The sequence below is a fragment of the Neltuma alba genome, unplaced genomic scaffold, assembly GCF_004799145.2.
Source record: "Neltuma alba isolate B1F8T4 unplaced genomic scaffold, ASM479914v2 tig00011819_pilon, whole genome shotgun sequence".
In the NCBI taxonomy this organism is placed as follows: Eukaryota; Viridiplantae; Streptophyta; class Magnoliopsida; order Fabales; family Fabaceae; genus Neltuma; species Neltuma alba.
Genome location: NW_021636433.1, coordinates 445 through 72,533, shown reverse-complemented (window position 1 = coordinate 72,533; position 72,089 = coordinate 445). Strand labels below are relative to the sequence as shown.

At 33.4% G+C, this 72,089-nt stretch overlaps 2 long non-coding RNA genes across 2 annotated transcripts; one reads left to right on the top strand and one right to left on the bottom strand.

The window, feature by feature from the left end:
- Positions 1-54,515: 54,515 nt before the first annotated feature.
- LOC114718181 (uncharacterized) lies at positions 54,516-55,112 on the top strand. Its single transcript, XR_003737795.1, has 2 exons — positions 54,516-54,737; positions 54,899-55,112. It is a non-coding gene; the product is annotated as an uncharacterized LOC114718181 (long non-coding RNA).
- An 11,946-nt stretch (positions 55,113-67,058) lies between these two features.
- Positions 67,059-68,215, bottom strand: LOC114718182 (uncharacterized). Its single transcript, XR_003737796.1, has 2 exons — positions 67,841-68,215; positions 67,059-67,327 (listed from the first exon to the last, which is right to left on the bottom strand). It is a non-coding gene; the product is annotated as an uncharacterized LOC114718182 (long non-coding RNA).
- Between the last annotated feature and the right edge of the window lie 3,874 nt (positions 68,216-72,089).

Below are 72,089 nucleotides of genomic sequence, written 5' to 3'. Positions count from 1 at the left end.
GTGTAATGTTCATTTAAATGATGTTATGAGGTAGGCAATAAAAATTATTATAAGGTTCAATACTTCGTCGAGATGGATCACAGCATTTTATTTTATCCCTTGTGCACTGATAAATGAATAGAATAATAATATTATATATAATATTATCAGTTTTGTAAAATAAAGTTTTCAAATTCTCTCATCAGTTGAAGAGATTGTGTAAGAAGAAGAAAATTAATGTAGTTATATGAGGCATACATATCATACATTGAGGACTGATGTCCCTTTTTCAAACTCCACATGCTCTTATAAATTTTATTTGATTTCTTCCAGCAGAACAAACTCTTCTGTCTCTGTCACTATTTTAACCTTAGACATTTAACTAAGCCTGTTTTTGAATTTTTACCCGAAAAACGAAAAAAATAATTTCTGATTGGATCAGAAATGGAGACTTCAGAATGCATATACGTTAAAGACAAATTCATCTTATCTTAAAAATGGGACTGATTCTACGTACAGTGCTGAACTTTATCTGATTCCAATGATTCCGTTATACAAAGTATAAACGACAAAGCAGGCCGACATGGATTTACCAAAAAGACTGTTCTTTTATCTTAAAGAATAATTGTAGCCTTTTAGACAGACGTTATAATTCTATATACTACCTCCGGTTTTAATTATAAGAGCCAGTTAACTAATTTGAGGAGATTAAAAAAGTAAGTTGAGTTAATTATTTGTCCTAAATAGGTGTTGTCTTTCCTAAAATATCCTTGTTAATCAAGTGTATTGACTAGAACTATCATTGTTAGAAGGGTTACTTTGAAAAAAAAGGTATAAATATGAGAGACAAAGTGGATTGGGGTCTTATGTTTAGGACCAAAATAAAAGTCAAACAGGGTCTTATATTATGGACCGGAGGTAGTATATCAACTTTCCAGTTTTCATGGTATACGATACTATAAGCTCAACTAAAACGTATTTGAGAAGTAATTCGGTAAAGTTATGGTATATACTATACATGGCTGAAAAGAAGAAAAGAAAGGTGCATATACTATATATGTGTATAAAGACAAACTTCACCTTAAAAGTGAAATTGATTATTCTAGGCGCAGTACCAAAGTTTATCTTATTCTAAGATTCCATACTATAAACAACAAGTATAGGGACATAGGTTTCGAGAGGGTTCTTTCAAATAGATACTGTCTCCACTATTGGAAGTAATTCCGCAATACAAGCTAATTAGTCAAATCCAGACGTAAGACCAAACAACAACCAAATTGAAGAATTACAACTCTTTCTGGTAATTTAGCTTGCTAGCTAGCTAGCTAGAGGCAAAGTGAACAAATTAAGGAAAAAAAAATTGAATGAGAAAAAATAAGACAAAAAAAAAAGAACAACAACTGTACACCTAGAAAATACAAGCAAATTTGAGAAATGATATATCATACATATATACATGTTTATTTGGATATTGTGATGTATCGAATATTCAAAATAGAGCAAGTAAATTAATCAATTATTTACGGGGGAAAAGTCGCTTTGGATCTTGATCGAGTTAGCTATGCATAAACTACTTCACATTTAAAAAAATTGAAATAAAATTCTTTGTAACTCATTTATGATTAATTATAAGGCAGAGAGAGAAGACATTTTTTGGGCCCTATTTATAGGGTACTGAGAGAAATTTTTGGTATGGATATATAATTTTACCACTTATTTATTATTGTGTTGGCTTTGTTTATATGAGGTATAATGTATATTAAATAGGGGTAAAATTGGAAAGTTATTAAATTTTAAATGAAAGTTAATAAAGTTTAAGGTTTTTCTTGATCTATATAAAATATACTGGAAATGTCTTATAAATAGGACCAGAACAGTAGACAGGAAGTAAGTGATGATAAAGAAGTGTTTCGAAATCACTTCAAAGTGAGATTGTTCAGTTAGAAACAACATAATTAATGAGTATGTAGATCTTAAATTAAGAAATGAAAGAGGTGTAATAAAAAACGAAGAGTAAAATAAATTAGTTAACCTGCATATAGGTGTAATTTATTTTGACACTTTTATTATTAGTTTTTTCCTTTGGAAAATAACACACACAAAATTACTCAAAGCCAACCGTTTGTTATTATATATGATTAATATCCTCGAGCTGCTTATATATAAAATATAAAGCGTAGATCGTTTTATATTGCATATGCATATTTCATGCGCATATCATGAAATTATACCTGATCGAAAATAATGGTTTTAAATATGCGTATGCATGAGTGGCTCCCTCATATTTAACTGCGATTATTGTGTGCGTGTGTGTGTAGTTGTGGCCTGAATTAATTATGATCTGAATATGGATATAAAACTGGGACTAACCCGCGATTTGGGGAAGATTATTTTAGACGCACGTGGCTGGCCGAACCATATGTGGCTTAATCAATGGTTAACAAAATTGCCGTTGAACTAACCATGGTTTTTCATAACCCTGGTGATTAACATGTAATTTAGTCACGATTTTACCAATAAGTGGTGTGGTCAATAAGTATTTTGTGATATACGGTTCTTTTAGTTTGCAAAAGCAAATTGTTACATATCTATGTGTATGCTGGTTAGTGGTTAGTGGCTATTTAATTAGCTTAATTTGTAACAAAAATAATTGGGGGGGCCTATATATAATTACTATTCCGTTAGATCTTCAAATATTAAATCCGCCATATGTCTTGCCAAGGATCAAACAATTTCACAGTTTCATTAAAAAGATTTATTAAAAGCTAACCAGTACTTAACATGCAAAACAATCCCAAATTCTGAAAGCCTAATACCTCCAATTCTAATTATAAGACCTTATTTCTTTTTGTTGCCCAGAGTATCCTCCCACTTGAACGGTAAGAGACTAATCTCTGAACCCAGAACATGATGTTTAAAGCGCTCAAATCTCTTTTACTTAGACCAACACTCGTTGATCATATAACATCTTATTTGTGGTCTATAAATGAGTTTTTATAATTAAGAGAGGAGGTAATATATTGTTGGGCCCTTGGAGAATCCACTCTCTTGAGAGTTTTTGAATTATTATATATAATAAAATAGAAAAGATGTGTCTTAACCTACATGGTATTTCCTCTGATCCTATATATAAGCTTCAAATAACCGAATCACTTTTAACAGACTAGTAGTTAAAATTAGTTAAAAATAATAAATAGGTTAGAAATACTTTTGTTTTAAATTTGCCATTATTTATTAAGAGAGTAAATGAGAAAGGCAATAAATGAAAAGATAATGAAAAAGAATATATAGAGATAATATTAATAAGGGAGATGAAGCATTAAATACAGTCAACTAAGGATAAAATCATAAAAAAGGTAATAAATGTTTATACAAACTAAAAAATAAAGTTTATATTTTGAACTAAATTTTTTTAAAAGTAAAGTTTATATATAAGATCGGAGGAGTATAACATATAAATTTTTTTTTTGTTCTTTTGGGGGGGGGGTAGAGGGCCCTAGTGAATATGATGTGAAATTAGCGTCCGTCGAATTTGTCATCTTATTTTCTTCATCTGTTTAGTTATGTTCATGAATAAACACAAAATATGGGTTCAACACCATGTTTCGTGTCCATATTGACAGCTTCGAACTTTGTGATGCCTCAAAGTAAATTACACCTAATCAAACAAATATATTCAGGTATTATAAATTCGAAAAATACTTTTTCCAAAGAATTAGCTCTAATTATTAATTATTAATTATTCCTCATATATTGTAAAATGTAAATACCTGATTATTAAAGGTTTTATTTATTTTTATAACGACAACTTTAATTTGATTTATTCAGAGTTTTTAAATATTTTTAAGGCTTTCTAAAATACGTATTCTTAAGGCTAGTTATTAAAGTTTATCCGAGTCATGTTTGAAGTCTTAAATAATGTGTTTCGATATTGAAAACTAGGCGATATTCAAGATACGGTGCCCCAGAGCCAATTGTCTCTGCTTCCAGAACAAAATTTTTCTTTGGTCAAACTGCTTCTAGAACCAAATCAAACACGGACAATATATCAACGGAAATCGAGCTCAGACGCAAAGCACATCGATTTTGGGTAGTTAAATTTTTTTTTAATAGATTTTAATTAATTTTCTGTTTTAACAGGTATAGAATTTAAGATAAATATAATCTTACAGCTAAATTTTTTTAAAAAATAAATTTATTATTAAAATATTGTATATAAAAATTTTTAAATCTAAAATTTTGAATGGTTTAAATTGTATTATAAACACACGCACACATTTCCTAACGAAAGCCATCTCACTTCAATATCCCTGCGACAATCTGCATGTTATATTTAAAAGTTTTCCACTAGAATACAAGAGTTCTTCTTAAGGGGTGTTTAGCAACCCTCAAAAGTGCTTCTCAGAGGCACTTTTTCGTAAAATGAGACAAACTCCTCCACATATTTACTTCATAAACTATAAAAACACTTTTGAAATCATGGTTTGGTTTACATCCAAACACCCCTTGGTGTTATACACAAACACACATTATATATGCTCATTACTTGAGGGGTTCGGGTTCTGCAAGTACCCTTTTGTTAGTTATAATACGTGTGTATTAAAGATATAGCCAATATGCGAAAGCTTTTACCAGATAACATATCATTGCATGTATACTTGAAATTGATATCGAAAAATAACATTATGGGTTAAGATATACTCCTCCGGTGCTTAATATAAAACTTATTTAACTAATTTAATTATATTAAGAAAGTTATGTAAGTTAGTTAATTATAATAAATATGACATTTTTTCTAAACACTATAATTATCTTCCTTAATATCCTCTCTCTTTCTTCTATTTGATTATGGTTGATGGAGTATCCATAGGAGTAATTTAGGAGAAAAAAGTGATAAATATGAGAAATAAGTCTTATATTTAAAACCAAAATTAACTTAACAATTTAGGTTCTATATTAAAGACGAGAGGAGTAATTTTTTCCTAAAAATTTTCACAGAGGAGTATTCAGAAATTTTTTGAGGAGTAATATTGCACCCCAAAAAAAAAACTTAGTAATATTGCTCTCATCCTTACTTGCATCCCAAGTGGCACTGCCACCTCACACCACCCCCCGGCGGGGTGAACCACCGTGGATTGCCTCTTGATTCTTCTCGCACCCACACTATGCAGGCCTGTCAGCAAACCTCCCTGCTGAGATATTATTAGAGATGCCATCGTAGAAGATGAAGCCGACGACGACGATGATGACTGAAAATGACGAGCCATTGAAGATGACATAACCATCTGATCGCAAAAATTCATGGGAAGCTCTGAAAACTGCGTGTGCCTGTGAAAATCACTAGATGTCGCCGGCTAAGAACCCAGGAAGGATGGTGGTGAAGGGATTTGGCATGAACAATCACCTCAGTGGACGTCGGAATGGACAAAAGGGTACTTGCAAAACCCGAACCTCTCAAATAAGCCACGGCCGTCGTGGTCCCCGGTTGCCGTATCTGACATTTTCTGCGAAATTGAGCTTAGCCTTGTTGCCTCCGAAACGCAGGGTAGCTTCGTGGTATGCCCGGGCAGCCCCCTCCGCCGTGTCGAAAGTGCCAAGCCAGACTCGGCAGCTTTGAATGGATCTCTGATTTCAGCTGCCCACTTCCCCCATGGCCTTTATCTCACTCCACTATACTTTCTTCTTCCTTCTTCAGAACTCCACTATTCATACACTGCATTTCCCATATGCAACCTCTCTTCTCTTGAACCTTCTCCTGCAACTGTACGCATTGTTCGCACGAGCTTATCAGCATTCCATAAAAGATCCTGCGCGGTGATACAATAATAAGACAGAATCTCGTGTGAAAGTAGTGATACATGGTTTGTTGCATTCAATCTTTTTTCTATTGCATTGTGAATGCATTCCCAACATTCTCAACGTTCCTACCCGATGATGTTAAAGTTCATCAGGAGAGAGATGGGAAAGGGAGGGAGTGCCGAGATGGCAGTATCACGTCCTAGGTGAAAACTTCTGGGGCAAAACTGGAGCTTAACGTTAAGATTATTCAACTCAATGAAAGATATATAGGTATATATGGTTTATATATTAGAAGAAAAAGGAGGACTAACTACGAAGCTGACAGGTTTATGGGCTAAATAAGAGGTGGGAGTGGGATCATCATGGTTTGCTGGAGAAGATCATGCGGGGGGTTGGGATCGGATTGGCGGGCCTTATTGAAGGAGAAGTGGTGGTGAGAGGATGTGGCGTATTTGCTGGGGAAAAAACCTGCTGCGTGGTTGGCATTTGAGTGCCATTAGCAGTTGCCGGAGGTTTACAGCCGACCTGAGCGTGATGAGTGGGGGGCGTAAGAACCCTCTGGGTATTAATGCGTTCAGACTTCATAGTGGAGCTTGCCTTTAATCTGAGGATCACCTCTGAAACCCTTTGGATGAGATATAGAAATTTCAAGGAGATGACAGGATGGGTGTGGGTTAGACACGGCGAGAGAGGCAAAGTCAGATTGTGGCAATAATATTTCTTTCTTTAGGACTCTGTCGATGACGACGTGCAGAGAGAGAGACAGAGAGAGAGAGAACTGAAAGGAAAGGCTACTCACTTATATTTAATGCTGATACAGAGAGAGAGAGGAGAGACAGCATCCATTGATTTTATGCATTTTTTTTGAAAAAATTGTAATAAGGTTCCATTTAAAAGAATTAAATTAAAAAAATCCTTTAAAATATTAAATTAATCTGAAACTCTAAAGACTTTATTACAAGAGATTTTATTTGTTTAGTTACCAAGGTATTAATAACATTTTTTCAGTACATCACAAAAATGTAATGTATAAATTGTCAATATATCATCCACGATAGTTGTTAATCATTACATCTTAACTTGTTAATGATTATACTTTCAGTTGTCAATAGAGGTGGAGCCTGGCCCTATAGGGCCGGCTCTGTAGGGCTAGCCGACTTAAAAGGGTTGGCCCTACAGTGCCGAAATTTAAAAAAATATCCCAATTTGCTAGGCTCGATCCTTTAACTAATGGGCACAGGACAGGCTCATGGGTTTTCGACCTGTTTAAGGAAAAAAAAAATACTATTTTCATATTTCTCACATTTCTTATCAAAAAAAGAACATAAACCAATAAAATTATTAATAAAAGAAAGAAATATGTATAAAATTAAGTCACAAATATAAATATCATCATATATAAATATCCATCAACATCTAAAACATTCATTAACAAAATAACAGCATCCAAAAGTTTCATCTACAGTGCAAATGTATAATAAATAAATATTATCATTAATCTTTTAAAACTTCATTATCACTATAATCAATTACTCTTCTTCATAAGTGTGTGTGTATATATATATGTTTTTCTTTCGTAACAAAAATATCAAGTTTTTCTTCTTTATAGGAATTTCACTTTTAAATTTTGTAGTCCAACTATTATTTTACTTTAGTTTGAGAAACACGATTATTGAAACTCGTAAATTTCTAATTCAAATTATATAATCACAAGTTATATAAGTATAAAAATACTCTCTAATCAAATATATATAGTTTAAAAATATCAATACATATAATATAAATCAAATCATTATTAAAGTTCATATTAACCCATTTTTTTAAAAATTTAATTGAACAAATTATTGTCTAAAACTAAATAAATCAAACCATTCTATAAAATTTAATTTTAAAATGATAATAATAATTAAATATTTGAAATATAATTAACAATGTAAAAAATTAATAATATTATAATTAGACAATAAAAATTAAAAAATAAAAAAAATAAAAGGGCCTAAATACCAGCCTTTTTAAGCTCTCGGCCTTGTAGGGCCAATCCTGTAGGACCTGTTTTCTATTTGAGGAAGAAAACTTTAAGCATGGCCCTCATAATTTTTGGGCCTAAGCAGGCTGGCTCAACGGGCTCTATTTGTTTTCCCAGTTAATTGTCAATGCATATTTAAAAGAAAAAAAGATAAGGATAATTTGATAATTAGACAAATAAAATCTCTTATAATGAGGTTTGTCGGGACTTCAAATTAATTTGACAATTTTTTTTAAAAAAATTTGTATTTAATTTTGTTAGATGAGAGGTTATTACAATTTTTTCTATTTTCTTTTGTTTCGAGAATAATAATGATACCAAAGGTAAATGTAAAGAAGGTCAGAGTGTTTTATTGTCTGCTACCGGTGGCCACGTATTCCTGACTTGTTTTGGATGCAACAGCAGTCCAATTGTGGGACAACCTTTGAGATTGGCCCCTGCAGGTGGCATTTACAAGTACTATTCCCCTTCTCCCTTTTCAAATCCACCGAACCCATCAAATCAAAACCAATAGAAGAAACAAATCCGATCCATTCACCTAGCAAAATGGGAGATGAGACAGAGATAGAGAGAGAGAAATCTGAAAGAAAGCGATCGGATCCAAGTGGCCTGAAAATGAACCCCCAACCCTCCAAAAAAAGAAAAAATACTTCTTTAACCCTAAATATAAGACCTTTTTTATAATGTAATTTATACTATAAAAATGGTCTTATATTTAGAATCGGAAGAATATATACTACATCCAAGTAAGGAAGGCATTCACGACATTGTTCTTCTAATTTAAGCCTTTTTCAGCTGAACAATTCAATCGTGTTTGATCCGCATCTTCATGCGTCATGTACAATACAATAACGCACCAAGTTTATGTTGGTTATTACGGCCAGCTAAAAGTGACAAAAATCTCACTAACATATGGATATATAATACTTCTCTTGTCCTAAATATAAGACCCATTTTGTAGTGTAATTTACACTACAAAATGGGTCTTATATTTAGGACCAGAGTAGTAACATGCCAATATATATATATATATATATATGAGGAAATGAATGAACATTGAAGCAAATGAAATATTAAATGGGTAAATATTACAATTTTTCTCCTCCACACTCCCCGGACCCACGTATTTTTGTTAGAGACTCAAAGTCTATGCCGGCTGGCTGTCGTTATGAGCTCACTGAGGGTCGGCTGTCGCGTAGTAGAATATTTGGAAATTAAGGTGGGTGGGGCCCAAACGACAAGGACAAGGGAGACTGTACGCAACAGTGTGGTTATTTCAGCTTTCAACAATGATTGTTACAGAAGTATTTTCCGCTGCATTTACCATTCCTAGTGCTAACAACAATGACTCAGGAGATCCTAACTATTTAGAGAAAAGATATTCGGCCCTGTCAACTGCATCTGCATTCATTTCATCCTAATCTTCTTATCCATCCTTATCTCACGTTATGCAGAACAAGATTTTCTCAGGTCATTGCCATTGAAGTTGATATCTGGGCTAATAGTACTATCTATCTCCGTTATCAGCAAGATGATAGCTTTTAGCAGTGGCTTCTTTGTAACATATTATCATGCTCTAAAGTGGGTCCCCTGGCTTATTTCAGTACTTGCATTTGTACCAATGCCTTTGTTTTTGTTCCTGCAATTCCCTCTTTGCTTAAATATACTCTATACCAAATATTTCTGTAGGTCTCTTTTCCGACCAAATAATCTTATACTCCTCCGGTTCTTATTATAAGACCCAATTTGACTTTTTATTTGGTCCTAATTATAAGACCCAATCCATTTTCTTTCTTATATTTATGCATTTTTTTCCAAAATAATCCTTCTAATAATGATAGTTTTAACCAATATAGTACTTAATTAGAAAGAATATTTTAGGAATAACAACACTTATTTATTATAAATAACCAACTTAACTTACTTCCTTAATCTCCTCAAATAAGTCAATTGGGTCTTATAATTAGGACCGGAGGAGTACTTTATTAGACTCTCTAATTCTGTGTATGAACAGAGTATGTTTAGTTTGGTCAAAATGTATCGTATTTTATTGCAATATATGTTCTCATGGCCAAGTTGAAGGGAAACGCAATTCTACGTTAAGATAAATATTTCATTGATCTTTTTTCCCAATCTTGAATTTGATGAACGATTGAATTATTCTGTTGTACTATAAGCCAAAGTTTTTATTAAATTTAGAGTAACTAATAGTATAAGAAAAAAAAACTCACGAAAGCTGCGTGTTAAAGTAATATACAAATAACTTATGCCGCAGTTAAATATAGCCGCTACAAAGCATATTTTAACTGCCATGTCATACTTCATGATAGGCGTAATTTATTTTAACACTTTTATTATTGGTTTTTTCTCCTTTTGAATACTCCAAAATAACACAAAAAAACTTAGTCAAAATTAAAGCTAACTGTTTGTTATTATGATTAGTATGCTTAAGCTACTTATGTATAAAATATAATATATATATATATATATATATAGTAAGCGCAGATCGTTTTATATATTATTAATTTTTCATGCTTTTGTTTGTTATATATATGTGTATATTTGTATATGTATGTAAAATACCTGATCAAAAATTATGGTTGAACTATAATTTAACCACGGTTTTAAATATGCATATGGCTGGCTCGCTCATAATCTAGCTGAGATTATTGTGAGAGTGTGTAGTCATGGCCTGAATATAAAACAAAAATAAGAGAGAGACAAAAGTGTTTGGCGGTAGCACCTAAATTCTCCGAAAGTCCAGTGAATCTTCCAGCTCCTTTGTAATGCTATGCAAATAACGGTAACACCTACAGAGAAACTATAAATCTGAGTTGTATCCTATAGATACTGTCCTTAAAAGCTATTCCATAACTATCAGCAAAGTAAGAAACGACACTCTTTAGGATTAAATGAATTCTTTCTATAAGAACACGGTGAGTAAAATAGTGAAAGATAAAAAAACTTAGTAAGGCAGAATACCAGAGGAGGGAAGAGAGTTGCCCAAAAGCTCAGAGTACGGCAGTACCATTTGAACTTCAGTCTCATGCCCATTTTATAGGCTGCAGATCTCAATACCATTGGGCATATTTAAACACACTTAATAACAATTAATTTATAATTAAATGAGCAGTTTCAAGTAGTAATTAACTTGTTTAATGACTATTTAAGATGAATAAAATCTTCGATTACAAATATTGAAGAGACATAATTATAATTAAAATTAGATAGATATTTCCAATAAAGTACCCAGTACTGCACTTGACTCGTGCACAACAGGTAAGACAAAATTGCTGGATTTGTCTTTGGCGGTTTGTTATGCATGCAAGTTCACTTCTCCTCTTGACTCATTTAAGATCACTTATTATTTGAACCCCTGCAATCCCAAGCAATGTGAAACTCTTCTTTTGACACACCAACACACATTATTTACAACAAAAAAGGCCCCAGTGAATATGATGTGAAAGCGTCCGTCCGTAATTTGTTATCTTCTCATATTTAGTTGCTTAGTTCATAAACACGAATTATAGGATCAGTGCATCGCTTCGCGTATATATTAACCGCTTCAAATTTTGTGATGCCTCAAGGTAAATTACACTTAATCAAACAATTATACTTATGAATCCAAAAAATACTCGTTCCAAAGGACTACAGCTCTAAATATTAGCTATTCTTCACCTACAACAAACCAAGATACATTATGTAAGATGTAAATACTTTATGATTTAAGGTTTCATTTATTTTTGTAATTAAAGCTTTAATTTGATTGATTCAGAGTTTTTAAATATTTTTAAGCCTTTGGAAAAATATTTAAGTTTCGGACGAGAAGTAAAAGAGTTCTTCTTAGTTTTATATTAAAAATATAGCCAACATGCGAAAGCTTTTGCCAGGTAACAGATATCACTGCATATACATACGTGAGACTGATATCGAAAAATAACATTCAACTCAATGAAAACGAACCTGAGAAGTTTATGGACGTAATGAGAGGGATCATGTGGGGTGGGAGAAGATCTTGACGGGGGTTGGGATTGGAGTGGGAGTTCTTGAAGAAGCCGTGGTGTGAGGATGCGGCGTATGTGCCAGGGAAAAAGTCTTCAACCCTCTCATATAATTCTTTTTTATTTGAGAATTAAGGGCCCTACTTTAGGGGGGCACATTAACGAGTGTTCCCTTCCTCTCTTTTCAACTCATTTATAGATAATCCTTTTTTGTTTTGAGAATCAATGGCCCTACTTATTAGCAGATCATATTATAAAGCATTCCCTTTCTTCTCTTTTCAACTTACTTATATATTATCTTTAGTTTTGATAATCAATGGTCCTACTTATCAGGCCATCCTATTATAAAGCATTCGCTTCCTCTCTTTTCACCTCTCTTTTATAGACACTTAATTTTGTTTTGAGAACTAGTGGCCCTACTTAGCAGGTCATATTATAAAGTATTCCCTTCCTCTCTTTTCAACTCATTTATATATGATCTTTTTTGTTGAGAATCAATGGCCCTACTTAGCAGGTCATATCATAAAGTATTCCCTTCCTCCCTTTTCAGCTCACACTTACATATAATCCTTTTTGTTTTGAGGATTAATGGCCCTACCATGCAGATCATATTATAAAGCATTCCCTTTCCTCTCTTTTTCCCCTCACTTGTATATAATCTTTATGTTTTGAGGATTAGTGGCCCTACTTAGCAGGTCATCACAGAATTCCCTTTCCTCTCTTTTCAACTCACTCATATTGAATCTTTTATTTTGAGAATTAATGGCCTTACTTAATTAGCAGGTCATCATATATTATAAAGTATTCCCTTCCTCTCTTCTCAACTCAATTATATATATAATCTTTTGTTTGGAGAATTAATGGCCCTACTTAGCAGGTTATACGTATAAATGGCCCTACCGAGCAGATCATTTTTTAGCTCATCTATATCTAACCCTTTTTGTCTCTACGTAGGATCCGGAGAGGAACCAACAATTACGCGAAAGCGAAAGTGCTCGAGAGGAGATTGATAACGCAGTGTTCTTGATATCACTACCACGCGCACACGTATATATGTTCACTTCCATGGCGGCTGGCAGTGGCTGTGAGTTGTGACTGAGGGTCGCATCGTAGAATATCAAGAAATTAAGGTGGGCCCCACTGGACACGTGCGAAGATTTGCAAACGACAAAACAAATAATATAGCAACAGCGCATTGCTTTCCTTGTAGCCCCCGCTCACCCCTCATCTTGTACCCTTTTTGTTTTTTTATTTGCGTTATTACCATTATTCATTTTTTTTCCACTTTTAATTAAAAGTTAATATTGCTATTGACTCGAACTCGACCATATGCTAGACTTCCTTTTGCTCTTCTTATTTCACTTAGTCTACCTATGACACAGCAGATCTTCACAATTCTTCTTCTGCCTTTTCAATTCTGTGAGAAGCATTTGAAGTTGAAAACAACAACATCAACACCATGAAATGATTCATGCCAATCTCTTGAGCTTTCAGGTTATTTGATCTCATTGGGCTAGTATCTTCTAATCTTCTTCATAATTCTCTTGTGTGTTCATGTGTATAATTTTCCTAATTAGTCAACATCACCCTTTCCATTGTTTCAAAGATTTCTTTCTTTAGGTCTGCTTGTCAATCGCTTTCACAGAGGCAAATTTGCTGGAGAAATAATAAACCAAATCGCAATTCCAGTCTTGAGGTAAAGAAAATTTCTTGCATATGCAAAATTCTTGCCATATGGCATACATTGAAATAGGAGGAAGAAGACAATATGTGTAGCATCCATTGAAATAGGAACCCCCCCAGCCGCCGGGGGGGGGGATGCTCAGGAAGCTGCACAGTATATATTTTTGAATTCATGATACTGCTTCCGGTCCTATTTACAAAAGCTAGTTGACTAATTTGAGGAGATTAAGAAACGGAGTTAAGTTAGTTATTTGTAATAAATATGTATTCTTTTTCCTAAAATACCCTTACTAATCAAGTGTATTGGCTAGAACTATTATTGTTAGAGGAGTTATCTTGGAAAAAAATGCATAAATATGAGAGACAAAGTGAATTGTAGTCTTATATTTAGGACCAAAATAAAAATCAAATAAGGTCTTATATTAAGGACCAGAGGTAGTATTTTGCTATCCTCAGTACTGTGCTTTTGGCAAAAGAATTGTCAATTTCATTGTTAAAAAGTAATTCCAATTGTCTCTCTCTTCACATACTTCATGGTCTAAATCACTATCAGAATATCTAAACGACAGATAACAATACTATAAGGAGAATGATTGGTTATGTGTATAAAAGCACTCAAATCTGTAGCTACATCTGATGCTCATTCAACAACTAGTTCAGATTCATATCAGCAGCTTCAAAGGGCTGTTTCAGCTCAGTTTAGGACGCCTTCCCTTCATCTATTATCAGACACAGGTAATCTCTCTATCCCATATATGCAAGTTTCTTCATGGATCAAGCTCTACTTTGCTTTCCAGAACCTACAAGTTACAAAATTATAGGTGCCCTTGACACTAAACACAGCCATATGAATATATTAGTCGATATGATATCAAAATGTGTGTCCGCAAAGACAAGAAGATCAGAATCTGTTAAGGGTCCTATGTTCTAATTTGAGATGATACTAGGCTCATACATCTCTGACTTTTCATAGTTCTCTTGAGAGGCCTGTAGAGTCATTGTAATGACTGAAAAGTACCCCAACTGACCAACTGACAAATTGCTATCATATTTTCAGGGATTATGATTACTTCCTTGATTTCTTGTTCACAGTTCACGCGCCATGTCCTAAACATTCTACATTAATGTCTAATAAAATATATTACATGATGAAACAGTAATATTACCTACATAATTGTCAAGTTACCCCGTCTCATTTCAGGTGTTTCCATTCAAACCCTTTTCATGTTAAACATCTATGTACTGAGCTGTATCTGTCATTTGAAATAATTTTCCCTGTCATGAGTTACACCGGTAAGAATGACGAAAACAACACTTTCTAATTAAAGATTAGCTACTTCATGCGACTCAACACGGAACTTCCTCCTCTCAAGCACAAGAAATCCAAGGATTCTTAACAAATCTGAATCCACTAAAACGTGTGTATATTTTTTAATCAGCTGTTACTTGTTTCATCAGAAGCCGGAGAGAAAATGCTTCAATATTTGCGTACCTCTTCGTAAAGCAGCTTTGAAAGGTGATTGGAAAGCAGTATGGCACATCATAGAACAAGATTTGACCCTTCTGACAGTGGCCATAACCAAGGGTTGGTTAACGTTTCTTCATGTAGCAGCAGGACCAAACCATGTCCACCTGGTTGAAGAGTTGGTGAAATTAATGAAGGAAAATGAATTGGAGTTGCAAGACTGCAAAGAGAACACTGCCTTCTGCTTTGCTGCTGCAGCTGGGAACACCAAGATTGCTGAAACAATGCTACAAAAAAATCTACTCTTGCCAATTCTCAGGGGTGGACAAGGAGTGACATCTATTGTCATGGGGAACATAGAGATCATAGCAAGTAAGCTTGAAGTAAACGTCTCTTCTCATTATTTTATAAACTCTTTAAGCTAGTCTTTGCTCATGCTGGTGCTAAATGGTATGACAAGCTAATTTTCACAGTAAACTTGGAGGGATTTAGCTTTTGAACCAGTCAAGTCATGTTTGCTACAAGCATTGGAGGGCAAGAATATTTCTCAAGAAACATGAAGCTTTCACACAGACCCTCATGTTTCTTAATTCAGTTGGTGAAGTTCAATATAGAGGGTGTACCTGACAGAATGAAAGGCTTACCCAATAGATTACCATCCAGCAATTGATGACTGATCAAAATACAAATAATTGACTGTTTCAATTATCATTTTCACCTTTCTCAATATTGCATGCTTAGAGCACCCCAACTTACTCATATGTATAATTGCACTTGACGTAGTGCGTGAACCACAAGCACCTCACTTAGTTACACATATCCCAATCATTTTATGAATTGTAACCAAAGAAGTTGAACCATATACAGATAGACACCAACAATTATGCATTAGAATTTGCAATTCAAGCATTATTAGTACATTTTGCAGATTTAGCCTTGCTAATGCTACAAGGGATGCCAGAGCTAGCTTTAGCTCAGGATGGGGACAATGGCACAGCTTTACACCTCTTAGCTTGAAAGCCTTCAGGTTCTGGTTGCCAGAGTTCAGCATGTCAAAAACAAATCATGAAGTCCAGTAAGTTACTGCAAATCAACGCTATCAGGAAAACTAAGTCATTAGATTATTTTTCCCATTTATGTTATTTAATTGGCTGAAGTAGAAATACCTAATATTCTTGATTACTTGAAAGAAGGAAAGGAGGGTGCTGAGAGAAGTTACTGTCAGTTCTTGCTTTAAAGATTCTTAAGAAGAAAACGGTTCTGTTCTTGTGCTTTTTCTTATTTTCGTCATGGCAAGCATAGTTTGATACATAACTCTTGATACAAAAAAGATGCCGAGCAAAGTATAAATGTATTCATCCAAGGGTAAGACTAGGAATAGATTGTCAAGGGCCAACTCACTCAAAATATCAAGCTGCAATGTGGCATTTTTCTGTAAGTTAATCTATTGCCATATTGGAATATAAAACTAGCCCTTCATTTGAAAACACTTGTAGGTGTCGATACAGCTACGCCACACTTTTATGCCAAGAGGTGGGAAGGATTAAACTCAAGACTTCTTGGTTAAATACTCTCATGTTATGCTAATAGCAAACCCACAAAGTTTAAATTACGAAGCAAAAACAGAGCAATATTACAAATGCTATAAATATATCAATACTTTGTGGAATTGGTCTTTTAAGAAGACTTCTTCATCGTCTTACTTTTTCATTACATAATTGAATTGTTCCAGATGTGAAGCAGAATCTGGCTATTGAGCTTATTAGGAATATCTGGAATAAAATTCTTCCAGACGACTCAGCATGATAAGACTCATAAGAGAAACTTCACAAGTTATATTCAATGCCGCTGAAGTCAGAAATTTTGAGTTTTTAGTGGAGCTTTTGAGCACCTACCCTGATTTGATGACGGAAAAGGATACCAGAAACCGAAGTATAGCTCACATTGCTGTTTTGCATCGTCATGCTAGTATCTTCAACCTCATACTTGAAACAGGCCCAGACATGGACTTCATAGTTTCTTCCGTGGATAGTAGTGATAAATGCAATGCATTGCATTTTGCTGCAGAATTAGCACCACAAGAATTGACTTGTTCTCAAGAGCAGCTTTTCAGATGATGGTTGAGCTACTATGGTTTGAGGTATCTTCCCCTTATGGTCTATGTATAAAGTTCACGCTTCTTTTACTCTATGTCAAGGGCCTAACTGATTCATGTATTGATGTGGCAGGAAGTGAAGAAGATAATGCAACCATCATTCATGGAGATGAAAAACTTTGAAGGCCTAACTCCTGGCGAATTATTCACCGAAGAACACAAAGAACTACTAAAAGAAGCAGAGCCTGATGAAGGGAACTACAAAGTCTTGTATGGTTGTTTCAGCACTGATTGCTGCAGGAGTATTTTCTGCTCCATTCACCATTATTGGTACTAACAGCAGCGACACAAGAGATCCTAACTACTTGGAGAAACTACCATTTTAGATATTTGCTATGTCAGTTGCATCTGCATTTATTTCATCTCAACCTCCATCCTAATCTTCTTGTCCATCCTCATCACACGTTTTGCAGAACAAGATTTTCTCAAGTCATTGCCTTTGAAGCTGATATCAAGACTAATAGCACTGTTCATCTCCATCATCAGCATGATGGTTGGCTTTGGCAGTGCCTTCTTTGTAACATATTATCATGGTCTAAAGTTGGTCTTTTGGCTCATTTCAGTACTTGCATTTGTACCAATACCTCTGTTTTTGTGCCTGCAATTCCCTCTTTGCTTAGATATACTCTATATCAAATACTTCTGTAGGTCTCTATTTCAACCAAATAAGCATATACTTTACTAGATCCTGTAATTTCTATGTATGAATAGAGCAAGTTTAGTTTGGTCAAAATATAGTGTTTAAGTGCAATCGGGTGTACACATGGCCAAAATAATGGAAAATGCAATTCTTTGTTAAGAAATACTCCTCTACTCCTATTTATAGAGCAAAGAGATAAGGTATTTTTTAGTTCTATTTATAGGGCACTGAGAGAAATTTTTTGTATAAATGTACAATTTTACCTTTCATTTATTATTGTGTTGACTTTATTTATATAAAATATAATGTATATTAAATAGGGATAAAGTTGGAAAGTTGTTGAATTTTAAATAAGAGTTACTGAAGTTTAAGGTTTTCCTTAGTCTATGTAAAACATGCTGGAAGTGATTTAAACTTCATTAAATCTCATTTAAAATTCAACAACTTTTTAACTTTATCCTTATTTAATATACATTATATCTCTTATAAACAAAGTTAATACAATAATAAATGAAGAGTGAAATTGTACATCCATACAAAAAAATTTTTTTTCAGTACCTTATAAATAGGACCGAAAAATCTCTATAAGATAAGACCAGAGGAGTATATTTCATTAATTTTTCCCAATTGTTGAATTTGATTAACGATTGAACCATTTTGTTGTAAAAGGCAAGCTAAAGGTGTGCAAGGAGAAGTCCATTAAATTGACACTAACTAGTGATAGGTTAAAAAAAAAAAAAAAAGCCTCACAAAGCATGCTAAAATAATATAAAAATAAGTTATGCCTCAGCGTTAAAAATAGCCACTCCAAAGCATATTTTAACTGCAATGTCGTATTTCATGGTAAGTGTAATTTATTATATGGCATGGAACAAAGGCAGAGATTAATATATGGGAAAATTTCGTTTAAGGACCGCAGTATAGAATTAATTTTAAAGAGGCTCCAAAATTTTCTGAAATTTCACTGCAGGACCAAAGGGCCAAACTAATATTAATTCCATAAAAAAATGATGCTATTACCCCTCATAATACTTATTGGGGGATGGCATATAAATGGACTAATTCTAATTGTAAATAAAGGTATGTATGTTGCAAATTGACTAGTCAAACTTGCAAATGGGCTCTCCCATACTTGTTCAGTCACAGACACCTTCTTCAGGTGAAGGAGGTGACATGTAAACGGAATAATTCTTGTTGTAAATAGATATATGTATGTTGCAAATTGTCTAGTCTTACTTGCAAATAAACTCTTGCACACATATTTACTTATGGACACTTTCTTTTAGTGAAGAAGGTGACATGTAAATGGATTGATTTCAGTTGTAAATATATATATATATGTTGCAAATTGTCTAGTCTCACTTGTAAATAGGCTCTTCTACACTTGTTCACATGAGGGACAATAATGTCATTTTCTTTATGGAATTAATATCAATTTGCCCCCTTGGTCATGCAATAAAGTTTCATAAAGTTTTGGGGGCTCTTTGAAATTAATTTTGTGGTCCTTAAATGAAATTTTCCCTTAATATTGTATTCCTTCCGGTTTATATTATAAGTTTCGAATAACTAATTTACGAATAACGAACAATCAATTAAATTTAGTTAAAAATAATAAATAGGCTAGAAATAGACTTTTCTTTTCAAATACCCTTATAATAAATAAGAAAAATGATGAAAGAGAATGTGTGAAAAAATGTAATAAGAGAGAAATAATTAAAGACAATATTGAAAAAATGCATTAATGTTAAGAAGAACTTAAATTGAAGCTTACAAAACGGATTACATCCTTTTTTAAATTTAAAGCTTATAAATATAATCAGGAGTAATTTTTAGGTGAATCAACATGGAACGAAGCGCCAAACATTTCAAAGAGGCCACGAATTGAACAAGCGCCTTTAATTAATAAGCCGTGTTGCGCCATGTAGGATAATTTCCTGGAACATACATAGAATATTAGAATCTGAAGCCCTCAAATTTATCAGTAATAAATAAGAGACCGCGTTGAATTAGCAATTTACTGAGAAACTTCTCGCACTATTTTATCCCTACATTAACATATTTAGAAACATGAAATATTCCTATTTATTGCATGATAAGGGGGTTTAATTAATGCATAGTTTCAATAGATATGATTAATAAGAATATTTTAAAAAAACAAACATATATGATATATCTATTATAAATAACTAACTTAACTAATTTTCTTAATATCTGTAAATTAATTATCTCAAGTATTAAATATAAGGAATAGTAACCTATTTGGCACGAAGGAAGGTTTATTACGGGAACCACACAATCTATAAAGGCGTGTATCTATGAAAGATAAATTCATGATACGTATAGAATCCAAATGAATTATTAAAAGACAAATGCAATCTCATGTTTCAAAATTATAAGTATACTGGTTAATTAGCGGACGCGGCTGCGCCATATGAATTTAGTCAAACAATTGATATTTTAATGATCTTCTAGTTAAACTATATGTTGACCTGTTGTTGTTTGTGAATTGTGACTATTGCTAGCTAGGACAGCCTGGCCACAGCTAGCCAAGCATTTTCATATATAGCAACATTATCTTAATTAGGAGATGTCAAATTAAGAGAAAATTATTAGCACTCCTTTCTTTAACGTAAGAATTATTTACCCCCTTCAACCCATAATATGAGTCACTTAGTTTCCAGCAAGAATAGCTTATTCAAAATATAAGTCGATAATCAACGCTTCTTTATTAATTATGTCCTTGCAATTAATCTGTCAATGCAACTCGTTATATTTTTCTCTCATTTAATATTGGTAAAGGTGAAAAAAGTTTTAAATTTGAGATTAGATGGAATGAGTTAACTACAGATGTGCCATTTCTTGATTCTGATGAATTAGTTAAAAAAACTCATATTGAGGAGCGCAGGTAGTAACTCATTTGACGAGATCAAAAAAGCTAAATAAATTATTTATTTCTATAAAAAAAAATTTCCTTTCATTTTCAATTCTTATAGTTTGCAAGCCAAAAACAGAAAGTTTGAAGTGAGACACGTGTTTGAATGGCATGCAGAAATGTGCTGTTTTGGGGGGGGGGGGGGCCAACTCATTCCTGGAAGTTATATATGGAGCATGGCGCCAAATAAACTGAATAAATGACTTGACTCACCGCCAGCACACAATAACCATCGCCTCTATGTATCACCGACACGGCTTTAACGCTCTCTAGTTGAAGCGGTCGTCTGCTTGCTCCCCAATATAATAGACTTACGTACATTAGTTTGAACGAAACGAAACAGCACTTTCTCTGTAAATTACTACAATTCTTCATTTATTACTAATTCAACAATAATCTCTTAGCTAGTTTCCTTCCATGTTAAGCCACGCCAAGCTATATATATATATACACACATATGTACGTTCATTCCTCCTCAAGCTTCATTCACAGCAAACCGTATAGCTGTATACTCTCATTTCTCTTCTAAGCTTCATTCACAGAACACCATAGATACCTCTCTCATTGTTCCTTATTCATCGATCATCATCAATATTCTTTCTTACCTGTGTGTCTCTATCTATATATCTGCTTCATCTTCAAGCTTCATTATTATTATTATTCATATAATGAGTTCTTCGAGCATCAACATCCAGAGCATTTTGTCCCCTGCGCCTCCTCGTACTCAGGGCTCTAACATCAGACCAGGCACTCGCATCCCAAACACCAAGGATCATTTTTCCAAGAGTCGATGATGACTCATTTCATAATTCCATATTTTCTCAGGTTAATATAATTAATCTTCTATATAAACACATACACCCCCCTTCTGAATTACTTACTAGAAATCAATTTAGGTGGCGTTCTTTATGAGGAGAAGCGCTTCTTGTTATAACCCTTGGATTTCATTTCCATGCTGATCAATCTTGCAGATGAAGCGAACGCCGTTATATTGATTATGCAGTTTAAGTAGTTGCATATATATGCGTGTGTGTGTAGGATTCATCCATATGATTGTATTATTTATTATTCTTTAGTTGTTCGTTTTTATGTCTATATGTTTGATTTGATTATTTGGTGGGTACCACAAACATTGGAGTTTAATGATGTTCATTTGAAAGCTGCTTAAACCTTGTACTTTCCGTTTGCTTCTTGTGATCATTGGGAATTAAATAAGACAGTTCCGATCCCTTCATGCAAACCATCGGCGCTCAAAAGGTCAAAACACACAACGTTAATGCCGCATTCCATATGTACTCCTCTTTTAATTTATGCAACACACTATATATGAAATTATATCTCTCTTTTCAGCTTCTTATGATGCGTACAACATATAAATTAATTAGTCCATTTAATATTAATTTGAAGATCTGACGGAATCATTCCCCCACTTACTAGTTTTAGCTTCTGCAAAATTAATAAATTGTACTACCTCTGGTCCTTATTATAAGACCCCGTTTGACTTTTTGTTTGGTCCTAATTATAAGACCCCAATCTATTTTGTCTTTCATATTTATGCATTTTTTTCCAAGATAATCCTTCTAATAATGATAGTTCTAGCCAATATACTTAATTAGCAAGGATATTTTAGGAATGACAACACTTATTTATTACAAATAACTAACTTAACTTACTTTCTTAATCTCCTCAAATAAGTCAACTGGGTCTTATAATTAGGACCGGAGATAGTATGTCATAATTTAAAACCTTTTCTGGCCTGAGCCTCTGCTAAAAGTTTTGGGCCCGTTTGGAATGATCAAACCATATTTTTAACAATAAAATTGTCGTTACGTTTAACTAACCATGGTTTTCATCACCCTGATTAAAATGTAATTTAGTCACTATTTTACCACTGTGTATTTTGTTATAAACTGCTCATTATCAGTTTGTAAAAGAAAATTTTGGCCAAAAAATTTGAAAAAAAATTATTACACGTCTATATGTGTGCTGGTTATGTAGTTTTGTAACAAAAATAATTGGGGGATTATATATTGCGTTAGATCTTCAAATATTAAACCGACAATTTCGCAGAGAGCGTCTGGTAAAAACAAATGGCCCATCAATTTAAAAATAAATAAATTAATTAAAATGAGAGGAGTGAATTTTTTTTTTTTTTCAACCCTGACGAAAGGGACAATTCTTATGAGACACGAAAAAGATCCAATAAAAACGACTTTAATGGGGAAAGGGCCAGACATGATGGGACACCGCACGAAACTTTTTATGCTGTTCTGATTACAACAAAAGGCAAAGAAAAAGTACAAATCCCATTTTTGGAAGTAGATATAGACAAGGAATAATGAATGAAACCTAGACACATGAAAAACGAACAGATCAAGAAATGGAACAAAAAATAAGTCAAAGAACATGATTAGATTTGTCCTAGATAGTATATATGCAAACTCTACTTCCGTTTTCTTGCTTTATTATGGAAACCACTTGAGTCTCCATTCTCAAAGACGCTTGCTCGCTCCACAATCTGTATGAAGACGAGAACCAAATTATGATCCAATATAGAAGGAAACGAACAGGGGGAAAATGTAAAAAGAGAATCCAATCCCGAAACAATAGTTTATTGTCTGGGAGAGAGACTCCTCTTGCTCTGATGCAGGATCGTAACATTATCAGTGTATATATGGAAGACGAAGGTAGCTGATGGATGGAGAACGAAGATACCCATGAGAAGAAATTAAGTGTTTGATCTGGAAACGATTTTGTGGGCAGTGGGAATACGAGTCCCAGCTGAGGGAGTGGCAGGCTGAGATTGAGAAGGGGAAAAACATCCTGAGGGTTTGTTTTCCGATAATCCATTTTCCATCGATCGGCAGGGTTAAAGCCTGAATGAAAAATATTGGAAATTGGAATGATCAGCGGCGTTCGATGAGCCATGAAGGAGGCGAGAAATTAAAGAGACGCGTGTAATTAATTAATAAGCCGTGTTGCGCCATAGAGGAGAATTTCCAGGAACGCAGAGTGTGAAGCCCTCTAATTTAGTATAACCGACCAAGCGTCTATATGTGTATAAACAAGAGATTACGAAGAAGAAGAAGAAGGAACTAATTAAGAGATTTGTGTTGGATGAGAATTTACAGAGACAGTTCTGAGAGATTGGGATGCCAGACGTTTCGCTGCATTACGTATAATCTGGGCGCCTGCAAATCTTTGCGTGCGTGTACGATTTTATCCCTGACTTGGGTTTGATTTCACCTCCATATCCTTTGCTCATTTATATCTTTGACCTCGCCTCTTCCGATTGGATGGATTACTTACTCCAGGTGGGCTCCCCATATCATTCGTCTATCATTTATAAACTTCAGTTTAATAATTCATTCGGTCTCCAAACAATGTTTATTTAAGTCTCCGAAAAAATATTTATTTAACATTAAGTGTTGCAAATGTTAATATAAATAGGGATAAATATGAAAGTGTAGCTAATTAAGTTGCAAATCAACAACTAGTGACAGTTAAGGATCATCTGTATGAATTGTACAATCTGTATATTTATCTTTTAATACAATTCTTTTGGGACCTTAGTCTCATTAAATTGAAGTTTCGGAAGCTAATAACTATCATTCTCCCTAATATAATGTACAATAAAAATTAATCGGTTGTGATCTGCAATATAAGTCTTATTATCCCAAATTTATTACTCCTCCGGTTCTAAATATAAGACCCTTGTACTAATGTGTATAAGGGTTTTACATTTAGGACTGGAGGAGTGCTTGATTCAAAATATAAGTTGACTTTGATATTGAACCAACCCAATCTATATATAAGGGCGTGTATGGGAATGGAAGATAAATTCGTGACACGCTTGTTCAAATATTAAAGTTCAAAATGATGGACATACAGAATCCAAATGAATTAAAAACAAATGCATTCATGCATGATTTAAAATTATATATTGGTTAGTTGAAGCAAACGGGCGGGCACACAATATTATTTTAGTTATAAACAGTTGATATTTTATTCATCATCTTCTTAAAATGTTTGATCTGTTTTGTGATTAATTATGGCTGGCTAGGACAGCCTGGCTACAGCTATCAAATTTGTGAACCACATGATCACAACAAGATTTATCCTAGGGTAATAAACTTCGTTACATTAAGGGAAAATTGAGATTTTAATTTCTAAATTCTAGTTTTCCTTCAGTTTAATTAATTTCAATTCCTATGATTTACAACCTTTACAATTGGCATATCAACCCAAAGAAAAAGGACCGTGCCAAATAATTTTTGATGCAAATAAAGATCGGTAATACTCCCCCAAAATGTTATATTACGAAATATATATGGGTGGTTAATTAAAATAACAACATAGAGGTTTCCCATGGCTGATTAGAAGACTAGTGATTAAATTAATTGATTTGCGAAGTATAAACAGAAAAAAGAGGGAAGTTTGAAGATTGAAGTGAAACACGTCGTCCGATGAGTGTTTGCGTCCACATTATATTACAACTCATAATGGCGTAATTAACTACTCCATATTTCCACAAAGGTCTCTCTGGTCAAACCCTTAATGGGCGAACCAGACTTAAATCGGACATAATCGGCAAACATTTCTATGCAGAAACGAGGTGGGTGTTCACACCCTACTACGACGTTCCTCGAAGTTATCGCCCATCCATGGCCCCAAACAAACTGACTAAACGACCTGACCGCCAGCTCACAACCATCGCCCTTACATATCACCGACACGGCTTTAACGCTCTGTTGAAGTGGTCGCCTGCTTCCTCCCCAAACTTACGTACGTATTAGTTCGAAACAATAGAACTTTCTGGTAAATTACTAATTCATTTATTAATTCGACAATACTCTCTCGGCTAGCTTAGCTTCCTTCCATGTTAAGCCACGCTAAGCTATATATATCTACCTTCATTCCTCCTCAAGCTTCATCCCCCCCCTCTCTCTCTCAGCATTAGTCTTTCTGCTTACCCTCTCGAAGAAGAAGCTTCATTCACAGAAAACCCTAGCTGTCTCTACTCTCATTCCTCATTCATCGTCATCAATTATCTTTCCTACCTGTGTGTGTGTCTCTCTCTCTCTATATATATATCTGCTTCATCTTCAAGCTTCACTATTATTCACAGCAAACCCTATCTGATCTATCACTCTGACCAATATACAATCTGTGGAAGAAGAAGCAGTAAGAGTTCTTCAAGCATCAACATCCAGCGCATTCTTTGCCCAACGCCTCCTCCCACACAGGGTTCTAAAACCAGACCAGCCACTCGCATTCCAAATTCCAAGGATCACTTCTCCAAGAGTCGATGATGACACACTTCATAATTCCATGCATTTCTCAGGTTAATACATACATATGTATATTCACTCGTTTTTCTTGTTACATCTTCGTTCTCGATCAGGTTCATGCTGGTTGGGGCAATGTTTTTACCTGTTTATTTCCGTCACAACAGAAGCACTTTATGTTACTTATAACCCTTGGGTTTCATTTTCATATTTGCAGATTAATCTTGCGGATGAAGCCGCTGCGACATTGATTATGGATCGTTAATGATTGGGTCACATGAAGTGAGAATCGAAATAGTTGCAAATATATGTAGGGCACATTACTATATATATGTTATATTCTTTATTCGTTCGTTTTTATGTTTGATTTGATCATTTGTTGTCTTATACAAACAGTGGAGTTAGTTAATAATATTCGTTTATTCGAAAGCTGCTTCCTTCGTAAATCTGTTTCCTTGTACTTTTTGTAATCATTTGAATAAAATAACACAGTTGCGATCAGTGTCTATCAAAAGGCACACATATAAAGCTAAGTATCAAGTTTATATAATGTCAAGGGACGAAAGTGCATAATACCTATATATCATATCAAGAAAATCGAATTAAAAATTTGGAGGGTCAAAGCCAATCCCTACTCTGATCTCCACCTTTGTGTGTGGGTTCCATCAACCGATGCTCTCTCCGAGTTTTTTAGATTCAAAGTATTTAATATATAATAAATTTGAACGAAGAAGTCGTGTTTAATAGAATTTCCAGTTTAAATAAAGATTGCTGAGTGGAGTCAACTTTCCGATTTTCAGGGCTGATATATGTGCTTGTGACTAAGGTCAATGACTAAAATATATTATTCTAGTCTTATTTATAAAGCACTTTCAGCATATTTCACATAGACAAAAAAAATATCTTAAAATACATTAACTCTCCATTAAAAATAATAATTTTTTAACTTTACTCATATTTAATATATACACCTTTCAAAAGAAATAACTACCTATATTATAATAAATGAAGGACAAAATAGTACATTCACGCTAAAAATTTAATGAAGTGACTTATAACTAGGACTGAAAAAAAATTCTCTTTCTGCCTTATAAATAGAATCAGAGGAATATATGAGATGTAATAAATTAAAGATATGGCTAACTCTTGGTAGTAAATCAACTTTTAACAATTTACTATATGACAGGAAACTCCTATAACTTACATATATAGAACTTATTTGTATCTTTTGAATGATTCAATTCATGTAAGTTCTTGGAAATGCTGATCGGAAAAGGTAGCGTGTAATGTTCATTTAAATGATGTTATGAGGTAGGCAATAAAAATTATTATAAGGTTCAATACTTCGTCGAGATGGATCACAGCATTTTATTTTATCCCTTGTGCACTGATAAATGAATAGAATAATAATATATATATAATATTATCAGTTTTGTAAAATAAAGTTTTCAAATTCTCTCATCAGTTGAAGAGATTGTGTAAGAAGAAGAAAATTAATGTAGTTATATGAGGCATACATATCATACATTGAGGACTGATGTCCCTTTTTCAAACTCCACATGCTCTTATAAATTTTATTTGATTTCTTCCAGCAGAACAAACTCTTCTGTCTCTGTCACTATTTTAACCTTAGACATTTAACTAAGCCTGTTTTTGAATTTTTACCCGAAAAACGAAAAAAATAATTTCTGATTGGATCAGAAATGGAGACTTCAGAATGCATATACGTTAAAGACAAATTCATCTTATCTTAAAAATGGGACTGATTCTACGTACAGTGCTGAACTTTATCTGATTCCAATGATTCCGTTATACAAAGTATAAACGACAAAGCAGGCCGACATGGATTTACCAAAAAGACTGTTCTTTTATCTTAAAGAATAATTGTAGCCTTTTAGACAGACGTTATAATTCTATATACTACCTCCGGTTTTAATTATAAGAGCCAGTTAACTAATTTGAGGAGATTAAAAAGTAAGTTGAGTTAATTATTTGTCCTAAATAGGTGTTGTCTTTCCTAAAATATCCTTGTTAATCAAGTGTATTGACTAGAACTATCATTGTTAGAAGGGTTACTTTGAAAAAAAAGGTATAAATATGAGAGACAAAGTGGATTGGGGTCTTATGTTTAGGACCAAAATAAAAGTCAAACAGGGTCTTATATTATGGACCGGAGGTAGTATATCAACTTTCCAGTTTTCATGGTATACGATACTATAAGCTCAACTAAAACGTATTTGAGAAGTAATTCGGTAAAGTTATGGTATATACTATACATGGCTGAAAAGAAGAAAAGAAAGGTGCATATACTATATATGTGTATAAAGACAAACTTCACCTTAAAAGTGAAATTGATTATTCTAGGCGCAGTACCAAAGTTTATCTTATTCTAAGATTCCATACTATAAACAACAAGTATAGGGACATAGGTTTCGAGAGGGTTCTTTCAAATAGATACTGTCTCCACTATTGGAAGTAATTCCGCAATACAAGCTAATTAGTCAAATCCAGACGTAAGACCAAACAACAACCAAATTGAAGAATTACAACTCTTTCTGGTAATTTAGCTTGCTAGCTAGCTAGCTAGAGGCAAAGTGAACAAATTAAGGAAAAAAAAATTGAATGAGAAAAAAATAAGACAAAAAAAAAAAGAACAACAACTGTACACCTAGAAAATACAAGCAAATTTGAGAAATGATATATCATACATATATACATGTTTATTTGGATATTGTGATGTATCGAATATTCAAAATAGAGCAAGTAAATTAATCAATTATTTACGGGGGAAAAGTCGCTTTGGATCTTGATCGAGTTAGCTATGCATAAACTACTTCACATTTAAAAAATTGAAATAAAATTCTTTGTAACTCATTTATGATTAATTATAAGGCAGAGAGAGAAGACATTTTTTGGGCCCTATTTATAGGGTACTGAGAGAAATTTTTGGTATGGATATATAATTTTACCACTTATTTATTATTGTGTTGGCTTTGTTTATATGAGGTATAATGTATATTAAATAGGAGTAAAATTGGAAAGTTATTAAATTTTAAATGAAAGTTAATAAAGTTTAAGGTTTTTCTTGATCTATATAAAATATACTGGAAATGTCTTATAAATAGGACCAGAACAGTAGACAGGAAGTAAGTGATGATAAAGAAGTGTTTCGAAATCACTTCAAAGTGAGAGTGTTCAGTTAGAAACAACATAATTAATGAGTATGTAGATCTTAAATTAAGAAATGAAAGAGGTGTAATAAAAAACGAAGAGTAAAATAAATTAGTTAACCTGCATATAGGTGTAATTTATTTTGACACTTTTATTATTAGTTTTTTCCTTTGGAAAATAACACACACAAAATTACTCAAAGCCAACCGTTTGTTATTATATATGATTAATATCCTCGAGCTGCTTATATATAAAATATAAAGCGTAGATCGTTTTATATTGCATATGCATATTTCATGCGCATATCATGAAATTATACCTGATCGAAAATAATGGTTTTAAATATGCGTATGCATGAGTGGCTCCCTCATATTTAACTGCGATTATTGTGTGCGTGTGTGTGTAGTTGTGGCCTGAATTAATTATGATCTGAATATGGATATAAAACTGGGACTAACCCGCGATTTGGGGAAGATTATTTTAGACGCACGTGGCTGGCCGAACCATATGTGGCTTAATCAATGGTTAACAAAATTGCCGTTGAACTAACCATGGTTTTTCATAACCCTGGTGATTAACATGTAATTTAGTCACGATTTTACCAATAAGTGGTGTGGTCAATAAGTATTTTGTGATATACGGTTCTTTTAGTTTGCAAAAGCAAATTGTTACATATCTATGTGTATGCTGGTTAGTGGTTAGTGGCTATTTAATTAGCTTAATTTGTAACAAAAATAATTGGGGGGGCCTATATATAATTACTATTCCGTTAGATCTTCAAATATTAAATCCGCCATATGTCTTGCCAAGGATCAAACAATTTCACAGTTTCATTAAAAAGATTTATTAAAAGCTAACCAGTACTTAACATGCAAAACAATCCCAAATTCTGAAAGCCTAATACCTCCAATTCTAATTATAAGACCTTATTTCTTTTTGTTGCCCAGAGTATCCTCCCACTTGAACGGTAAGAGACTAATCTCTGAACCCAGAACATGATGTTTAAAGCGCTCAAATCTCTTTTACTTAGACCAACACTCGTTGATTATATAACATCTTATTTGTGGTCTATAAATGAGTTTTTATAATTAAGAGAGGAGGTAATATATTGTTGGGCCCTTGGAGAATCCACTCTCTTGAGAGTTTTTGAATTATTATATATAATAAAATAGAAAAGATGTGTCTTAACCTACATGGTATTTCCTCTGATCCTATATATAAGCTTCAAATAACCGAATCACTTTTAACAGACTAGTAGTTAAAATTAGTTAAAAATAATAAATAGGTTAGAAATACTTTTGTTTTAAATTTGCCATTATTTATTAAGAGAGTAAATGAGAAAGGCAATAAATGAAAAGATAATGAAAAAGAATATATAGAGATAATATTAATAAGGGAGATGAAGCATTAAATACAGTCAACTAATGATAAAATCATAAAAAAGGTAATAAATGTTTATACAAACTAAAAAATAAAGTTTATATTTTGAACTAAATTTTTTTAAAAGTAAAGTTTATATATAAGATCGGAGGAGTATAACATATAAATTTTTTTTTGTTCTTTTTGGGGGGGGGTAGAGGGCCCTAGTGAATATGATGTGAAATTAGCGTCCGTCGAATTTGTCATCTTATTTTCTTCATCTGTTTAGTTATGTTCATGAATAAACACAAAATATGGGTTCAACACCATGTTTCGTGTCCATATTGACAGCTTCGAACTTTGTGATGCCTCAAAGTAAATTACACCTAATCAAACAAATATATTCAGGTATTATAAATTCGAAAAATACTTTTTCCAAAGAATTAGCTCTAATTATTAATTATTAATTATTCCTCATATATTGTAAAATGTAAATACCTGATTATTAAAGGTTTTATTTATTTTTATAACGACAACTTTAATTTGATTTATTCAGAGTTTTTAAATATTTTTAAGGCTTTCTAAAATACGTATTCTTAAGGCTAGTTATTAAAGTTTATCCGAGTCATGTTTGAAGTCTTAAATAATGTGTTTCGATATTGAAAACTAGGCGATATTCAAGATACGGTGCCCCAGAGCCAATTGTCTCTGCTTCCAGAACAAAATTTTTCTTTGGTCAAACTGCTTCTAGAACCAAATCAAACACGGACAATATATCAACGGAAATCGAGCTCAGACGCAAAGCACATGATCCCGGTTTCGTCCATTCACATCGATTTTGGGTAGTTAAATTTTTTTTAATAGATTTTAATTAATTTTCTGTTTTAACAGGTATAGAATTTAAGATAAATATAATCTTACAGCTAAATTTTTTTAAAAAAATAAATTTATTATTAAAATATTGTATATAAAAATTTTAAAATCTAAAATTTTGAATGGTTTAAATTGTATTATAAACACACGCACACATTTCCTAACGAAAGCCATCTCACTTCAATATCCCTGCGACAATCTGCATGTTATATTTAAAAGTTTTCCACTAGAATACAAGAGTTCTTCTTAAGGGGTGTTTAGCAACCCTCAAAAGTGCTTCTCAGAGGCACTTTTTCGTAAAATGAGACAAACTCCTCCACATATTTACTTCATAAACTATAAAAACACTTTTGAAATCATGGTTTGGTTTACATCCAAACACCCCTTGGTGTTATACACAAACACACATTATATATGCTCATTACTTGAGGGGTTCGGGTTCTGCAAGTACCCTTTTGTTAGTTATAATACGTGTGTATTAAAGATATAGCCAATATGCGAAAGCTTTTACCAGATAACATATCATTGCATGTATACTTGAAATTGATATCGAAAAATAACATTATGGGTTAAGATATACTCCTCCGATGCTTAATATAAAACTTATTTAACTAATTTAATTATATTAAGAAAGTTATGTAAGTTAGTTAATTATAATAAATATGACATTTTTTTTAAAACACTATAATTATCTTCCTTAATATCCTCTCTCTTTCTTCTATTTGATTATGGTTGATGGAGTATCCATAGGAGTAATTTAGGAGAAAAAAGTGATAAATATGAGAAATAAGTCTTATATTTAAAACCAAAATTAAAGAAATAAGTCTTATATTTAAAACCAAAATTAACTTAACAATTTAGGTTCTATATTAAGGACCAGAGGAGTAATTTTTTCCTAAAAATTTTCACAGAGGAGTATTCAGAAATTTTTTGAGGAGTAATATTGCACCCCAAAAAAAAAACTTAGTAATATTGCTCTCATCCTTACTTGCATCCCAAGTGGCACTGCCACCTCACACCACCCCCCGGCGGGGTGAACCACCGTGGATTGCCTCTTGATTCTTCTCGCACCCACACTATGCAGGCCTGTCAGCAAACCTCCCTGCTGAGATATTATTAGAGATGCCATCGTAGAAGATGAAGCCGACGACGACGATGATGACTGAAAATGACGAGCCATTGAAGATGACATAACCATCTGATCGCAAAAATTCATGGGAAGCTCTGAAAACTGCGTGTGCCTGTGAAAATCACTAGATGTCGCCGGCTAAGAACCCAGGAAGGATGGTGGTGAAGGGATTTGGCATGAACAATCACCTCAGTGGACGTCGGAATGGGCAAAAGGGTACTTGCAAAACCCGAACCTCTCAAATAAGCCACGGCCGTCGTGGTCCCCGGTTGCCGTATCTGACATTTTCTGCGAAATTGAGCTTAGCCTTGTTGCCTCCGAAACGCAGGGTAGCTTCGTGGTATGCCCGGGCAGCCCCCTCCGCCGTGTCGAAAGTGCCAAGCCAGACTCGGCAGCTTTGAATGGATCTCTGATTTCAGCTGCCCACTTCCCCCATGGCCTTTATCTCACTCCACTATACTTTCTTCTTCCTTCTTCAGAACTCCACTATTCATACACTGCATTTCCCATATGCAACCTCTCTTCTCTTGAACCTTCTCCTGCAACTGTACGCATTGTTCGCACGAGCTTATCAGCATTCCATAAAAGATCCTGCGCGGTGATACAATAATAAGACAGAATCTCGTGTGAAAGTAGTGATACATGGTTTGTTGCATTCAATCTTTTTTCTATTGCATTGTGAATGCATTCCCAACATTCTCAACGTTCCTACCCGATGATGTTAAAGTTCATCAGGAGAGAGATGGGAAAGGGAGGGAGTGCCGAGATGGCAGTATCACGTCCTAGGTGAAAACTTCTGGGGCAAAACTGGAGCTTAACGTTAAGATTATTCAACTCAATGAAAGATATATAGGTATATATGGTTTATATATTAGAAGAAAAAGGAGGACTAACTACGAAGCTGACAGGTTTATGGGCTAAATAAGAGGTGGGAGTGGGATCATCATGGTTTGCTGGAGAAGATCATGCGGGGGGTTGGGATCGGAGTGGCGGGCCTTATTGAAGGAGAAGTGGTGGTGAGAGGATGTGGCGTATTTGCTGGGGAAAAAACCTGCTGCGTGGTTGGCATTTGAGTGCCATTAGCAGTTGCCGGAGGTTTACAGCCGACCTGAGCGTGATGAGTGGGGGGCGTAAGAACCCTCTGGGTATTAATGCGTTCAGACTTCATAGTGGAGCTTGCCTTTAATCTGAGGATCACCTCTGAAACCCTTTGGATGAGATATAGAAATTTCAAGGAGATGACAGGATGGGTGTGGGTTGGACACGGCGAGAGAGGCAAAGTCAGATTGTGGCAATAATATTTCTTTCTTTAGGACTCTGTCGATGACGACGTGCAGAGAGAGAGACAGAGAGAGAGAGAACTGAAAGGAAAGGCTACTCACTTATATTTAATGCTGATACAGAGAGAGAGAGGAGAGACAGCATCCATTGATTTTATGCTTTTTTTTTTGAAAAAATTGTAATAAGGTTCCATTTAAAAGAATTAAATTAAAAAAATCCTTTAAAATATTAAATTAATCTGAAACTCTAAAGACTTTATTACAAGAGATTTTATTTGTTTAGTTACCAAGGTATTAATAACATTTTTTCAGTACATCACAAAAATGTAATGTATAAATTGTCAATATATCATCCACGATAGTTGTTAATCATTACATTTTAACTTGTTAATGATTATACTTTCAGTTGTCAATAGAGGTGGAGCTTGGCCCTATAGGGCCGGCTCTGTAGGGCTAGCCGACTTAAAAGGTTGGCCCTACAGTGCCGAAATTTAAAAAAATATCCCAATTTGCTAGGCTCGATCCTTTAACTAATGGGCACAGGACAGGCTCATGGGTTTTCGACCTGTTTAAGAAAAAAAAAATACTATTTTCATATTTCTCACATTTCTTATCAAAAAAAGAACATAAACCAATAAAATTATTAATAAAAGAAAGAAACATGTATAAAATTAAGTCACAAATATAAATATCATCATATATAAATATCCATCAACATCTAAAACATTCATTAACAAAATAACAGCATCCAAAAGTTTCATCTACAGTGCAAATGTATAATAAATAAATATTATCATTAATCTTTTAAAACTTCATTATCACTATAATCAATTACTCTTCTTCATAAGTGTGTGTGTATATATATATATGCTTTTCTTTCGTAACAAAAATATCAAGTTTTTCTTCTTTATAGGAATTTCACTTTTAAATTTTGTAGTCCAACTATTATTTTACTTTAGTTTGAGAAACACGATTATTGAAACTCGTAAATTTCTAATTCAAATTATATAATCACAAGTTATATAAGTATAAAAATACTCTCTAATCAAATATATATAGTTTAAAAATATCAATACATATAATATAAATCAAATCATTATTAAAGTTCATATTAACCCATTTTTTTAAAAATTTAATTGACAAATTATTGTCTAAAACTAAATAAATCAAACCATTCTATAAAATTTAATTTTAAAATGATAATAATAATTAAATATTTGAAATATAATTAACAATGTAAAAAATTAATAATATTATAATTAGACAATAAAAATTAAAAAATAAAAAAAATAAAAGGGCCTAAATACCAGCCTTTTTAAGCTCTCGGCCTTGTAGGGCCAATCCTGTAGGACTTGTTTTCTATTTGAGGAAGAAAACTTTAAGCATGGCCCTCATAATTTTTGGGCCTAAATAGGCTGGCTCAACGGGCTCTATTTGTTTTCCCAGCTAATTGTCAATGCATATTTAAAAGAAAAAAAGATAAGGATAATTTGATAATTAGACAAATAAAATCTCTTATAATGAGGTTTGTCGGGACTTCAAATTAATTTGACAATTTTTTTTAAAAAAATTTGTATTTAATTTTGTTAGATGAGATGTTATTACAATTTTTTCTATTTTCTTTTGTTTCGAGAATAATAATGATACCAAAGGTAAATGTAAAGAAGGTCAGAGTGTTTTATTGTCTGCTACCGGTGGCCACGTATTCCTGACTTGTTTTGGATGCAACAGCAGTCCAATTGTGGGACAACCTTTGAGATTGGCCCCTGCAGGTGGCATTTACAAGTACTATTCCCCTTCTCCCTTTTCAAATCCACCGAACCCATCAAATCAAAACCAATAGAAGAAACAAATCCGATCCATTCACCTAGCAAAATGGGAGATGAGACAGAGATAGAGAGAGAGAAATCTGAAAGAAAGCGATCGGATCCAAGTGGCCTGAAAATGAACCCCCAACCCTCCAAAAAAAGAAAAAATACTTCTTTAACCCTAAATATAAGACCTTTTTTATAATGTAATTTACACTATAAAAAGGGTCTTATATTTAGAATCGGAAGAATATATACTACATCCAAGTAAGGAAGGCATTCACGACATTGTTCTTCTAATTTAGGCCTTTTTCAGCTGAACAATTCAATCGTGTTTGATCCGCATCTTCATGCGTCATGTACAATACAATAACGCACCAAGTTTATGTTGGTTATTACGGCCAGCTAAAAGTGACAAAAATCTCACTAACATATGGATATATAATACTTCTCTTGTCCTAAATATAAGACCTATTTTATAGTGTAATTTACACTACAAAATGGGTCTTATATTTAGGACCAGAGTAGTAACATGCCAATATATATATATATATATATGAGGAAATGAATGAACATTGAAGTAAATGAAATATTAAATGGGTAAATATTACAATTTTTCTCCTCCACACTCCCCGGACCCACGTATTTTTGTTAGAGACTCAAAGTCTATGCCGGCTGGCTGTCGTTATGAGCTCACTGAGGGTCGGCTGTCGCGTAGTAGAATATTTGGAAATTAAGGTGGGTGGGGCCCAAACGACAAGGACAAGGGAGACTGTACGCAACAGTGTGGTTATTTCAGCTTTCAACAATGATTGTTACAGAAGTATTTTCCGCTGCATTTACCATTCCTAGTGCTAACAACAATGACTCAGGAGATCCTAACTATTTAGAGAAAAGATATTCGGCCCTGTCAACTGCATCTGCATTCATTTCATCCTAATCTTCTTATCCATCCTTATCTCACGTTATGCAGAACAAGATTTTCTCAGGTCATTGCCATTGAAGTTGATATCTGGGCTAATAGTACTATCTATCTCCGTTATCAGCAAGATGATAGCTTTTAGCAGTGGCTTCTTTGTAACATATTATCATGCTCTAAAGTGGGTCCCCTGGCTTATTTCAGTACTTGCATTTGTACCAATGCCTTTGTTTTTGTTCCTGCAATTCCTGCAATTCCCTCTTTGCTTAAATATACTCTATACCAAATATTTCTGTAGGTCTCTTTTCCGACCAAATAATCGTATACTTTATTAGACTCTCTAATTCTGTGTATGAACAGAGTATGTTTAGTTTGGTCAAAATGTATCGTATTTTATTGCAATATATGTTCTCATGGCCAAGTTGAAGGGAAACGCAATTCTACGTTAAGATAAATATTTCATTGATCTTTTTTCCCAATCTTGAATTTGATGAACGATTGAATTATTCTGTTGTACTATAAGCCAAAGTTTTTATTAAATTTAGAGTAACTAATAGTATAAGAAAAAAAAACTCACGAAAGCTGCGTGTTAAAGTAATATACAAATAACTTATGCCGCAGTTAAATATAGCCGCTACAAAGCATATTTTAACTGCCATGTCATACTTCATGATAGGCGTAATTTATTTTAACACTTTTATTATTGGTTTTTTCTCCTTTTGAATACTCCAAAATAACACAAAAAAACTTAGTCAAAATTAAAGCTAACTGTTTGTTATTATGATTAGTATGCTTAAGCTACTTATGTATAAAAAAATATATATATATATATATATATATAGTAAGCGCAGATCGTTTTATATATTATTAATTTTTCATGCTTTTGTTTGTTATATATATGTGTATATTTGTATATTTATGTAAAATACCTGATCAAAAATTATGGTTGAACTATAATTTAACCACGGTTTTAAATATGCATATGGCTGGCTCGCTCATAATCTAGCTGAGATTATTGTGAGAGTGTGTAGTCATGGCCTGAATATAAAACAAAAATAAGAGAGAGACAAAAGTGTTTGGCGGTAGCACCTAAATTCTCCGAAAGTCCAGTGAATCTTCCAGCTCCTTTGTAATGCTATGCAAATAACGGTAACACCTACAGAGAAACTATAAATCCGAGTTGTATCCTATAGATACTGTCCTTAAAAGCTATTCCATAACTATCAGCAAAGTAAGAAACGACACTCTTTAGGATTAAATGAATTCTTTCTATAAGAACACGGTGAGTAAAATAGTGAAAGATAAAAAAACTTAGTAAGGCAGAATACCAGAGGAGGGAAGAGAGTTGCCCAAAAGCTCAGAGTACGGTAGTACCATTTGAACTTCAGTCTCATGCCCATTTTATAGGCTGCAGATCTCAATACCATTGGGCATATTTAAACACACTTAATAACAATTAATTTATAATTAAATGAGCAGTTTCAAGTAGTAATTAACTTGTTTAATGACTATTTAAGATGAATAAAATCTTCGATTACAAATATTGAAGAGACATAATTATAATTAAAATTAGATAGATATTTCCAATAAAGTACCCAGTACTGCACTTGACTCGTGCACAACAGGTAAGACGAAATTGCTGGATTTGTCTTTGGCGGTTTGTTATGCATGCAAGTTCACTTCTCCTCTTGACTCATTTAAGATCACTTATTATTTGAACCCCTGCAATCCCAAGCAATGTGAAACTCTTCTTTTGACACACCAACACACATTATTTACAACAAAAAAGGCCCCAGTGAATATGATGTGAAAGCGTCCGTCCGTAATTTGTTATCTTCTCATATTTAGTTGCTTAGTTCATAAACACGAATTATAGGATCAGTGCATCGCTTCGCGTATATATTAACCGCTTCAAATTTTGTGATGCCTCAAGGTAAATTACACTTAATCAAACAATTATACTTATGAATCCAAAAAATACTCGTTCCAAAGGACTACAGCTCTAAATATTAGCTATTCTTCACCTACAACAAACCAAGATACATTATGTAAGATGTAAATACTTTATGATTTAAGGTTTCATTTATTTTTGTAATTAAAGCTTTAATTTGATTGATTCAGAGTTTTTAAATATTTTTAAGCCTTTGGAAAAATATTTAAGTTTCGGACGAGAAGTAAAAGAGTTCTTCTTAGTTTTATATTAAAAATATAGCCAACATGCGAAAGCTTTTGCCAGGTAACAGATATCACTGCATATACATACGTGAGACTGATATCGAAAAATAACATTCAACTCAATGAAAACGAACCTGAGAAGTTTATGGACGTAATGAGAGGGATCATGTGGGGTGGGAGAAGATCTTGACGGGGGTTGGGATTGGAGTGGGAGTTCTTGAAGAAGCCGTGGTGTGAGGATGCGGCGTATGTGCCAGGGAAAAAGTCTTCAACCCTCTCATATAATTCTTTTTTATTTGAGAATTAAGGGCCCTACTTTAGGGGGGCACATTAACGAGTGTTCCCTTCCTCTCTTTTCAACTCATTTATAGATAATCCTTTTTTGTTTTGAGAATCAATGGCCCTACTTATTAGCAGATCATATTATAAAGCATTCCCTTTCTTCTCTTTTCAACTTACTTATATATTATCTTTAGTTTTGATAATCAATGGTCCTACTTATCAGGCCATCCTATTATAAAGCATTCGCTTCCTCTCTTTTCACCTCTCTTTTATAGACACTTAATTTTGTTTTGAGAACTAGTGGCCCTACTTAGCAGGTCATATTATAAAGTATTCCCTTCCTCTCTTTTCAACTCATTTATATATGATCTTTTTTGTTGAGAATCAATGGCCCTACTTAGCAGGTCATATCATAAAGTATTCCCTTCCTCCCTTTTCAGCTCACACTTACATATAATCCTTTTTGTTTTGAGGATTAATGGCCCTACCATGCAGATCATATTATAAAGCATTCCCTTTCCTCTCTTTTTCCCCTCACTTGTATATAATCTTTATGTTTGGAGGATTAGTGGCCCTACTTAGCAGGTCATCACAGAATTCCCTTTCCTCTCTTTTCAACTCACTCATATTGAATCTTTTATTTTGAGAATTAATGGCCTTACTTAATTAGCAGGTCATCATATATTATAAAGTATTCCCTTCCTCTCTTCTCAACTCAATTATATATATAATCTTTTGTTTGAGAATTAATGGCCCTACTTAGCAGGTTATACGTATAAATGGCCCTACCGAGCAGATCATTTTTTAGCTCATCTATATCTAACCCTTTTTGTCTCTACGTAGGATCCGGAGAGGAACCAACAATTACGCGAAAGCGAAAGTGCTCGAGAGGAGATTGATAACGCAGTGTTCTTGATATCACTACCACGCGCACACGTATATATGTTCACTTCCATGGCGGCTGGCAGTGGTTGTGAGTTGTGACTGAGGGGTGTTGGCAAAACTAAAACCTAGGTTTCAGAATCACTTTTCCGCAAAACGAGGTAACCTCCTCCACATATTTATTTCGTAATCCGTAAAAGCACTTATAAAACCATAGTTTGGTTTCTATCCAAACACTGAGGGTCGCATCGTAGAATATCAAGAAATTAAGGTGGGCCCCACTGGACACGTGCGAAGATTTGCAAACGACAAAACAAATAATATAGCAACAGCGCATTGCTTTCCTTGTAGCCCCCGCTCACCCCTCATCTTGTCCCCTTTTTGTTTTTTTATTTGCGTTATTACCATTATTCATTTTTTTTCCACTTTTAATTAGAAGTTAATATTGCTATTGACTCGAACTCGACCATATGCTAGACTTCCTTTTGCTCTTCTTATTTCACTTAGTCTACCTATGACACAGCAGATCTTCACAATTCTTCTTCTGCCTTTTCAATTCTGTGAGAAGCATTTGAAGTTGAAAACAACAACATCAACACCATGAAATGATTCATGCCAATCTCTTGAGCTTTCAGGTTATTTGATCTCATTGCGCTAGTATCTTCTAATCTTCTTCATAATTCTCTTCTGTGTTCATGTGTATAATTTTCCTAATTAGTCAACATCACCCTTTCCATTGCTTCAAAGATTTCTTTCTTTAGGTCTGCTTGTCAATCGCTTTCACAGAGGCAAATTTGCTGGAGAAATAATAAACCAAATCGCAATTCCAGTCTTGAGGTAAAGAAAATTTCTTGCATATGCAAAATTCTTGCCATATGGCATTGATGAGAGCCTTTGTCATTCACCTTGGGGTTCCCAATCAAAAATAAATCCAAGCAATGCAATATAGTGCAAAACTCGGGTCGTTTCACTTTGAGGAGCCTTTATTTGAAATCCTAAGCAACTAAGTATCAAAAATAAAGAATTGACTTGAAAAGGGATTGATTTTCTTGTCCTAATTGGCAAAATTTAAAAGGATGCAAGATGAGTAAATAATTTTTGGATTTTTAGTTTATAAAATGGATATGAATGAGATAAACAAAAAGAATTAACAAGTGATAGCAAATGCAAAAGCAATCCTCTAGCACAGTGATTAAGGCTATCATTACTTCAATTAATTTGGGAGTTAGCTAAATTCAAAAGATTCTAAGGGCCACCCCCTAGACTCGGTTTAATTAGAATAATCAACACCAAGCCACTTTGCATATTAATTATTCACAATTAAACTGTTTCAGCACAATTAGCCAAAAAGAAAATCAAAGAAAAGCAATTAAAATTTTTAGTCCAATAACCAAGCCACCTTGAATTACCACTAAATGTTCATAATAATTTCAAAACATAGTCTGACCCAGTACAATGTAAAGAAATTAAAGCTAATCACAGCATAATGTTAAATGCTAATCAAAGATTCCAACAACTACAACTAATCTTAATACAAATATAAATCATCACAGCCCATTCAAACATTATAAAATTCATTCTAAGATCTAGAAATCACAATTATAATGAAAGAAGTAAAGATTAGAAGAGTTGAAACTCCCCTTTGAAGCTCTAAGTTCAAGCCATAACCATTGCTCTAGAGAATTGGAAGTCAGCCACGGTTTGCCATGAGAATTGCTGTAATTAATGTTCTGTTACGGTTTGCCTCCAGTCTTTGTTCACGCCTCCCAGCTCGTCTCTGTGTTTCACGCCGCCAATGAAGATGATGAATAGTGCTTCGTTGGTCTACCCTCCTGAATCTTTCCTCCTTTTTTCTCTTTCTTTTCGCCGCCAGCTTGTGTGTTTTTTTTTTTTCGTCTGCGCCTCCTCTTCCGCCAATGAATATGATGAATTGAATAATTTAGGGAAGTTATGTTGGGGGAGCAAAACGCAACATTTGCTCCCTCTTTTTATTATTATTTTTTATTATATTTTTATTTCTATTTTTAAATCTTCCAAAAACCTGCAAACAAAATTTAAGGATAAGGTAGCATTAATTGTCCTTAAAAATTAATTAATCATAATTAAACCAAAATATGACAATTTTGCCCCTAAAAATTAATAATTCAAAATAAAATATATTAAATCAATTAACAATCAATTAAGACAAAAAAGGACCAATTAAGTTGACAGAACCCATATAAAAGATATAAAAAAATATAAAAATAATTGAGTTTGTCAGGCATACATTGAAATAGGAGGAAGAAGACAATATGTGTAGCATCCATTGAAATAGGAACCCCCCAGCCCCCGGGGGGGATGCTCAGGAAGCTGCACGGTATATATTTTTGAATTCATGATACTGCTTCCGGTCCTATTTATAAAAGCTAGTTGACTAATCTGAGGAGATTAAGAAACGGAGTTAAGTTAGTTATTTGTAATAAATATGTGTTCTCTTTCCTAAAATACCCTTACTAATCAAGTGTATTGGCTAGAATTATTATTGCTAGAGGAGTTATCTTAGAAAAAAAATGCATAAATATGAGAGACAAAGTGAATTGTAGTATTATATTTAGGACCAAAATAAAAGTCAAATAAGATCTTATATTAAGGACTAGAGGTAGTATTTTGCTATCCTCAGTACTGTGCTTTTGGCAAAAGAATTGTCAATTTCATTGTTAAAAAGTAATTCCAATTGTCTCTCTCTTCACATACTTCATGGTCTAAATCACTATCAGAATATCTAAACGACAGGTAACAATACTATAAGGAGAATGATTGGTTATGTGTATAAAAGCACTTAAATCTGTAGCTACATCTGATGCTCATTCAACAACTAGTTCAGATTCATATCAGCAGCCTCAAAGGGCTGTTTCAGCTCAGTTTAGGACGCCTTCCCTTCATCTATTATCAGACACAGGTAATCTCTCTATCCCATATATGCAAGTTTCTTCATGGATCAAGCTCTACTTTGCTTTCCAGAACCTACAAGTTACAAAATTATAGGTGCCCTTGACACTAAACACAGCCATATGAATATATTAGTCGATATGATATCAAAATGTGTGTCCGCAAAGACAAGAAGATCAGAATCTGTTAAGGGTCCTATGTTCTAATTTGAGATTATACTAGGCTCATACATCTCTGACTTTTCATAGTTCTCTTGAGAGGCCTGTAGAGTCATTGTAATGACTGAAAACTACCCCAACTGACCAACTGACAAATTGCTATCATATTTTCAGGGATTATGATTACTTCCTTGATTTCTTGTTCACAGTTCACGCGCCATGTCCTAAACATTCTACATTAATGTCTAATAAACTATATTAGATGATGAAACAGTAATATTACCTACATAATTGTCAAGTTACCCCGTCTCATTTCAGGTGTTTCCATTCAAACCCTTTTCATGTTAAACATCTATGTACTGAGCTGTATCTGTCATTTGAAATAATTTTCCCTGTCATGAGTTACACCGGTAAGAATGACGAAAACAACACTTTCTAATTAAAGATTAGCTACTTCATGCGACTCAACACGGAACTTCCTCCTCTCAAGCACAAGAAATCCAAGGATTCTTAACAAATCTGAATCCACTAAAACGTGTGTATATTTTTAATCAGCTGTTACTTGTTTCATCAGAAGCCGGAGAGAAAATGCTTCAATATTTGCGTACCTCTTCGTAAAGCAGCTTTGAAAGGTGATTGGAAAGCAGTATGGCACATCATAGAACAAGATTTGACCCTTCTGACAGTGGCCATAACCAAGGGTTGGTTAACGTTTCTGCATGTAGCAGCAGGACAAAACCATGTCCACCTGGTTGAAGAGTTGGTGAAATTAATGAAGGAAAATGAATTGGAGTTGCGAGACTGCAAAGGGAACACTGCCTTCTGCTTTGCTGCTGCAGCTGGGAACACCAAGATTGCTGAAACAATGCTACAAAAAAATCTACTCTTGCCAATTCTCAGGGGTGGACAAGGAGTGACATCTATTGTCATGGGGAACATAGAGATCATAGCAAGTAAGCTTGAAGTAAACGTCTCTTCTCATTATTTTATAAACTCTTTAAGCTAGTCTTTGCTCATGCTGGTGCTAAATGGTATGACAAGCTAATTTTCACAGTAAACTTGGAGGGATTTAGCTTTTGAACCAGTCAAGTCATGTTTGCTACAAGCATTGGAGGGCAAGAATATTTCTCAAGAAACATGAAGCTTTCACACAGACCCTCATGTTTCTTAATTCAGTTGGTGAAGTTCAATATAGAGGGTGTACCTGACAGAATGAAAGGCTTACCCAATAGATTACCATCCTGCAATTGATGACTGATCAAAATACAAATAATTGACTGTTTCAATTATCATTTTCACCTTTCTCAATATTGCATGCTTAGAGCACCCCAACTTACTCATATGTATAATTGCACTTGACGTAGTGCGTGAACCACAAGCACCTCACTTAGTTACACATATCCCAATCATTTTATGAATTGTAACCAAAGAAGTTGAACCATATACAGATAGACACCAACAATTATGCATTAGAATTTGCAATTCAAGCATTATTAGTACATTTTGCAGATTTAGCCTTGGTAATGCTACAAGGGATGCCAGAGCTAGCTTTAGCTCAGGATGGGGACAATGGCACAGCTTTACACCTCTTAGCTTGAAAGCCTTCAAGTTCTGGTTGCCAGAGTTCAGCATGTCAAAAACAAATCATGAAGTCCAGTAAGTTACTGCAAATCAACGCTATCAGGAAAACTAAGTCATTAGATTATTTTTCCCATTTATGTTGTTTAATTGGCTGAAGTAGAAATACCTAATATTCTTGATTACTTGAAAGAAGGAAAGGAGGGTGCTGAGAGAAGTTACTGTCAGTTCTTGCTTTAAAGATTCTTAAGAAGAAAACGGTTCTGTTCTTGTGCTTTTTCTTATTTTCGTCATGGCAAGCACAGTTTGATACATAACTCTTGATACAAAAAAGATGCCGAGCAAAGTATAAATGTATTCATCCAAGGGTAAGACTAGGAATAGATTGTCAAGGGCCAACTAACTCAAAATATCAAGCTGCAATGTGGCATTTTTCTGTAAGTTAATCTATTGCCATATTGGAATATCAAACTAGCCCTTCATTTGAAAACACTTGTAAGTGTCGATACAGCTACGCCACACTTTTATGCCAAGAGGTGGGAAGGATTAAAGTCAAGACTTCTTGGTTAAATACTCTCATGTTATGCTAATAGCAAACACACAAAGTTTAAATTACGAAGCAAAAACAGAGCAATATTACAAATGCTATAAATATATCAATACTTTGTGGAATTGGTCTTTTAAGAAGACTTCTTCATCGTCTTACTTTTTCATTACATAATTGAATTGTTCCAGATGTGAAGCAGAATCTGGCTATTGAGCTTATTAGGAATATCTGGAATAAAATTCTTCCAGACGACTCAGCATGATAAGACTCATAAGAGAAACTTCACAAGTTATATTCAATGCCGCTGAAGTCAGAAATTTTGAGTTTTTAGTGGAGCTTTTGAGCACCTACCCTGATTTGATGACGGAAAAGGATACCAGAAACCGAAGTATTGCTCACATTGCTGTTTTGCATCGTCATGCTAGTATCTTCAACCTCATACTTGAAACAGGCCCAGACATGGACTTCATAGTTTCTTCCGTGGATAGTAGTGATAAATGCAATTCATTGCATTTTGCTGCAGAATTAGCACCACAAGAATTGACTTGTTCTCAAGAGCAGCTTTTCAGATGATGGTTGAGCTACTATGGTTTGAGGTATCTTCCCCTTATGGTCTATGTATAAAGTTCACGCTTCTTTTACTCTGTGTCAACGGCCTAACTGATTCATGTATTGATGTGGCAGGAAGTGAAGAAGATAATGCAACCATCATTCATGGAGATGAAAAACTTTGAAGGCCTAACTCCTGGCGAATTATTCACCGAAGAACACAAAGAACTACTAAAAGAAGCAGAGCCTGATGAAGGGAACTACAAAGTCTTGTATGGTTGTTTCAGCACTGATTGCTGCAGGAGTTTTTTCTGCTCCATTCACCATTATTGGTACTAACAGCAGCGACACAAGAGATCCTAACTACTTGGAGAAACTACCATTTTAGATATTTGCTATGTCAGTTGCATCTGCATTTATTTCATCTCAACCTCCATCCTAATCTTCTTGTCCATCCTCATCACACGTTTTGCGGAACAAGATTTTCTCAAGTCATTGCCTTTGAAGCTGATATCAAGACTAATAGCACTGTTCATCTCCATCATCAGCATGATGGTTGGCTTTGGCAGTGCCTTCTTCGTAACATATTATCATGGTCTAAAGTTGGTCTTTTGGCTCATTTCAGTACTTGCACTTGTACCAATACCTCTGTTTTTGTTCCTGCTATTCCCTCTTTGCTTAGATATACTCTATCTCAAATACTTCTGTAGGTCTCTATTTCAACCAAATAAGCATATACTTTACTAGATCCTGTAATTTCTATGTATGAATAGAGCAAGTTTAGTTTGGTCAAAATATAGTGTTTAAGTGCAATCGGGTGTACACATGGCCAAAATAATGGAAAATGCAATTCTTTGTTAAGAAATACTCCTTTGCTCCTATTTATAGAGCAAAGAGATAAGGTATTTTTTAGTTCTATTTATAGGGCACTGAGAGAAATTTTTTGTATGAATGTACAATTTCACCTTTAATTTATTATTGTGTTGACTTTGTTTATATGAAATATAATGTATATTAAATAAGGATAAAGTTGGAAAGTTGTTGAATTTTAAATAAGAGTTATTGAAGTTTAAGGTTTTCCTTAGTCTATGTAAAACATGCTGGAATGACTTAAACTTCATAAATCTCATTTAAAATTCAACAACTTTTTAATTTTATCCCTATTTAATATACATTATATCTCTTATAAACAAAATTAACACAATAATAAATGAAGGGTGAAATTGTACATTCATACAATTTTTTTTTTCAGTACCTTATAAATAGGACCGAAAATCTCTACCTTATAAATAAGATAAGACTAGAGGAGTATATTTCATTAATTTTTCCCCATTGTTGAATTTGATTAAACCATTTTGTAGTAAAAGGCAAGCTAAAGGTGTGCAAGGAGAAGTCCATTAAATTGAGACTAACTAGTGATAGGTTAAAAAAAAAAAAAAAAGCCTCACAAAGCATGCTAAAATAATATAAAAATAAGTTATGCCGCAGCGTTAAAAATAGCCACTCCAAAGCATATTTTAACTGCAATGTCGTATTTCATGGTAAGTGTAATTTATTATATGGCATGGAACAAAGGCAGAGATTAATATATGGGAAAATTTCGTTTAAGGACCGCAGTATAGAATTAATTTCAAAGAGGCTCCAAAATTTTCTGAAACTTCACTACAAGACTGAGGGGCCAAACTAATATTAATTCCATAAAAAAATAACGCTATTACCCCTCATAATACTTATTGCGGGATGACATATAAATGGACCAATTCTAATTGTAAATAAAGGTATGTGTGTTGCAAATTGACTAGTCACACTTGCAAATGGGCTCTCCCACACTTGTTTATTTACAGACACCTTCTTCAGGTGAAGGAGGTGACATGTAAATGGAATAATTCTTGTTGTAAATAGATATATGTATGTTGCAAATTGTCTAGTCTTGCTTGCAAATAAACTCTTGCACACTTATTTACTTATGGACACTTTCTTCTAGTGAAGAAGGTGACATGTAAATGGATTAATTTCAGTTGTATATATATATGTTGCAAATTATCTAGTCTCACTTGTAAATGGGCTCTCCTACACTTGTTCACATGAGGGACAATAATGTCATTTTTTTATGGAATTAATATCAGTTTGCCCCCTTGGTCATGCAATAAAGTTTTAGAAAGTTTTAGGGGCTCTTTGAAATTAATTCTGTACTGTGGTCCTTAAACGAAATTTTCCCTTAATATATTGTATTCCTCCGGTTTATATTATAAGTTTCGAATAACTAATTTACGAATAACGAACAATCAATTAAATTTAGTTAAAAATAATAAATAGGCTAGAAATAGACTTTTCTTTTCAAATACCCTTATAATAAATAAGAAAAATGACGAAAGAGAATGTGTGAAAAAATGTAATAAGAGAGAAATAATTAAAGACAATATTGAAAAAATGCATTCAATGTTAAGACGAACTTAAATTGAAGCTTAGAAAACGGATTACATCTTTTTTTAAATTTAAAGCTTATAAATATAATCAGGAGTAATTTTTAGGTGAATCAACATGGAACGAAGCGCCAAACATTTCAAAGAGGCCACGAATTGAACAAACGCGTTTAATTAATAAGCCTTGTTGCGCCATGTAGGATAATTTCCAGGAACATACATAGAATATTAGAATCTGAAGCCCTCAAATTTATCAGTAATAAATAAGAGACCGCGTTGAATTAGCAATTTACTGAAAAACTTCTCGCACTATTTTATCCCTACATTAACATATTTAGAAACATGAAATATTCCTATTGATTGCATGATAAGGGGGTTTAATTAATGCATAGTTTCAATAGATATGATTAATAAGAATATTTTAAAAAAACAAACATATATGATATGTCTATTATAAATAACTAACTTAACTAATTTTCTTAATATCTGTAAATTAATTATCTCAAGTATTAAATATAAGGAATAGTAACTTATTTGGCACGAAGGAAGGTTTATTACGGGAACCACACAATCTATAAAGGCGTGTATCTATGAAAGATAAATTCATGATACGTATAGAATCCAAATGAATTATTAAAAGACAAATGCAATCCCATGTTTCAAAATTATAACTATACTCGTTAATTAGCGGACGCGGCTGCGCCATATGAATTTAGTCAAACAATTGATATTTTAATGATCTTCTAGTTAAACTATATGTTGACCTGTTGTTGTTTGTGAATTGTGACTATAGCTAGCTAGGACAGCCTGGCCACAGCTAGCCAAGCATTTTCATATATAGCAACATTATCTTAATTAGGATATGTCAAATTAAGAGAAAATTATTAGCACTCCTTTCTTTAACGTAAGAATTATTTACCCCCTTCAACCCATAATGAGTCACTTAGTTTCCAGCAAGAATAGCTTATTCAAAATATAAGTCGATAATCAACGCCTCTTTATTAATTATGTCCTTGCAATTAATCTGTCAATGCAACTCGTTATATTTTTCTCTCATTTAATATTGGTAAAGGTGAAAAAAGTTTTAAATTTGAGATTAGATGGAATGAGTTAACTACAGATGTGCCATTTCTTGATTCTGATGAATTAGTTAAAAAAACTCATATTGAGGAGCGCAGGTAGTAACTCATTTTACGAGATCAAAAAAGCTAAATAAATTATTTATTTCTATAAAAAAAAATTTCCTTTCATTTTCAATTCTTATAGTTTGCAAGCCAAAAACAGAAAGTTTGAAGTGAGACACGTGTTTGAATGGCATGCAGAAATGTGCTGTTTTGGGGGGGGGGGGGTCCACTCATTCCTGGAAGTTATATATGGAGCATGGCGCCAAATAAACTGAATAAATGACTTGACTCACCGCCAGCACACAATAACCATCGCCTCTATGTATCACCGACACGGCTTTAACGCTCTCTAGTTGAAGCGGTCGTCTGCTTGCTCCCCAATATAATAGACTTACGTACATTAGTTTGAACGAAACGAAACAGCACTTTCTCTGTAAATTACTACAATTCTTCATTTATTACTAATTCAACAATAATCTCTTAGCAGTTTCCTTCCATGTTAAGCCACGCCAAGCTATATATATATACACACACATATGTACGTTCATTCCTCCTCAAGCTTCATTCACAGCAAACCGTATAGCTGTATACTCTCATTTCTCTTCTAAGCTTCATTCACAGAACACCATAGATACCTCTCTCATTGTTCCTTATTCATCGATCATCATCAATATTCTTTCTTACCTGTGTGTCTCTATCTATATATCTGCTTCATCTTCAAGCTTCATTATTATTATTATTCATATAATGAGTTCTTCGAGCATCAACATCCAGAGCATTTTGTCCCCTGCGCCTCCTCGTACTCAGGGCTCTAACATCAGACCAGGCACTCGCATCCCAAACACCAAGGATCATTTTTCCAAGAGTCGATGATGACTCATTTCATAATTCCATATTTTCTCAGGTTAATATAATTAATCTTCTATATAAACACATACACCCCCCTTCTGAATTACTTACTAGAAATCAATTTAGGTGGCGTTCTTTATGAGGAGAAGCGCTTCTTGTTATAACCCTTGGATTTCATTTCCATGCTGATCAATCTTGCAGATGAAGCGAACGCCGTTATATTGATTATGCAGTTTAAGTAGTTGCATATATATGCGTGTGTGTGTAGGATTCATCCATATGATTGTATTATTTATTATTCTTTAGTTGTTCGTTTTTATGTCTATATGTTTGATTTGATTATTTGGTGGGTACCACAAACATTGGAGTTTAATGATGTTCATTTGAAAGCTGCTTAAACCTTGTACTTTCCGTTTGCTTCTTGTGATCATTGGGAATTAAATAAGACAGTTCCGATCCCTTCATGCAAACCATCGGCGCTCAAAAGGTCAAAACACACAACGTTAATGCCGCATTCCATATGTACTCCTCTTTTAATTTATGCAACACACTATATATGAAATTATATCTCTCTTTTCAGCTTCTTATGATGCGTACAACATATAAATTAATTAGTCCATTTAATATTAATTTGAAGATCTGACGGAATCATTCCCCCACTTACTAGTTTTAGCTTCTGCAAAATTAATAAATTGTACTACCTCTGGTCCTTATTATAAGACCCCGTTTGACTTTTTGTTTGGTCCTAATTATAAGACCCCAATCTATTTTTTCTTTCATATTTATGCATTTTTTTCCAAGATAATCCTTCTAATAATGATAGTTCTAGCCAATATACTTAATTAGCAAGGATATTTTAGGAATGACAACACTTATTTATTACAAATAACTAACTTAACTTACTTTCTTAATCTCCTCAAATAAGTCAACTGGGTCTTATAATTAGGACCGGAGGTAGTATGTCATAATTTAAAACCTTTTCTGGCCTGAGCCTCTGCTAAAAGTTTTGGGCCCGTTTGGAATGATCAAACCATATTTTTAACAATAAAATTGTCGTTACGTTTAACTAACCATGGTTTTCATCACCCTGATTAAAATGTAATTTAGTCACTATTTTACCACTGTGTATTTTGTTATACACTGCTCATTATCAGTTTGTAAAAGAAAATTTTGGCCAAAAAATTTGAAAAAAAAATTATTACACGTCTATATGTGTGCTGGTTATGTAGTTTTGTAACAAAAATAATTGGGGGATTATATATTGCGTTAGATCTTCAAATATTAAACCGACAATTTCGCAGAGAGCGTCTGGTAAAAACAAATGGCCCATCAATTTAAAAATAAATAAATTAATTAAAATGAGAGGAGTGAATTTTTTTTTTTTTCAACCCTGACGAAAGGGACAATTCTTATGAGACACGAAAAAGATCCAATAAAAACGACTTTAATGGGGAAAGGGCCAGACATGATGGGACACCGCACGAAACTTTTTATGCTGTTCTGATTACAACAAAAGGCAAAGAAAAAGTACAAATCCCATTTTTGGAAGTAGATATAGACAAGGAATAATGAATGAAACCTAGACACATGAAAAACGAACAGATCAAGAAATGGAACAAAAAATAAGTCAAAGAACATGATTAGATTTGTCCTAGATAGTATATATGCAAACTCTACTTCCGTTTTCTTGCTTTATTATGGAAACCACTTGAGTCTCCATTCTCAAAGACGCTTGCTCGCTCCACAATCTGTATGAAGACGAGAACCAAATTATGATCCAATATAGAAGGAAACGAACAGGGGGAAAATGTAAAAAGAGAATCCAATCCCGAAACAATAGTTTATTGTCTGGGAGAGAGACTCCTCTTGCTCTGATGCAGGATCGTAACATTATCAGTGTATATATGGAAGATGAAGGTAGCTGATGGATGGAGAACGAAGATACCCATGAGAAGAAATTAAGTGTTTGATCTGGAAACGATTTTGTGGGCAGTGGGAATACGAGTCCCAGCTGAGGGAGTGGCAGGCTGAGATTGAGAAGGGGAAAAACATCCTGAGGGTTTGTTTTCCGATAATCCATTTTCCATCGATCGGCAGGGTTAAAGCCTGAATGAAAAATATTGGAAATTGAAATGATCAGCGGCGTTCGATGAGCCATGAAGGAGGCGAGAAATTAAAGAGACGCGTGTAATTAATTAATAAGCCGTGTTGCGCCATAGAGGAGAATTTCCAGGAACGCAGAGTGTGAAGCCCTCTAATTGAGTATAACCGACCAAGCGTCTATATGTGTATAAACAAGAGATTACGAAGAAGAAGAAGAAGGAACTAATTAAGAGATTTGTGTTGGATGAGAATTTACAGAGAAAGTTGTGAGAGATTGGGATGCCAGACGTTTCGCTGCATTACGTATAATCTGGGCGCCTGCAAATCTTTGCGTGCGTGTACGATTTTATCCCTGACTTGGGTTTGATTTCACCTCCATATCCTTTGCTCATTTATATCTTTGACCTCGCCTCTTCCGATTGGATGGATTACTTACTCCAGGTGGGCTCCCCATATCATTCGTCTATCATTTATAAACTTCAGTTTAATAATTCATTCGGTCTCCAAACAATGTTTATTTAAGTCTCCGAAAAAATATTTATTTAACATTAAGTGTTGCAAATGTTAATATAAATAGGGATAAATATGAAAGTGTAGCTAATTAAGTTGCAAATCAACAACTAGTGACAGTTAAGGATCATCTGTATGAATTGTACAATCTGTATATTTATCTTTTAATACAATTCTTTTGGGACCTTAGTCTCATTAAATTGAAGTTTCGGAAGCTAATAACTATCATTCTCCCTAATATAATGTACAATAAAAATTAATCGGTTGTGATCTGCAATATAAGTCTTATTATCCCAAATTTATTACTCTTCCGGTTCTAAATATAAGACCCTTATACTAATGTGTATAAGGGTTTTACATTTAGGACTGAAGGAGTGTTTCATTCAAAATATAAGTTGACTTTGATATTGAACCAACCCAATCTATATATAAGGGCGTGTATGGGAATGGAAGATAAATTCGTGACACGCTTGTTTAAATATTAAAGTTCAAAATGATGGACATACAGAATCCAAATGAATTAAAAACAAATGCATTCATGCATGATTTAAAATTATATATTGGTTAGTTGAAGCAAACGGGCGGGCACACAATATTATTTTAGTTATAAACAGTTGATATTTTATTCATCATCTTCTTAAAATGTTTGATCTGTTTTGTGATTAATTATGGCTGGCTAGGACAGCCTGGCTACAGCTATCAAATTTGTGAACCACATGATCACAACAAGATTTATCTTAGGGTAATAAACTTCGTTACATTAAGGGAAAATTGAGATTTTAATTTCTAAATTCTAGTTTTCCTTCAGTTTAATTAATTTCAATTCCTATGATTTACAACCTTTACAATTGGCATATCAACCCAAAGAAAAAGGACCGTGCCAAATAATTTTTGATGCAAATAAAGATCGGTAATACTCCCCCAAAATGTTATATTACGAAATATATATGGGTGGTTAATTAAATTAATAACATAGAGGTTTCCCATGGCTGATTAGAAGATTAGTGATTAAATTAATTGATTTGCGAAGTATAAACAGAAAAAAGAGGGAAGTTTGAAGATTGAAGTGAAACACGTCGTCCGATGAGTATTTGCGTCCACATTACTCCCTCAGTTCCTTATTATAAAAGACAAATAATCAAATTACGTTGATAAAAAAAACAGTTAAAATTAGTTGAGGACAATTAATGTGTAAAAAGCATAATGTTTTTTTCCAACAATGCCCCCATTAATAAGGAGAGAGAGTATGAGAGAGAACAATTAAATTATTAAAAGAAAGAGAAGTGGGAGGGAGAGAGAGTATTTCCACAAACGTCTCTCTGGTCAAACCCTTAATGGGCGAACCAGACTTAAATCGGACATAATCGGCAAACATTTCTATGCAGAAACGAGGTGGGTGTTCACACCCTACTACGACGTTCCTCGAAGTTATCGCCCATCCATGGCCCCAAACAAACTGAATAAACGACCTGACCGCCAGCTCACAACCATCGCCCTTCCATATCACCGACACGGCTTTAACGCTCTGTTGAAGTGGTCGCCTGCTTCCTCCCTAAACTTACGTACGTATTAGTTCGAAACAATAGAACTTTCTGGTAAATTACTAATTCATTTATTAATTCGACAATACTCTCTCGGCTAGCTTAGCTTCCTTCCATGTTAAGCCACGCTAAGCTATATATATCTACCTTCATTCCTCCTCAAGCTTCATCCCCCTCCCTCTCTCTCTCTCAGCATTAGTCTTTCTGCTTACCCTCTCGAAGAAGAAGCTTCATTCACAGAAAACCCTAGCTGTCTCTACTCTCATTCCTCATTCATCGTCATCAATTATCTTTCCTACCTGTGTGTGTGTCTCTCTCTCTATATATATATCTGCTTCATCTTCAAGCTTCACTATTATTCACAGCAAACCCTATCTGATCTATTACTCTGACCAATATACAATCTGTGGAAGAAGAAGCAGTATGAGTTCTTCAAGCATCAACATCCAGAGCATTCTTTGCCCTACGCCTCCTCCCACACAGGGTTCTAAAACCAGACCAGCCACTCGCATTCCAAACTCCAAGGATCACTTCTCCAAGAGTCGATGATGACACACTTCACAATTCCATGCATTTCTCAGGTTAATACATACATATGTATATTCACTCGTTTTTCTTGTTACATCTTCGTTCTCGATCAGGTTCATGCTGGTTGGGGCAATGTTTTTACCTGTTTATTTCCGTCATAACAGAAGCACTTTATGTTACTTATAACCCTTGGGTTTCATTTTCATATTTGCAGATTAATCTTGCGGATGAAGCCGCTGCATCATTGATTATGGATCGTTAATGATTGGGTCACATGAAGGGAGAATCGAAATAGTTGCAAATATATGTAGGGCACATTACTATATATATGTTATATTCTTTATTCGTTCGTTTTTATGTTTGATTTGATCATTTGTTGTCTTATACAAACAGTGGAGTTAGTTAATAATATTCGTTTATTCGAAAGCTGCTTCCTTCGTAAATCTGTTTCCTTGTACTTTTTGTAATCATTTGAATAAAATAACACAGTTGCGATCAGTGTCTATCAAAAGGCACACATATAAAGCTAAGTATCAAGTTTATATAATGTTAAGGGACGAAAGTGCATAATACCTATACATCATATCAAGAAAATCGAATTAAAAATTTGGAGGGTCAAAGCCAATCCCTACTCTGATCTCCACCTTTGTGTGTGGGTTCCATCAACCGATGCTCTCTCCGAGTTTTTTAGATTCAAAGTATTTAATATATAATAAATTTGAACGAAGAAGTCGTGTTTAATAGAATTTCCAGTTTAAATAAAGATTGCTGGGTGGAGTCAACTTTCCGATTTTCAGGGCTTATATGTGTGTGTGTGACTAAGGTCAACTACTAAAACATATTCCTCTAGTCTTATTTATAAAGCACTTTCAGCATATTTCACATAGACAAAAAAAAATCTTAAAATGTATTAACTCTCCATTAAAAATAACAATTTTTTTAACTTTACTCATATTTAATATATACACCTTTCAAAAGAAATAACTACTTACACTATAATAAATGAAGGACAAAATGATACATTCACGCTAAAAATTTAATGAAGTGACTTATAAATAGGACTGAAAAAAAATCCTCTTTTTGCCCTATAAATAGAATCAGAGGAATATATGAGACGTAATAAATTAAAGCTATGGCTAACTCTTGGTAGTAAAATCAACTTTTAACAATTTACTATATGACAGGAAACTCCTATAACTTACATATATAGAACTTATTTGTATCTTTTGAATGATTCAATTCATGTAAGTTCTTGGAAATGCTGATCGGAAAAGGTAGCGTGTAATATTCATTTAAATGATGTTATAAGGTCGGCAATAAACATTATTATAAGGTTCAATACTTCGTCGAGATGGATCACAGCATTTTATTTTATCCCTTGTGCACTCATAAATGAATAGAATAATAATATTATATATAATGTTATCAGTTTTGCAAAATAAAGCTTTCAAATTCTCTCAGTTGAAGAGATTGTGTAAGAAGAAGAAAATTAATGTAGTTATATGAGGCATACATATCATACATTGAGGACTGATGTCCCTTTTTCAAATTCCATATGCTCTTATAAATTTTATTTGATTTCTTCCAGCGGAACAAACTCTTCTGTCTCTGTCACTATTTTAACCCTAGACATTTAACTAAGCCCGTTTTTGAATTTTTACCCGAAAAACGAAAAAAATCATTTCTGATTGGATCAGAAATGGAGACTTCAGAATGCATATACGTTAAAGACAAATTCATCTTATCTTAAAAATGGAACTGATTCTACGTACAGTGCCGAACTTATCTGATTCCAATGATTCCGTAATATACAAAGTATAAACGACAAAGTAGGCCGACATGGATTTACCAAAAAGACTGTTCTTTTATCTTAAAGAATAATTGTAGCCTTTTAGACAGACGTTTAATTCTATATATATCAACTTTCCAGTTTTCATGGTATACGATACTATAAGGTCAACTAAAACGTATTTGAGAAGTAATTCGGTAAAGTTATGGTATATACTATACATGGCCGAAAAGAAGAAAAGAAAGGTGCATATACTATATATGTTTATAAAGACAAACTTCACCTTAAAAGTGAAATTGATTATTCTAGGCGCAGTACCAAACTTTATCTTATTCCAAGATTCCATACTATAAACAACAAGTATAGGGACATAGATTTCGAGAAGGCTCTTTCAAATAGATACTGTCTCCACTATTGGAAGTCATTCCGCAATACAAGCTAATTAGTCAAATCCAGACGTAAGACCAAACAACAACCAAATTGAAGAATTACAACTCTTTCTGGTAATCTAGCTTGCTACCTAGCTAGCTAGAGGCAAAGTGAACAAATTAAGAAAAAAAATTGAATGAGAAAAAAATAAGACCAAAAAAAGAACAACAACTGTACACCTAGAAAATACAAGCAAATTTGAGAAATGATATATCATACATATATACATGTTTATTTGGATATTGTGATGTATCGAATATTCAAGATAGAGCAAGTAAATTAATCAATTATTTACGGGGGAAAAGTCGCTTTGGATCTTGATCGAGTTAGCTATACATAAACTACTTCACATTTTAAAAAATTGAAATAAAATTCTTTGTAACTCATTTATGATTAATTATAAAGCAGAGAGAGAAGACATTTTTTTTGCCCTATTTATAGGATACCGAGAGAAATTTTTTTGTATGGATATATAATTTTACCACTTATTTATTATTGTGTTGGCTTTGTTTATATGAGGTATAATGTACATTAAATAGGAATAAAATTGAAAAGTTATTAAATTTTAAATGAGAGTTAATAAAGTTTAAGGTTTTTCTTGATCTGTGTAAAATATACTGGAGGTGTCTTATAAATAGGACCAGAGCAGTAGACAGGAAGTGATGATAAAGAAGTGTTTCAAAATCGCTTCAAAGTAAGTGGGAGTGTTCAGTTAGAAAGAACATAATTAATGAGTATGTAGATCTTAAATTAAGAAATGAAAGAGGTGTAATAAAAAACGAAGAGTAAAATAAATTAGTTAACCTGCATATATATCAGCGACGTCTCTTGGAAAAGACATCCTTGGCACTTGGGATTTGAGTGCCAGGTCTTGCCGGAGGATTCTGGGGAGATGGCCTTGAAGGGCTGAAAATCTTAGGAGCGCTAACGTTTCCAGAACTCAAATCTCTGATTCTAAAACAGGATTATATTTGATGCTGGTTTGATCTGTCTCACAGATTATTGATTATTTTGCTTTGTTTGGAGCTTTATTGAGGATCGACTACTTATATCGACAGACAAGCTAGGCATTATGGTCCAACGTTGAAAGAAGGAAATTAATGGGAAGTGACCAAGTGATTGTTAAGGTATTTTACGTGGAGACTTTAGTTTGTATATGAATTAATTCATTACTGTAGTCGGCAAATTGAAACCAGCATTGGATTAGGGGGCACGTTAATGATCAAACTCTTAGGCCAACTCTGAGTCTCTTCTCTCTCTCTCTCTCTCCCTATATATATATATATATATATATATATATATGAAAATCCTTAACGTAAGTTTGCTGAATGATTGGCATAGAATTGAAGCTCTTTTTGAGAGGTATGGACTTTGGATGCGCGATTTCGGAATTTTTCTGCATTTCCGCTCCGTCTCAGGGGTATGCTTACTCGGCGTGACGTCACAGGGGTATTTTTGACCTTTTGGATGTGAAGAACTTGACCATGTCTTCGTTGTAGGTGTATATTATCATCTTATGACTTCGAATCCCTGAACTTCTTATCCTTCAACTAACATGTCTAGTAATCTTTTCCCATTATATTGTTAATTCAATTATAAGTAAATATGTACAGCTTATTATAATATATATATATATCGATTTTATAAAAATTATTTTTGATACACGAATTTTATATAAATTACTATACTGGTCAATGATGACAATGACCCTAGAATCACATAAAATTAAAGGTCCTTTTTTTTTCCCCATTTAACAACCGAAATATGACATTGGCGATGTCGTCCTAGTTAAGGTACCTTAACTTGTGTCCGAACTAGTTAGTCTTCTTCATGGACTATGTGCCTGTTTGGCAACACTTATTTGGAGCTTATAAGTAGCTTATAAGCTCTATAAGCTCTATAAGCTCGATTGACAAAAGTAGAGTCTGTTTGGATCAGCTTTTTTGCAATCGGGCTTTTGTCTGAAAAGCTACAATAAGCTATAAGTTAAAATTAACAGCTTATGGTTTATAGCTTATGGCTTATGGCTTTTAAAATATGGAGAGAGAAAAAATTAAGAAATTTATTACTTCTTTTGGTTCTTATTATAAGCCTCAAATAACTAATTTGTAGATAATAAAAAATCAATTAAAATTAGTTGAAAGTAATGAATAAGTTAGAAATATATTTTTATTTTTAAATATGCTCCTAAAAATATACTTTTATTTTTTCATGTTTCACTTTATATTTAAAATATTTTTTATGACTTCTTCATATTAAATTATTGTAATTTCATTGTATTATGTGAAATTATTTTTTTAATCATGTTTCATTATTTATTAAAACTCATGCTCATTTTGGTAATTTTTCAGCCAAAATTACTTTTACTCAGCTATAATTCAAACAAGCTTTTTCCAATCTCATTTTTGTAAACTAGCTTGTCTGAACTCCAATCCAAACACAATTCAGCTTATCCAATTTAACTTTTACCAACTTCACTTTTCCATAAGCTACTTTTTCTATAAGCTGCTTTTCCAATCGCTGATCCAAACGGACCCTATGTGGTGGAATTTTCACCTTAATTTCCTTGGCTTTTCCCCGTTTATTTTTTTTCAATATTATAAACAGTTGATATTTTATTCATCATCTGGTTAAATCATTGATTAATATATTTGTTGTGATGATAACTAAGCTGGACAGCCATGGTCAGCTGTAGCCAAGAATATTGTGAATCACATCATAACAAAATGAACATTTGATATTATTTTGGCGGCGGTCCCAAAAAAATATAATCTGAGCTCCCTCCGGTCAAAGCGGTGATGAGCTATTAATATTTTTCATTGTTGATTAGATTAGTTATTAATTTAATGGATTTATTAAATAAAACTATACGCACATGATGACTAAAAAAAGGGAGGGAAATCTGAAGTCTGAAGTGAAACACGTCGTCCGTTAACAAAAAAACTGTCTTACTAACCAAAAATAAAAAACAAAAAAAGAGCCGTATGTCGGATTAGTTGGAAAAAGAACTTTCTCTGTAAATTACTGTTTCATTTGTTAAATCAGCAAGAATAATCTCTTATTCATTCCATGTTCAGCTATATATATATATATATATATATATATATAGGTTGATTATATTCCTCATCATGGTCTATCTCTCTCATCATTAATCCGCGGAAGAAGAAGAAGAAGCAGTAAGAGCTCTTCCAGCATGAACATCCAGAGTGCTCTTTGCCCTACCACTGGTCCTGGTCCTCGGACTCAGTCCTCAAACACCAGAACTGGTGCTCGCATCCCGAACACCCAGGATCACTTTTCCAAGAGTCGATGACAGATGGATGACTCATTTCATAACTCCATTTCTCAGGTTAATACACACACACACACACACATTCACTCCTTTATCTTGTGACATTTTGGTTCTCGAACAGGTTCATCATGCTGGCTCTCCTGAGTAGGGGCGATGTTTTTACATGTTGATTCCCATCATAATATGGCCCCCTTTGGGCTTCATTTTCATATTTGCAGATAATTAATCTTGCGGATATTGATTATTATATATGGATTTAATAATTAAGTGGGTCGACATAAAAGGAGAATCCAAGTGTACGTTCGTGGGGCACAATAATCTGATTGTAATCTTTATCCTGTTTCTTAATTTGATTACTTGTTATCTGATACAGACAATGGAGTTAATAATATTCAATTGAAAGCCGCTTCATTCCCTTATCTGTTTCCTTGTACTTCTTGCAAATATGTCGTCAGCACTCAAAAGGTCAAAACTGAACGCTGCATTCGATATCTCTCCACTTTTAATTTAATTAAAGACGACGAAAGTGTGTGTATCACCGTTTTCAACTTCTTATGGTACTTACAAAATAAATAAACTAGTCTATTTATTATTAATTTAAAGATCTAACGGAATAAAATTTTGATTCAGCTATCAATTGATTTTTAAACAATTTAGTCCATATGGTTTTATACATTTAAATATTGTTTCTTATATATTTTTAAAAATAAAATTGCATATATACACCATGAAACCTAATAACTGAGGTTTTAAATTATTAAAACGAGTAACATTAAGTCAAAATTTAGATATTAAATTACAACTAATCAAAACTATGGGGCCAAAAAGTTAATTTTCCCAAAATATAAATCGGGAGTTTTCGGCATTCCATAAAGTTCATCGAAATTTCTCGCTCCATTGACTTTTTATACGCGTACCAGAACATATATTTATATAATTACGGATGTTTTTCAAACGTTTCAGGAAATTGAATTCATCTGTACATAAATATGCTAATATTGACGATATGATCATATCCGTTGGATCTAATAATAATCAGCCCTCACTAATTCCTTCATTTCTAATCGAATGTTGGATATCATTCATTTTTATTGCGGTTGATTATTATCTCTGGGTAATTCAATTCTGGGAATAGCCTAATTTCAATATATATCAAGCTTAATTGAGGTTTTCTTACAAACAGACCGTGTGGGCTCCATATATATTAAACTTTCTTGTCGTCGCTTGCTCTATCAGTTTGAAAATTCAAAGTCTAGTAAATTTGACCGAATTGTCATGTGCAAACAGAATTTTCAGTTTAATTAAATAAGGCCAACTAATTGAAACGTATCGCAGAAGTAACTATTTGGCGAGGTTGTGATGGTTAAACTTAACTGACTGAGGTGAAATTAAATATCCAATAATAATAAATGAGAAATATAAATACTATATATATGTGAATGTTTGGAATTAATGTATGGATTATTCAACTTGAACTCATCATTTAAGTTACTGCTGGAAATGCCCTTCAATTGGGAAGGAAGAATGTCGTATTATTTATTTGAATGTTATACTAGATGGCCAAAAAGAAAAAAGAAAAGTGCATATACCATATATAAAGACGTACGTCCTTTTTTCAAAAAGTGAAATAATTGACCCCACGTACAGTACCGAACTTTATCTTACTATTCAAGGATTCCGTACAACAAGCAACAAAGCAATGTTTTAAAAACCGGACCGGACATTGAACCGGAAAGACTAACGGGTCACGGTTTATATGGTTGGACCGGTTGAACCGATAGTCAGACCGGTAATGTAATAATTAAATAAAAATAATATTATATACTTATAAAATAATATATGCATTCAAAAATTAAAGTTATTATTTTAAAAATAAACTTTAAATAAATTTAGATGACAATAATGTAGTAAAAATGCATGTTTAATTTATATTAATTAATAAAAAATTAAATAAAGAAACCAACTGACGAAAAAAAAGAAACAAAAAATGAGGGAAAATGTTTAAACAAGTAGGGAGAATTATAATAAGTTCTCAAAGAAAAAAAATCAGTACTAAAAAATTTCAATAACATAACTTATAATGATAAATCTTAAAATAAAAAATAATAATTTCTTATATTTATTTTGTAATTATTTTTTTTAAATCTCATTATAATTCTTCTATTCCCAACTTAAAAAACGTCTGGAGGTATTCTATAAAAGGCTAAGAAAATTCTCAACTAAAAGAATAAAAAAATTGCCTCGGTGAATGTGTGTGGCAGTAATAGCCTGATGGGTGAGAAGTCAAATTTATTTACATTGAAAAAAGAAAAAGGTGAGGCAGTAAAACGTGCTTCCAGTTTAGCTTCTTTGCTCCTGTCCTTTCAAACGATAACCTCTTCGCCATTTTTTTTCCCTTCTTCATCCGAAGTCCTAACTCCAGTTGTTCGAACTCCGAACTCCAGCATAGTCATAGTCGACAGCCATGGATAGTTAAATGGTTCAGGTTCTGTTTGATTTTTTTGCTAATATTTTTCATTATTTCTATTATTATAAAAAAAATACTGGGTAATTTCTGGCTGGTTTTTCCTTCTCCCCTTTCTTCCTGGTCCTCTTCCTCATTCTCCTTCACCTTCAGAGCCTCATCTGGCGACCCGTTCGGTTTTTCAAAAACCGTTCCGGTTCCCGGCTTAATGACGGTTTCCGGCTCTAAAGCCGGTTCTTCCCGACTCTAACCGGCTCAACCTTTAAAACGGTTTTTGACAAAAAAACGAGCCGTTTAGGAGTCCGGTCGCCGGTCCGGCCGGTCTGACCGTCCGGTCCGGTCCGGGTTCAAAATCATTGCAACAAAGTATAGGGACATGGATTTCAGAAAGGTCCTTTCAGATGAATACTGTCAAATGAGGATCGATCAAATACTTATATGGAGAGAGAAAAGTAAGGTAATACTCCTCTCAGAAAAAATATTTTTTTGTTCTATTTATAAGGCACTGAAAGAATTTTTTTTATAGATGTATAATTTTACTCTTCATTTATTATTGTATTGACTTTCTCTACATGAGGTATAATACATATTAAATATGGATATAAATAAAAAGTTGTTAAATTTTAAATGAGAATTAACGAAGTTTAAGGTTTTCCTTAGTTTATGTGAAACATGTTAGAAGTGACTTATAAATAGGACTAGAAGAATATGGTCCAACGTTGAAAGAAGGAAATTAATGGGAAGTAACCAATTGATTGGTAAGATATTTACGTGGAGACATTAATTTGTATCCGAATTAATTCATTGCTGTAGTCGGCAAATTAAAACCAGCGTTAGATTAGGGCACACGCTAATCAAACTCTTAGGCCACCTGTGCATGTGTGGGGGCCTCTCTCTCTCTCTCTCTACACACACATACACACATATTATACCATTATATTATACGAAAATGGTTAACGTAAGTTTGATCGATCAATGAAACGCATAGAATTGAAACTCCGTCTCATAGGCAATGACTTTGAAAACGCGATTTAGGAATTTTTCCGCATGTTCCTGCTCTGTATCGATAAGGTTACGACGTTGCTTTTTCCAAGTTCCATTCTTGCCCATATTCGACGTGATGTCACAGTGGTATTTTTGACCTTTCCGGATGGGAACTCGGCCATGTCTTCGTTGTAGGTGCGTGCGCCGGCCTTTAATTTATCAGCGTCGTCTTGGGTCTCCGCCGCGTCCGATTTAAAAGCCGTGAACTTTTTATGTATCCTTCAACTAACATGCATGTCGCGTAATCTTTTCCTATTCTTTAATTAATTATAAGCCACTTACAATATGTAGCTTATTAGATTTTTTTTTATATTATATGTGTATATATAGAGAGAGAGAGAGGTTTTATATAAGTTGTAACTACTGTACTGGTCAATGGCTTATTGAAGAAGTTAATTTTTAAACGATGAATGGTGCAACTTATATATCTGTATTGATGACTGTCCTCTCCGGGTAGAAAGAGAAGGGTGGAAAATAATGGAAATATATAAAAATACAATAATTTGAATAAAACAAGTTGCGAGACTTTGCAACAAGTTATCGAGAATTCTCATTCCATTGACCGTCCAATATTTTGAAACCTCTTCCAAATCATTTTGGAATTTTCACCTTTTTTTCTGTTTATTTTTTTTTATCTCTGTGTATCGTAGATTATCACAGAAATTATTAGGTAACTATAATACATCTTTGGAATAAATTAAATACAATTTGGTCCAACATATTATTCATTTAATATTTATATGTAATATCCAGTTACGCGTTTTCCAAATCACAATGACCACGGAATTAGAATTATATAAAATTAGAGATCTTTTTCTTTAACAACCGAAACGTGACATTAGCCATGTCGTCCCAGTTATAAAAGCTACCATAATTTGCGTCTGAATTAATAAATAAAAAAAATTTAACTTTTAATCCATATGCCTAGTTCTTTAATTTCTTTTCAATTGTCATTTTGTAGAAAATAATTAATGATTATAAATTACTAATGAGTTGATAAATTTAAAAGTTGGAATGTGAAGATTTTTTAAATACCATAGAACATTTTTTAAATGAGTTGGGAACCTCACAAAATAAAATATTAATGGTCTTTTAATTTTTGGGTGAATGAGTTTGAGTTAGTCAAACAAATTACAGGAGATTTCGTCACAGCTTGCCGGAGATTCTCAAAGCATTGACCTGTCTCTTTCCTATTCTTTTATTTACTGCCAAAAATATCGTACATCTCATTTTCATATAATTTTCTTTTCAGAACGATTTTTCAATTAAAAAAGCGATATTATCACAAACTATATGCTGGAATTTTCACATCAATTTATTTTGTTTTTATTTATTTTTTTTAATATTCAACATTCTATATATAAAAAATAAACATATCTACTAGTAGTATTATATGTTTTGCGGTAGACGCATAAACAGGGAAATTCTTGCGCAATGACCACATTCAGATTATGAGTGTTATGCCGATCATATAATTAATTAATTTACGCGTTTTCTAAACGTCTGAGAAGGGTTAAAAACAATCAAAGATGAGCTTAATATTGGAGAATATAGTTGAAGAAGAAAGGATGATTATTTAGTTAATTTTATAATAATCATATAATAATATCGTTTGATAGTAAACAGTTAATTGTTTTAATTGCTTATTCCCAACTTGAATCTAAATATTATCTATAATTTCTATTTAAATGATTTTTCCAGTTAAGCTGAATTTATTTAAGTATGCGGTACCTACAATTAAAAACATTATGAACATATACATAACATAATATTGTACAACATTTGATATGCGTCTATCTCACTTCACACTTCTGTTTTACAATTGCACAGAAAAGATCATAATTAATAATTTGATTGTAAAGTATTATTATTATTGTTAATAAAATGATTTTTTGCCATATATTGTTGATAAAATATTGACCCATATGTGTCATAGTGTAAATATTTTAAACTAGGAAGACAAAATATTGAACGTCCCTTTCTGGTTTAATTTCCAGCTTGAAGACAAAGTTTTATTTATTCAGCAAAAGTTTATGAACAAAACAACAAGGATCAAGGAGATTGTTTTTCAAAATTGTAACGAAATCCATCGAATCAATCAGACCTACAGTCAAACGAACAAATTAATTATTTTTTTGGCTTAAGAACAAATTAATTAAATTTAAATTAAACGAATATCAGTAAACTAACAAATATATGCATCAAATAAATAAATCCCATTATGATAAACATATTCACATATATAATTAAGAATGTCCGAAATGTATGACATGTATTGATTAACTAGATAGTAAACAGTTAATTGTTTTACTTATTTGGCGATGAAATTTCGTTGAGTTTAGAGGTATGGTTTTTTTTATAAAAATGAACCGAAAATAATTGTATATGTATATAGTAGTATATCATATTTGTGTGTGCATTATTGAGAAAGTAATTGGGAAAGTTATTAATTGTTATATGATATGGTAGCCATTTAATTTTTGAAAACGTCGTATATGATTTGGTCTCTATTGATCGGAAGGCACTGACTGATTCACAATTTTTTTTATGCACTAATAGCAGGATTTAGTTAATTTATACAAAGTCAACTGAAGCTTCTTTAATTTGTCAATATTTCCTTTTTGTTTGGGAAGTCAAAAGCTTCACAGTTAAGGTAAGCTTAGCCTGGCATGGTCAAATATTAATTACGAGAGACCTAAATACTAAGAATTTATTATTTCATTTGGCATCTGGAATTGAAACAAATTATCAAATAAATCCCTATTTTATAATTTTCGCCCCTATTTTGACGTATTTTTAACTAAATGAATTACCTTTCATTCACATACTTCTATCCAGTAATATTTAAAATATTTAATATTTATTTTTGTTTAAAAATTGATAGGACTAGATGTAGTTTTCCTATGCATTACGTGAAATTATAGAAATAATACATACTATTCGAAGTTTGCAAATGGCAATTTAAGTTTGCAAATAGCATGGTGTTTTGTTTTTCCTGCAGATACCATGTCTTCTACTGTGTATTAAATATTTTCTATTACTATTGATGATTTCAATCGATATGCACAGCACAAAGTTAAGTGATTTGTTTAACTTAATAATATTTGCTACCGATATTTATATATATACATAGAGAGAGAGAGCGATTGGGGACTTCGTCGTTGGGTAACTTACGCATCCTTCAACTGAATTTGGAAGGTCAACTAAGGTGGGCCCCCACTCCCTTTCGTATATTATATGGAACTACAAATTGATTAGTGAGTCATGGGAGACCGGAGGTAATATAGATATATTTTTGTATTGGTATTAAAAATATGCATAAGAAAAGTTTTCACTCCATCAAAATGCAAACCTAATTATCTATGATTGGACAGATTTAAACATTATATTGCTATTGCTACAGTTTGGGAAGATTGAATCCATGGTCTAATTATCATTATATTTATGGAAGCAAACAAATTAAAGGACAACAAATTAAATCAAATCTAGACGCAAAACATATATTATTGCTTCATCTCTCTGCTATAATATGTATATATAATTGCTGTGTGGGTGTGTGTGTGTGTGTAAATTCTTCTATAGTGCAAGCCTTCTCGCTTCAATATCACTGGCACTTTTCCACAATCTGCGTGAAATCGAAATGAAATTAGGAGTCAGCAGAGTATTCAAAGAAGGAATAATTAAGACGGCTGCGCATAATATGTATATACAACCCAAAAGACTAATTATATTAAGGAGTTTGTCATACTTTTTCGTATGGATGGGTTTGGAGAAATTAAGACTAAATATCTTTTGATAAAATAGATGGGAGACAAAGAAAAGTTGTACATGCCCCAGTCCTTGAGTACTATAAAATTCTTCAATAGGAATAAAAAAAAAATATAGCCAATATGCCAAAACTTTTTCACGTACGTAAAAGATAAGGTAGGTAGTTATCATGGCATACTTAAAGAACCTCATCATCAGAACTGATATGGAGGAGTACGTAATTAACATTGAACCCATGTTTTCCTAACGAGAAAGCGCACTACCTGCTGTCCTAATTATAAGGACTAGTTTATAGTGCAATTTACATTATAAACTAGTTCTTATAAGTAGAACCGGTATTTTAAAACAAAAGAAAGAAAGAATAATGAACCTGATGGAGAAGTGTATGGATCATGGTCTCTTGGAAAAGACCTTGGCGGTGGTGGGGATTGGGGTGGGAGCTCTTAAAAAAGTCTGAGAGTGAGAAGGATGGGGCGTATTTGCTTTGGAAAAACTCTTCTGCGTGGTTGGCATTTTAGTGCCATTGGCAGTTTTGGAAGGATTGGTAGAGGCCGCCGCCTGAGTCTGAGTCAGTGGTGGTGGGCTGAACACCTTCTGGGGGTTTATGCTTTTAGAATTCATATCTAAGGATAATGTTTGGAAGCCTTAGGATGGGGATAAAGAAGCAGGCTAGCTAGCTTGTTATGCAGAAAAACTGAGAGAATTAAGAGGTAGATGATAGATAGATAGATGGAGAGGAATATTGGTGTTGTGAAGCTTGTTGGTGAAGCAGAGGTATTTATAGAGTTGTATTAACGTCGATTTCATGAGAAGGGAAGGAAATGGGAAGAAATTTACAGAGAAATTATGGGGAAAATTTTGAAGCAGCGTGCGTAGGATTGGGGCACAAGTAAGTGATCCATGACTTGGCTCTCCGCGGTTGCCTTATGCCTGCTTGAGAGGTTGGTTAGTTATTTCCACTTTCCAGCCACGTTATCACAGTCCCCTCTCTCTGCCGCGAAGCCTTCAAGTGTGAAAGCAAAATTAAGTGTTCAAAATTAAACCCCCTATATAATACTCTTCTCATCCGTGAGTCACATAAAGTATTTACATTTTATTTATTATTATGTAAATTTTTATTTTATCAAAAAGTGTATACATTAAATAAATATAAAATTATAAAGTTGTTAAGTTTTAATAATGAAACATGTTAAAAATTCCTTGCAAATAAAATTAGAGGGAGAGGAGACTCCAACTTCAGGGGCACGCGGCTTTAGGGAGCAGTAGGCTGAGGTGCCAGAGAATGAAAAGGCGAAATATGGAATGTGGGATCATATTGAGTCGCTTTGGCCGTGTAGGACCCCTTCAAAACTTCCTTCGTCCCTTCACAGAACCGTGCCTATAAGATTTAATTTTTTTCATTTTAATAAAATATATTAAAAATGTCTTATAAATAAAATTAGATTATCATTAAAACTTCCCAGACACGCGGCTTGATGCAGCGGTTGGCTGAAGTGCCAGAGAATGAAAGGGGAGACATGAAATGTGGGAATTGTGTTGGCCGTGTAGGACCCCTTCAAAGCTTCCTACGTCCCTTCACGGAACCGTACTTCTGAGTCCATAAAATTCAATTTATCTATATATAAACGCTTTATTCATAACTTATGAATAGAATGGTTTTTTTTTTTTTTAGAGATTTTATATTTTACATTGATATAGATGATTTTAACTACATACTCCTCTTGTCTTATTTAAAGGACAAAGAGAAAAACATTTTTAGTCCTGTTTAATTATAGGACATTGAGAGAATTTTTTTGTATTGATGTGTAATTTTACACTTTATTTATTATTGTGTTAACTTTGTTTACATAAAGTATTATGTATATTAAATAGAGATAAAGTTAAACAATTATTAAATTTTAAATAAAAATTAATAAAGTTAAAAGTTTTTCTTGGTTTGTGTGAAGTGATTTATAAATAGGACTAAAGAAGTATATACTATAAGGTTTTTTTTTTTGAACTTAAGCATATTTTCAAAATATTTATTTAAATTAATTGTATTAAAGAATTACGATTTCTTGAAATTTACATGGATATACAGACATTATGACTATGAACTTGCGTGAAGGGGAAGCCCAGGATAGGAAATTTACAGAGAAATGGAATAGAACTTAGATGTTAGTTTCTCTCGGCGTTATGTTGTGAATAAAGCAGAGAGTTTCATTTAATTGATGGAGTTTCCGCGGACAGAGAAGGGGGGGGTCATGTTGTGGTAAAGCACCTTAAACGAAGGCCAAAGACTTTAAACCGTCTCTTAACGGCGTCACACGGAGCCGTGAACCTTTAATTTTGTCCTTCACTAAACAAGGTCAACTTGGGTCCCTTGGGCATTACATATATATTTAACCTTTTGGGTTTTTTTTTCCTGTGTTATTTGTATTGGCCGAAAAGGCAGAAAGGCAGAAGCTTTTTAGGTATGTAGTTGAATCAAACATACTATCGTGGGATATTTCCTCACATTTTGTCGGAAATATGTGTACATCTCCTTTTCATAGAATTTTCTTTAATTTTCAGGACTCACTTAATATTTTCTAATATTATCATATCATCACCAGCCACGTGGTGGAATTTCCCATTAATTTTCACATTCAACATATAAGAGACAAGCATATTATATATCTTCCGGTGGAAGTAACCGGCGGGTGGTGATTTGCCCATAATTGCGCAGAGGTCACTATGATCCTTCTTGTTATTCTTTTTGTTTTCTTTTTTTCTCTTTTTTTCCGTGTGTAAGACCACTTCTTGAAAAATTCAAACTAAATTTTATATGCTACTTCCAATCCTCAATATAAGACCTCATTTGACTCTTGTTTTGGTCTTAAATATGAGATTCCATTCCACTTTATCTCTCATATTTATTCATCTTTTTTCAAGATAATCATTCTAATAATAATAATTCTAGTCAATAAACTTAATTAGTAAAGATATTTTTGGAAAGATAACATATATTTATTACAAATAACTAACTTAACTTTTTTTTAATTTATTCAAATTAATCAACTAACTCTTATATTTAACATCAGAGGTAGTATATTGAATCATAGGAATGAAAAAAATAATGGCATACATATAACTTAAGCAAGCATTTTAAAATTTTAATTTTAATACCTCTCAACTACTTTAAATTATGAAAAAAATAATATTTTTTTATGAGAAAAATACAAATGTTCACACAAGATGAAAATCAGCAAACATATTACAAAGAGTAAGACAATCCTAGAGAACACCTCTAAAACCAACATCTGCAGAGGCAACACTAGTAAGAACCCTCCAAAAACCATTTTCCCTAACCCATAGGTAAAGTGGATCAGACAAAGGATTATGAACTTGACTTTGGTGACAAATCAAAAGTAAAACCCTACGCAAGAGTCAAACATGGATGCCACTTGCAGTGTCCTCTCCAAGATGAACCAGTGCATGTAATAAAATATTAATTATAAAAAAAACATAGAAAAGAAATTCGCTTTGTCTTGGAAGACATTCTGTGCAATTTCTCTATATGAATAAACCAGTGCACATTATTAGGCAATGTCACAGCTTGCTAGCGAGGAGTATGAGGGAGGAACCGACACCGGTATGTTAAAGAAAATGAGGCTTGTATTAAAAAGCAGCTTTAGAGAAAGCCTGACGGGGAACTAATAAAGGATTAATGTCAGCCTTGCCCATCATTCTTTGATTGCGAAAAAACCATATATAATACATTACCCAACAAATGCACATAGCAATGAAATCATCCATATCAAGCAGAAGGTGGAAAACCCATTCCTGACAATTCTGTTCCTGAATGAAATCCACTCGCAATCCTAAAGATGAACTAAACCACGTAGCACATGCCCAATGGCAGCTAAAAAATAGATGAAAACGAGATTCCAAAGGCCAATCACAAAAAATAAATAGGATGACTCTAATAACAAATGATGTTTGTTAAGATTATATCTTGTCTGTAGAACATCCAAGAACCATAGCCATAAGAAAAGAGTAAGACGAGGAATGAGTCGCAATCTAGACGTGAGACACCAAAATCTTTTAAAATCAATAGTAGCATGAGCAGGCCATGTAAGAAGAGAACGATATCCATCAGCCACCGTATAATTACCAGAAATATTCCCCAGCCAAATAAGTCTACCATTTTATGAAATAGTGAAAAAGGGGTTCTCAAGATACATTGAGCCACATGAGGTTCATACAGATATTTGATAAGAGTCTCGTTCCAACAGCCTCGATGTTGCAGTAACATATCACCAATTGAGTTTAATGTCAGTGGTAATGGAGACCACAATGGCCACCAAAGGCAGCTAAAGAGGTTAATGGAAGAGCCATTTCTGATAGACCATAAGAGATAATTTAAAATAACATCCTTAACAGCACAACTATCCTTCCATATCTTAGACTGCAAACTTCTGGTGGCCAATATACCATCCTCACCATGTATCAAATATTTTTGTTGTAATACTAATCCAATTAAAGAATTCTTTGGATCAGTAAGCATTCGCCAAACATTTTTCGCCAATAAGGCAGCATTGAATTCAAAAGTTCTTCTCATACCTAGCCCTCCAAAACACTTAGGTAGGCAGACTTTA